The 72,089-nt window shown below is 48.5% G+C and overlaps 1 protein-coding gene across 1 annotated transcript; it reads right to left on the bottom strand.

The window, feature by feature from the left end:
- Positions 1 to 14,996: 14,996 nt before the first annotated feature.
- Positions 14,997 to 62,413, bottom strand: LOC125525815 (pathogenesis-related protein 1-like). The gene is made up of 2 exons (XM_048690817.1): positions 62,139 to 62,413; positions 14,997 to 15,325 (listed from the first exon to the last, which is right to left on the bottom strand). The coding sequence occupies exons 1-2, from the start codon at positions 62,323 to 62,325 to the stop codon at positions 15,030 to 15,032; spliced, it is 483 nt and encodes a 160-aa protein (XP_048546774.1). The 5' UTR covers positions 62,326 to 62,413; the 3' UTR covers positions 14,997 to 15,029.
- Positions 62,414 to 72,089: the final 9,676 nt, after the last annotated feature.

Genomic DNA, 72,089 nt, shown 5'->3' with positions numbered 1-72,089 from the left:
TATTGTGACAATGAGAGTGCTATCAAGATTGCTCATAGCCCAGTTCAGCACTCGAAGACAAAGCACATTCAGATTTGTCATCATTTTCTTTGTGATCATGTGTTGAAGGGCGATATCTCCATCGATCATGTGAAGACTGAAGAACAACTAGCCGATATCTTCACAAAGCCCTTGGATGAGAATAGATTTAGCAAGTTGCGGTGTGAGCCAAATATCTTAGAATCTTCGAATGTACTTTGAAAAGGACACACATCCTAACACTTGTGCTAAATTGATGACTTAGATGTGCAACACATGAAGTAACGTTTTCCTTCAATCAATGAGGACTAACCCTCTAAGTGTGAAGAAATTAACGAAGAATTTGATTCTCAGAGCCCTACGACAATTGTACGCGGTGTCTAAAATCAGCATTCTTATACAATGGGTTACGCCACCAACAAAGTTGAAAATCTTCAATTTGAGTTTTTCTTCAGTCTTGAAATTCCTCAATTGATTTTTTTCAACCTTGCAATGTCTTCACTCTCTCCGTAGTTTTTCTTCATTGAATATATATTATATATGAGTTTATGTCGTTTATAGCATTCACTTATAGCTATTTCTTCAAGTTGCATTTTCTTGCTAAGTGAATGTGATCAGACCCTCCCCCCTCTATGCTATACTCAACCTAGTCTGTTCACAAATTCTTCATGTGCGTTCTATTTGAAACCTATTCAAAATATTCACTGTGTCCTTTCAGCTGAAGAATTTGTGAACAAAACTTTAAAATATTCTAATCTAAATTTTTGGCTGTTACCGCCTAAACCGTTCCACATCCCACGATAATACTTATCTATTCACCCACGACCTCTCACGATCTTCACCTCTCTGTACGTGGGTGACACATGTCACAAGGATGATAAAGGTCAGGGGCACATTCGTCCATTTTCCTCGGGCAAGCGATTTTTCACTGTGCCTATAAATACCCCTTCCCTTCCTCAGTCTGTTTTACTCCGCTCGACCTCACTCCCTCACTCGAGCTCTCAAAACCTAGCATCGCCGCTACTTCCATCGTCGCCGATGAGGAAGAGCTTTGCTGCCTCGACCTCATCGCTGTGTACTCGCGCCGGCCGCGGATTTCTTCACTCCACCGCCGCCGTAGTCGTCTTCCTCAGCCAAGTTAGGGCATGGAAGATCTGAACCGACGAGCTTCAAATCTACTATTCTCAGTTTGTTGTGTTCTTCGTCAAGGGTAATTAAAAGCTACTTTTACTGCCATTATTGATTCTAGTGATTTCTTCAAAATCTTCAAAACGTGTTTATTCTTCAGCCTACACACTCTAAACACCTCACAGAAGCATCTGTTCTTGATCTTTTTCCCTAAGCCATCTTTTTCTTCAAGATTCCTCAATTGTGTGGATATTCAATCTATACAACTCTGGAACCTAAGACAAAGAATGCTTAGTGAAATTCCTCAAGACACATCTGGTCAAATTCCTCAAACTTGTTCTTATTTGCAAAAATATCTGAGAATGCATATGACCTCTCCAAATTCTTCTCACCTATACTCTGTTCACAGGTACTCATGTCCGCTGCTGAATCACTAGGTTCTCATCAACTTAACTCATTTGCAGCGTTTCACGAAGAAAAACTGCATACCTCTTCATAGAACTCAATAGTTCAAAATCCTCAGCTGAAGAAAATGGCAGACAGCAAGAAATCTCAGAAAGGAGGCAAAAGACTGGAAGTCAACACAGCATTTGAGATACTTGAGGACATTTATGAAGACTATTGTACTCCTGATAATGCCAAATATGGCAAGGAGAACAAAAATCAGCGCAAGGTGCGCACACAAAGGATATAGAGGAGATGGGCACGGGAATGGAGGGAGTACATGTATGTTACTCCTAAGTACATGAAGAAATTCGCTCTTCACCCTCCTTGCCCAAGACCTCCACTGGCACCTGGACAAGAAGCTTATCCCACCAGCATTAAGCATGGTGAGGACTATCCTGATGAATGGGCAAGACGGCAAGCAAAGCTAGCCAAAATGGCTAATGAAGCAGTGAGGAAATTCAATGAAGACTCTGCTGCTGGTGCTGCCACTGCTGAGGCCTTTGCTAGCAAGCCCAAGAAGGCCATGCCAAATAAGCCCGCACATAAGCCCAGTACTTCTTCTTCAATTCCCTCACAGCCAAGCTCCTCAGCAATGCCCTCACGGCCCAGTTCCTCAAAGACATCACAGAAAATTCCTCAAGCTGCCCCAGTTCCTCAAGTTCCAATGTCCTCAGCTCCTCCGGCAAAGTACTCTGCACCTGTGCATCTTTCCTCGTGTCAAGGAACCACAAGCAAATCAATTGCCTCAGGATCCTCAGGAAGTTCTTCAGCTCCTCCGCAACCCTCATCAGGCCCCACTCTGCTGAGGACTAAGGCCACTGTTGGACGAGGCACTAGACCAAGTCCTCATAAGAAGCAGGTCACCTTCCAATTACCGTCCAGTGATGACGAAGCTGATGATGAGGAACTCGCCGAAATCATCAGAGACAGACATCAAAGGGCCGCTAGAGCCAAAGGCACTAATGTGCCATTGATGCTGGATCCAAAGTTGATCCTCGATTTCATTGACCTTTGGCACAAGGATCCAAACACTCCTATGCCTGACTTCAACCTCACTCCTGGCAAAAGTCACATGCCGACCGCCTTCATTGGGGAAGAAAAGTGAAATTTGAGAAGTCCAGGAAGTTGAAGAAAGCGCAGTACAAGAAGGAGCACTATCTGAAGAAAAATGTTGTCAAGATGAGAACTGATGAACTTGTGGCTGTTCAATCTAACATCAAAGGACTCAGTGATGAATTCAACGTCTACCACACAGAATGGCTTGGAGCCAAAGTCAAATTTGTAAAGTTGGCTGAGAAATTCACTTCAAAAGCTAAATCTCCACAGGGTGAAGCATTTGCTCAGCCCACTGAAGAACATGCCAGCACCGCTGATGAAACTGCTAGTGCCATGGCTGATGACTCCATTCCAGCCGCTGAAGAAATTTCCAGGGCAACCACGAGTGTTGCGCCTGAGGAAAAAGCCAGGCCAACTGATGCATCTGTCGCTGCGCCCGAAAAAACTGAAATTGCCAGGGCAACTGCATCAGTTGCGCCTGAGGAAACTGAACCAATTTCCTCTGCTCCTCCTACACCAACACTTAGTTTAGTTCTTCCTTCTGTATCAGAAGTGAAGAAAACCAAGGCTGCGGAGCAAGCAGTAGTGAAGAAAAGGAAAACATCTGCTTCATCAGATTCTTCAGCACCGAAGAAGATGAAGAAATTGACAAGCTCTTTTGAGAATCCAATTGATGCTATTCCAGTTTCAAGCATGCCATCAAAGGAACTTGTTCACTTTGGTGAGGATTATGTGATCCCTAGTGGATCTAGTGAAGATATTCCTTCTGTTGCCTCTTCAGAGCAGTTGGACGAAGAAATTGAAGCGGGTAATATCCCTTCAACCCCAGTCATCTCATCGCCTATGCCTCAGTTCACAGCTGAAGAGGCAGGCATTGAAGAATTGAATGAAGAAGATGAAGACGTGGACATTGGGTGCTCCACTCCAGTGTTGAATGATGATTATTTGGATAGCCAGCACCCCAACTCTCCGCTTTTCACGCCACTGCAATAGATCTCTTAGTCCCCAGTGCACACTAAAGTTCAAATGGGTTTTAAAGATCATCACTCCACTCCTACCATCCATGAAGAAATTCCAGCCACTAGTGTTGATGTCAATGTTGATGAAGAATTGAAGACACGGGCTTCTACTGAAGCAGAAACTGAAATTCCTCAGCCTGTGGTTCCTGAGAATGTGATTCCTGAGGCTATGATTACTTTGACTGACACTCCTCGGCCCAAGCGAAAGAATACCTTCTCCAAGAAGCAAAAATTCATGGCTGATGACTTCTTCCATGAGCATGTATTCTTCACATATTACAATCCATATGACTCTAATCGTCTGAGAAAGAAGCATTTATGGACCGCAAGTCAAGCCAACTTCTTTTCTTCACAACTTTTCGATAAGGACAAAGTATTTGATCATGCACATATTCCTCATGTGGACATGGAATCACTGCCTTGCTTCACACCAGTCCTCAGTGTTCTTCATGAAGCTGGGCTGCTCAACTTCTACACCGACATTGTAGACTGGAATGAAGAACTAATTCTTCAGTTCTACGCAACACTGCACATCATAGGAAATGCTGAAGATGTGAATTATTGGGTGTTGGACTGGATGACCGATAACACTCACTTCAAAGCACCAGCCTCTGAATTGCTTCATGCCCTGCCTGTCAGTCCTCCCCTTGAAGGTGCAAGTTTTGAACCTGAGCTATCTGGCCATTACATGCAAGTTTTGATGAAACCTCTGAAGCCTGGTCAAGCCCCAAGGACCAAATTCCTCGTGAAGGAATTGTTGTATGTGCCACGGACTGTCTATCGCATTCTGACCAAGATGTTGAGTCCAATCAAAGGCCACGACTTGAATGAAGAAGAGGTCGTTGGCATTATGAAGAATCTGCTTTTCAATATCTTCCATGGAGTTCCAATCAACTACCATGATTTCTTCATAAGGACTCTGGAAAATGTTGCATTATCGCCTTTTGAATTGAAGCCTTACGTTCCTTGCATTATAAGATTCCTCAGATCTAGGTCTTCAATCAATTACAAGGCTGATTTGCAGAATCACCTCAGCTATTTGCCCCCAATTGAAGTCTTCAAGCGACCTATTTCCTCATCTGATGAGAAGGGCAAGGTACCTGCTGTTATTTATGAAGGCATTCGTCCATTGGATGGTCAGTTCCGGAAAGCTGCATCTTACTCCACCAATGATGACTCTGCCACTCATGACTCTACCGCCAATGCTTCAAAGCAAATTTGTCAAGCCACAGCTCCAAGGGTGTTGACTGATCATGAGCTTCTCCTCAATCTTCACTAGAAGGTCGATCGCAACCACAAATGGGTCAAGCGTCAGTTTGGTTCAATTCTTCAGAACATGACCATCACTCAGAATTCAATGAAGAAGAACCATTACTACCTCCATGAAGTATTTGATCACCCATGTGTTGTTCTATCTCATCTCTACGGTGAAGATGATCTCAACAAGATGGGCTTCAAGCAGGACTTTGACTGGTCTCAGCCACCTTCGAAGAAATTCAAGAAGGTCAAAGTTCCTCACTTGGTGGCCAGCTCCTATTCTTCATCAGCGATACGGATGAGCATGAAGATTTGGACGACATTGTGGCAGACCCTACTTCAACAACCGACCCCAACAACGATGGCGCTCCTCCATCATCTTCGTGATATTCTTCAGGGGCGTTAGTCCTCACTTTTCATCCCTTTTGGTCATTCGATGAAAAAGGGGGAGAAATTTGAGTTAGTCGTCAAGCAGGTCTATTTATATGGGCGTTTTTTTGCTAAGTTACAACTCTCGTTCTTCTGAAGATTTATTTGATCGAGTTGTAAACTTAAGTCCGATGGTGGTCTGATACTTTTGCTATGTTCTTCTGCATGTTATTTCCTCATGTATGATAATGCACGCATGCTGAATTACATCAGTCACCATATTTCATTATGCATTTCAAATTCTTCATATCATACGTTAAACGCGTGTATGAACTACAAGACATAGGGGGAGATCTCCATGATTCTACTCTTCAAATGTGCATTGCTTCAAAAGCAAATTCCTCACTATGCACATCTTCAGGGGGAGTTCTTCTATATCTTGCAATCAAATTCCTCAATATCAGTATTTACAATTCATATGTTTATCCTCGTTGAAAACTTAACCTATATTGTCATCAATTACCAAAAAGGGGGAGATTGTAAGTGCATCTAGTGCCACTTAGTGATTTTGGTGTATTGAAGACTTATAAGTTAAGAGACTGATGTGTTTGTGAGTGTACACAGGTCTATAAGTCTATGAGGAGTTTGATATTTACAGAGAAAGTCGACCCCTAAAAATGAAAGTCGACCCCTCAAGGAACAGACAGAAGCCCCAACGCTATTTATGAATAAGGGTTACCCTATGAATAATTATGAAACATTATGAATAATGTGTATTTCTGTTGGATGATGTTGGACCCATGTTAGTACTATGTTTGACATGATGTTTAAATCTGTTGGATGATGTTTCAATGAGCACATGGTTTTTCCTTTTTTAACTTTTTTGAATTTTGTTTTGCTCATTTGAATTCTAGTCAAACCTAACTTTGACCAAGATTTAAACAAGTCTAAAACATCAAAATGAGAAACTAAGCCTGGATCCTTCTTAGTCAATCCAAAATGAAGCTGTGGTGAGGTTTTTGAAATTTTCATGAAAAATGTGCTAAAAAGAGGGGTCCAAAGGTAGGGTAAACGGCCTCATTTCTAAGCAAGGTTTTTTTCGACCTTGTCTAAATCAGCCAAATAACTCTCCTACACATATATTCTATATATACAGACTATGTGCGCTGGTTTTAACATTTTTTTGATTTTTTTTAAATTTGTTTTGCTCATTTGAATTCTGGTCAAACTTAACTTTGACCAAGATTTAAACAAGTGTAAAACATCAAAATGAAAAACTAAGCTTGGATCCTTCTTAGTCACTCCAAAATGAAGTTGTGGTGAGTTTTTTGAAATTTTCATGTTCATTTCCGCAAAACACTTCTCTTCACTTCATACAAGAGAGTTTGAGATACTCGACATATCACACAATACACATGAACTTATCGTTTAAATGTATGTAAACCTTGTTTATCAACTTAAATCGTTAGTATATGACATAAGAAGACTATGTGCGGCAGGTTTTTTATTTTTCTGATTTTTATTTAATTTATTATGCTCATTTGAAATCTGGTCAAACATAGCTTTGACTGCTCCAAACCCCTCCCAAACCCCGCTAACCCTAGCGCTGAACAAGGACTATCCATCTAACCCTAGCGGCGATCAAGGGCCGTCGATCTAACCCTTCTAGAAGGAATCTGCGAGGAGGAGGGGGCGATCCGCGAGATGTAATATGATTAGCTGGGATTTTTTTTAACAAATACCGGGCGCGCTGGATGGACCGTTGGGCCGTCTCGTTGTCTGGGCCTGACACCACAGTAAATATCCTGTCTCAGCCTTTCCAGGCCTTGCATGCATGGGAGTCGGCGACGTGGGTTTGCATGCGCGGGAGGTGAACGTGCATGCATGCAAGCGAGGCGAGCAAGGCGCGCTAGGCGAGCTAGGCTAGCGAGGCGAGCTAGGTGGTTCAGGGTAGTGGTTCAGGGCAGCGAGTCAGATGCACCGCCCGGTCAAAGAGCTACTATGCAGTGATTTAGATGCACGCACGCGCCGCATGCATCGTTTTCGTGCAAAAATTAAAGAGTGCAAAACGTAACGGATACACACACGCGTCCGGATTCACACACGCACCGTTCTCATCCTTTCTCTCTTCCTGTCCCACCCACAGGCCTATAAATGGGGTGCCTCTCTTCCTCTCCCATCCACAAGCCAGATCCGATCCATTCTCTCCAACTTCAAACACCCAAGCGACCGAGCGCTCCCCAAGCGAGACCAAGTGAAGATGCAGTTCAACGGGCCGACCTTCAACCGTCCGCCTGTCATGCCAAAGCTGCGCTACCCACCGAGCATGCTCATGGAGAGGGAGCTCCGTGTGTGGGCTATTTCAAGGTGGAGGGGTTCCGCCGAACTCACATGCGCCTTCCTCAGAGCCGGCTATGCCCACCTCCCACGGGGCTCACCTAGGATGTTCACCCTCAACGAGGTTCGTGACCACGGCGGCATCCTCCTACTGCTCACGGTCACCTTCACCAACCCGTTTGACGCGCGCGAGCTCCTAGGCCAAGTCTTTTGGTGCGGCTGCGAGGCCATCTTCCTCACCGTGTACAACATCTACACCAACAACGAGAGCATCTTCCCCACTCCAGGCCAGATGCACTCCCTTCCCTACGACGAGGAGGAGGAGGTGTGAAGATGAAGATGGTGTTGAAGGGGCGCGCGGACAAGGTGGAAGGAGGTCAAGATGAAGATGTTCAAGCCCGGAGTCAAGCTCGTCATGTTTCGTTTTTATTTTGTTGCTTTTCTATGTCGTGTCATGTCATGTCATGTTTCGTCATGTGTCTGTGAACTTATTATTGTAAGGGTACGATGTGTTGCATCTTATCTAAGTTATTAGGATTTATTATGTGTGTTAAAAAACGTCCATGCCCAAACATATCATTTCTTCCCTAAACCAAGCCATGAAGTTTGAGAACTTGTGGTTTTCATTAATGAAAATCAGAGGGGGTGGGAAGCCCTCTGTTTCCGTAACCAAGTGCCACTCTAACCAAAATCATGTGGCAGTGCAAACATATGTTTTCAACCTTCCAACCCTCCAAAATTTCAGTGCAAAACAAAGGAAAACCACTCTCACGCGTGTGCAAACATTCACGGTCTCACTTTTTTTGACAAATTTCACGGTCTTACTATGTATACCTTCCTTTCCTACCCATGTCAAAGTCTTGACATCTGTCCTAGCGGTTACCAGCGCAGCCCTAAACACCACAAACCCACACGGTCGTGGGTTCGAGTCCCCAGCCGCACCAATTTTTTGTGCATTTTCCACCCTTCATTTTTTTGACAAATTATTTTTTCTCAATGTAATGCCCTTAAAAAATGTTCATTTATTTTGGCACTAGGTGTAAACCTCTACCAGAGCTGAGGCACATTTTCCATGACATTTTGGTCTTTGATTTAAATCACAGTGTATTTGAATTGGATTAATTAAATTGCTATTAAATATTTAACAGCTCCAAAAAAATTCTAATCTTAATTGTTTGGCTCTAGAATAATTCAATTAGCTTCCACAAAAAGTTTCAGCATTATGATTAACTGCCTAAATTAAATTAGAACAGAAAAAAGAAAAACATGCAAGAGAACTCCCTAATGGGCCTAATTGGATGCAGTTGGCCCATTAGTCTAGCCTGCACTTGGCTCTACGCTCTGAATTTGGCCCAAGAGCAACCTTTTTTTGACAGAAAGGCGGAGCAGAGAGCTGCATTTCATTGATCAAAAGTATCTGAATTCCTCATTTCTTCTCCTTTTTTCCAACATACTTAAATGTTGGTCACTTCTTCCCTTTTATTCAACATTTAAGCAACTTTGACCAACATTTAAACTAGGTGAATTTCTCATACAATTTCAAGATTACAAATTCCTCCATAATTCACGCCTTTCCATACATTTTCAACATTACAACCAGTGCGATTACCATACCTACAAATTCCCAAAAGTATTTGCAACTGGGTATTGGTAGTGCTTGATCTTCAAGCTTCCTAACCTTTTTGTTCAACATCCTAAGCTCAACAGCTAGCTCTCTTTCAGTGTGTGCTTCGCCTTCCATCTCTTCTTCCGGAGCTCGTGCTGCAGCCACTGCCGTTCGTGGCAGCATGCGCAACCATTCTTCATGCTCTTCTTGCAGTTCATTCATCAGAGTCTTGGCCAGAGCACCGACCCAAAGAAAGAAGCATGTCACCTGCATGAACACAAAATAGATCAACCCATTGCTCAAAGATCCCGACCACAAAAATGGTGCAATTGCCCCGATTCTTACCCCATTCTTGTTGCACACGTAGAACGGACGATTATGATTCCTTGATGTGTGAGAAACCCTCTGATCAATGCCCGCCCGGCACCGCGGACAGACGAAGACAGGCATGTCCACACGCGCCCGGCTCTGCATCCGCAAGGTGGTGCAGGAGCTTGAGGAAGACATGGAGCTCGGAGCCGAAGGGGATCTCAACACCACCGCACCCTCCACAGGTAGCTTCCCACTGCTGTGCTCTCTCTCTCTCTCTCTCTCGCCGTGGTCAACGCCGTGCTCTCTGTCGCCGTGCTCACCGCCGCTGTTGCCCGCTTATATAGCGACCGGGTTTTCCAGACATAAATTTCCAGAAAAGACCGTCGTGCTCATCAGCCCCAGGATTACTATTAGCTGATGAGGCTCCAACATAATACAGAAATTCCAAGAAGAATACAACATATGTAGTACAAGACCATTCTGGCCTGTGAGTACAACAATTGGGTTTCTAGTGGTTGATGGCGGAAGCGGTTTGTGGATCGTCAGCGTATAGGGGACTCCATTTCCCACAGGAACAGCTGACCAGGTTAACTCCTATCTTCGCGAGGCTGCTTATGCATGCAAGCAGGTTATTTATCATGCAACATGAATAAGCAGTAATAGAGTGGGAATAAAATGCCGCAGTCGGGCGTCTGAGCGACTCCACATAAAGGGCTTAAAAGAAATGCCACAGTCGGGAGTCTGAGCGACACCACATAAAGGGTTTAAAATAAATGCCACAGTCGGGCGTCTGAGGGACACCACATAAAGGGCTTAAAAAGAAATGCCACAGTCGGGCGTCTGAGCGACAACCACATAAAGGGCTTTAAAAGAAATGCCACAGTCGGGCGTCTGAGCGACACCACATAAAGGGCTTTAAAAGAAATGCCACAGTCGGGCGTCTGAGCGACACCACATAAAGGGCTTAAAAAGAAATGCCACAGTCAGGCATCTGAGCGACACCACATAAAGGGCTTTAAAAGAAATGCCACAGTCGGGCGTCTGAGGAGGTAGAACCGTCCCAGGGATACTCAATAATACAAATAATGCAACAGGTTAGTCCATCACAAAATAATAATCATGGTCCTCACAAGTAACCAGTCGATATCCAAGTTTGGTTTAACAATATCTCCTCCGAAGACCGACACTAAGACCAACACTTGACCCATCCCAGACTGTAATCCTTAACCATGGACACGGCTATTCGAACAGGTTTAATCTCTGCAGAGGGTGTACTCTTTACCCATGAGTAACGGATTCCTTTAGTCCATCGGGACTAATTCCGTCTACGGCCTTTTAGTTGAAAACACGCCTAACTTGCACACACCAGCTTAACTCATCGGTGTCTGGAATCACCCACGACACTTGTTAAGCAAAACTCTAAGTGGGGAGGCTACAACCTCGCGTAGCATGGGATCAAATTTATATCGCGCGCTCTAAGGGGTGGCCTCCCCTCTCGGTTCCAACCGGAAACACCCATGCCCCCGGACCAGGTGGCATGCCTACCGGCTACAACCGATATCTTCCACCATGGCCTCTCTGTACGGTGTGTGCTTGAAAGGGGTTGACGACTTACTGAACCATACCCTACCTGCGGCAGGGACAAGTGGTAGTACATAGCAAGTATGGGGGTTACTGGAAACAAGACTCGGTCTACGGTCGACTCAGGAGGTTTATAAGTTCCCTGTATGACATGTAAACAAATATATTTCAATCAACAAAATCACCACTCAATATACCTTACCATGCCATACCGGACATAACCGTCCCGACGGGGACCGGCGACAAGCTCACTCCTACCCAAGGCAGAGGTTTTCCCGGATTCCTTTCCGGCATGCATGCAAGGCACATGAGGGTGATTACCATCACAAGTATATTCATTTCCAACAGCAAGGAAATCACTAATATGCCTCATGCAAATGATCATATCACATGAAATAACAAGCTCTCCGATATAAGGTGGTGTTATAAACGTGTCAACTAACATACCAACAATATTATTCCGGGGTTCAGAATGCTTGCCTTTAATGGTGTGGAGAGGTGGGGGTGCTCTCCAAAATTTTTGAAAGCTTCCTTCTCTCCCAAAAATCCTATTTCCAAAAATATGCAAATAACACATATTTCAAAAACAGTACAAAAAAGTTGTTTGGAAAATTTTCAAATAAATCTTAAAATAAACTAGACAATATTTGAGATATGTAGGAAAAAGAATTAATTCATTTGGAGTTATATTTAAAAAGTTATAGGCAGTCAAAGTTGTGGTCAAAATCTGTTATTTAAAATAAAACAGAAAAGAAAACATTTCGAATAGACACGTACACGTCGAAAGCGTATTTTGGAAATGCGCTTCCACTTAATCCACGTGGACCGGCGCTGGGTCACTGACGGTGGGCCCGCCTGGCCCACTGGTCAGGTTTGACCAGCCGCCCGCGTCTTCTCCCTCCTCTGCCCGAGCGGGGCGGGGCTCCGGCGAGGCTCACCGGCGAATGACGGCACCGTTCGGGGAACGGAGGCCATCGGCGTGCTCAGGGGATCAAGACGGTCACTACGGTGGTCGATATGGTCTCGGGGATGGACGGAGCTGCCGGCGGCGAGCTTCGCGGCGGATGGAGACCGTCGGGCAAGGTGATTTTTCTCCCGCGGTGTGTCCCGATCAAAATTGAGTAGTGGGAATGGTTCACGGGAGGATGAGGAAGCTCTTGGCGGAGAGAACGGAGAGGGGGAGGCCCTGGTGGTGCCGGAATGGCCAGGGCAGTGGCGGCGGCTGCGGTTGCCGGAGATGAGGAAGGAGGCCTCCCCGGGTCGATTGGCTGCCAATGGGGGTCCTCGAGAGGTGGCTTGGGACTGCCTGCGTGCGGAGATGAGCTCGGGGCTCCTTTTATAGTGCGACGAGGTCGGTTCCGCGGCGGTGGGGATAAGATCGCCGGCGAACCGACGTTCTGTAGCTGCAGGGGACGTGGCGGCGACGAGAGCTAGGCGACACCCTTGTGGATGAGCTCGCGCTGTTCCAGGGGCCAGGTGGCGAGCGGGAGAGGCTTGGGCGGCGCTGCCCGTGGCAGAGGCGCACTGCCGACACCGGCGTGCCGCCAAAAGTGCTCTAGCGGTGGCGCTGTAGGGCGCCAGGGCGGGCTGGCGTGTTGTGGCGAGGCGGGGAGTGCGTGGCGAGGTTCTGCCGTGTGGGCCAAGACAGGGGCGCGATGCGGCGGCTCGTGTGCGGGGCTGCAATTTGCGCGCTCTGGGCGCGCCCAGCGCACGCCCACCAGATGCTCGGCGAAATGCCATGGCATGCTAGGTGGCTCGGTTGGAGCTGGGGGTTAGCAGGTCTAGGTTTGGGCTTGCAAGGAGATCAGTGGACAAGCTGGTTTGGTCAGGGGATCAGGTTCACAGTGCAAACCAAAAATTCATGCCAAAACAGATCATGCCCATAAGGTGTTTGACAAAACGTCAAGGGCACTTAGGCAAGTCTTGGAGTGGTCGAAAACTCCAGATGGTGGTCTCTTTAGATGTACAAGAGGGTGGTGAGGTTAGTTTGTGAAAAGCACAAACTTGCTAGTGCAAGTTTTGCAAAACTTCAATTCTGGACAAGAAATAAATGACATTATTTCATGAACCAAAATTAATCCAATGGGTGCATGCCCCTGGATTTAGGGGTTTGGTAGGGCTGTCTACAAGTAGGAGAAAGCACAAGATCTTTGGAGCAAAATTAAATAGGGTTGTAGTAGAAATCACAAGGCTGGACCAGAATGAAAATGAGGTTGATTCACTCAAAATTTTCAAATAACATCATTGGGTTTTTGCATAAAGCTGAATCATATGCTACTACCAGTATCCCATAATTTTGGTGGAGGCTAGAAAGAATTATTTAAATGGGTTATAGTGCAAATTGCACTATGGACCAGAGAAGAAAAATTTTGTGTAGAGCTCAAAATATTTCATGAATAAAAGATATTTTTGCATAAAAGTGATTTAAAAACATCACATGACATCTCCAAATTTTGGTGGGAATTTTAAGTGAATTTATCAAATGGTTGTAGTTCAAATATGGCCATATAACCTTGAAAAACCATTTTTCAAGAAAATAAAGATCAAGCAATTTAATTAGGTAATTAGTTATACTGATAAAAGAAAAGTTTTTCTTGAGAGGTTAAACAAGTCCAATAACATATTTGGAAGGTTTTTTTTTCACTTTGAGGAAAAACTCTATAATAACAAGGGAGAAAATGGTTCAAAAATAAAAAGGGTGTCCATAGAATAAAGGTTTTTAATTCCTGGCAAAAAAAATTTAATTTAATAAAACAAGGCCAAAAATTTTGGGTGTCACAACACTACCCCCCTTAAGAAAAATCTCGTCCTCGAGATTTGTTAAAAGCTGTTTTAAGAAGAACAATAAGCAGTAAAAATGTGGCTACAGTGAGAGGACAATAAGTGGTGAAAAAAACCACAGTGTGAAAACTGGTGCCGCGTGGAAAAGTCTACGGTTCGGGACAAAATCGTGAGATTTCTACGCTGGATATAAATTTAGAATAACTTCTAAATTTAATATACGCTGGTCGTACCCGAGAGCACAGTGCTCCCTCTGGCTGACAGGTGGACCCGGGGTCCACTGTCAGTCTCTTCTTCTCCCTCTGGTTCTCTCTTCTTCCTCTCTCCCGCGCGCTTTCTCCACCGGCGATGCCTAGCGCGTAGGGCATCTAGGCCGTACCGCGGTAGTGCGCGGCGTGCTAGCTGCCGGTGCAGCGTGCACTCACCTCGCGGGCCAGCGTGCTGTCGGCACTGCTCGCGGATTCGACTCCGAACACCGACGATCGGCGACGAGCGGCGTTGGTGGACTTCGCCCACCGTACACCGAGCTCGAGCTATAAAACGGCCGGGGTGCCTCTCTCTTCTTCCTCACACCTGGCCTCACTTCTCCTCCTCCTTCTTCCTCCATTACTGCTTACAAAAGCTCGGGTTAGGTTCTAATGGCGGAGGCGATGCCGGACTGGTTTGCGATCCTGATATGCGTAGGGCTGGTGACACTGCTGGGGCTCTCCGTGCTCCTGTGTGTGATGATCCTCGACGAGCGTCGCGACGCTGTTGCTCGGGTGTTGGCTCTCCGCGGTGGTGGTGATCACGAGGAGTAGGTGGGGTGTGCCGGGTGCTAACCATTGTTAGGGGGGTGATTAGCTGGATGTAACACTGTTGCAAAGTTTTGCAAACAGTATATGTGTCCGAATGATTATGGTTGTGAGTCTGTTGCCTGGTGCTGTGTGAAGTTAATAAATCCACACCGTGAGAAAGTGTAGATGTAGCAACTCAGGAAAAAGAAATCTCACTCCAGAATTTTGCGAGGGAAAAACAGCTAATTTAAAGGAGTATAAACCACAACAAAAACTACACACATTAGTAGAAACGAAATAAGGTAAGGACAGCATAATCATGTATGATTCCTCTCAATTGATTTAGTTGTAGGCATCCGGGTTGGCGATAAGGTAGGCCTCGGTGGCCTTGAAGATGCCCGTGACAGAATCCTTGGCCTTGGTGATCTCATCCTTCACCTCCATGCCTGGCAGTAGCTTGTATGTCGATTCCACCTTCACCACGCTCCCACCATTAGCTGTCGGCTCCACCTTGATGTGCGATGTGGCCGTCTCAATTTCCGTGCCGATGCCACCACCCTTGATGATGGTTGACTTGCACTCGCACTTGTCCGTGTCAATGAACTCGAGCCTCTCCTTCATGAGGTTGAAGGGCATGGCTGCAAGATCAACTCTGTTTTACGCTTTGACAATCTGTACCAGACTGCAGGTGATATGAGTTGTATGTGATGCATACCTGAGGTGAAGTTGAACTACCTGACACTGCCGATGCCACCTTCTCCTTCAACGGGGTGGGCACTTGCGATGATCTGTGGTGCAAGCTTGGGGGCCAGGGTGTGCCAGTCCATGACGCCGGCACAGAAGAGGCGCGATGCAGCGACCGACGACTCAATCTCATGGGTCCAGCTGTTGGTGGAGGCCATAGCTATGAGAGAAAAGTCCACATTTCAACCCTCAACTAACCACGGCATTTGATTGTCAACCCTCAACTCTAAAACCGGTCGGATTTCAACCCTAAACTTGTCACACTGTCCACTTTACCCCCCTTGACTCGGTTTGAGGCTAGTCAAGTGGTTTTGACCCGGTCAAAGCTGACTAGGCAGCCCAGTCAGCATGCCACGCACACAGGTCCAACCTTATCCCCATCTCTCTCTCGTTTGTTCAGTCTCACCCCGATCCAAATCAACCTGCCGCCGCGTCGCCGCCGCCCGCAGCCACGACCTCCTCGCCGGCGACCGGTAACCGGGCGCGCCGCCACCGCCGCCTGGGACGCCGCCGCCCGGGGCCAGCACCTCCACCGCTGCCTGGGACGCCGCCGCCCGCGGCCACCACCTCCACCGCGGCCTGGGACGCCGCCGCCCGCGGCCACCACCTCCACCGCGGCCTGGGACGCCGCCGCCCGTGGCCACCACCTCCACCGCGGCCTGGGACGCCGCTGCCCGCGGCCACCACCTCCACCGCGGCCTGGGACGCCGCCGCCCGCGGCCACCACCTCCACCGCGGCCTGGGACGCCGCCGCCCACGGCCACCACCTCCACCGCGGCCTGGGACGCCGCCGCCCGCGGCCACCACCTCCACCGCGGCCTGGGACGCCGCCGCCCGCGGCCACCACCTCCACCGCGGCCTGGAACGCCTCCGGCCGTGGCCACCACCTCCACCTCCACCACAGGTTTGCCCTCTCTTCCCTCCCTTCCTCCCTCTGTTTCCCTTAGATTTTAGTTGCTGCTGCTAACCCTAGCCGCCGGCGAGCTACTGCTGCTAGCTTGGGCGAGTTGTTGGTGCTGCCACCGCCGGCAAGCTGCTAGCTTGGGCTAGCTTCTGCTGCTGGTCCTGCCCTTGCACCCCTTGTTAATAGTAATTTTCCCCCTCTCTCTATTGCTGAAACCGTAATAATGATTTCTTATTATGTTTTCTCATCTCTTGTAGATTGAATGGATCCTCTAGATTTCTTTGTTGTGCGATTCCATTTCAATGGTGCATTTGTGCGTGAGGGTCAAAATTTGGAATATGTTGGAGGCAGCGAGGAAATTGCTCATGTTGAGCGGCGCAGTTTGTCCTTACACACTCTCATTCTAAATCTGAAAGTGCATTACAGTGTCGCTCGACAAGGAGTAATCATGATGCTGCATTGGTTATATCCTGGAAAACAATTGTCTGATGGATTGATGGCATTAGTTGATGAAAATTCCGTGAAGTACATGCTCTCATATGAAACAGATGGAGGTGTAGTGGACATATATGTTGAGGACATTAGTAGTAATGAGCCAGAACAACAAAGTTATAGGGATGATGAAGTACCCGCGAGCGGTGATGAGAATTCAAAGCAAAGTTTTGGGGATGATGAAGTACCTGCTGGTGGTAAAGAGGAATCAAATCAAAGTGATGTTGTTGATGGCAATGGTACCGATTCTTCATCCGATAGTGACTTTGTGTTATCGGATTGCTCAACATCCGATGATGAGGTGGAGGAGATTAGGCAGAAGTACAAGGATTTCAAGAGCAAGAGCAAGGGCAAGGGCAAGGACATCACTGCTATAGAGAAGGCCATTGCACCTCCGACAAAAAAAAAGATAGTAGCTGACTCAAGTTATGAAGATGATGAATCATATGATGAAGATAGTGATGGTCAGCTTGTTGTTCATGAGTCCGAGTTTCCAAAGTATTCGAGTCAGGCTGAGGTGAAGAAATTCAGTTTGGGAATGAAGTTTAGTGGAAAGAAACAGTTCAAAGAGGCAATAGTGGACTATGGTCTTAGGAAGAGGAAGGAAATAAAATTCATTAAGGATGAGGGTGACAGGGTGAGAGCAAAGTGCACTTGGCCAACTTGCAAATGGGTTTGTTTAGCGAGGAAGACTAGCAAGTTTGAAAGCTGGCAGATTACTTCTTTCATTGATGAGCACACATGCCCAAAGAGGAGAGACAACAAGTTGGTGACATGCACCAGAATAGCCAACAAGTTTGAGAATTTGATCAAGTCAAACACTGACTGGTCAGTCCAAAATTTGAAGGCCACGGTGCAGGAGGAGATGTTTGCTAATGTACACATATCGAAGATCAAGAGAGCTAAGGCAATTGTCTCAAAAAGGATTCAAGAGTCAAAATTGGGTGAATATAGCCAAGTCTTCGATTATCAGCTAGAGCTTCTTAGAAGCAATCCTGGTTCTACTTGCATAGTGAAGCTAAACCCTGACAATGAAGTTCCAACCTTTGACAAATTCTATATATGTTTTGATGCTTGTAAGAAAGGTTTTCTGGCTGGATGCAGAAAAGTCATAGGTTTGGATGGATGTTTCTTGAAGGGGAGAGGAGGAGAGGTGTTGAGTGCAATTGGAAGAGATGCAAACCATCAGATGTATCTGATAGCGTGGGCACTTGTAGACAAAGAGACCAATGAAACCTGGGATTGGTTTGTTAGCCTGTTGTGCTCAGACTTAAAACTTGGAGATGGATCGGACTATGTTATTATTTCTGATCAGCAGAAAGTAATTCTCTTTTAATCACATTTTATCATATTACATTGTGTTGTATGTTGTATGTTCTGACTCATGTTGTCGTTGCTTGTAGGGTATTCTCAAGGCTGTTGAAAATTGGCTACCAAGAGCAGAGCATAGGAATTGCGCAAGGCACTTGTATGCAAACTGGAGGAAGACCTACAGAGAGAAGGAATGGCAGAAGCTATTTTGGGCATGTGCAAAAGCTAGTTCTCCAATGCTTTTCAATCTTGCAAGAGCGAAGTTAGCACAAGAGACTGTTGAAGGGGCAAGGGATGTGATGAAAACTGACCCACACCATTGGAGCAGGGCTTGGTTCAGGTTGGGCTCTAATTGTGACTCGGTAGACAGCAACATTTGCGAGTCTTTTAATAAGTGGATCGTGGAGCCTCGCTGTTTGCCAGCAATCAGCATGTTTGAAGCCATTAGGGTGAAGATAATGGCTAGGATAGAATATCAAAGAACCGAGTCGGACAAGTGGACTGGCACCATTTGTCCCACGGTACTTAGAAAACTGAAGAAAAGCATAAATGCCTCTGCCTATTGTCATGCTGTTTGGAATGGTGAAGATTTATATGAGGTGACTCATAGAGAACATAGGTTCCAAGTGAATCTAGAAGAGTGGACATGTAGTTGTAGATATTGGCAACTATCTGGTCTTCCATGCCCTCATGCTATATCATGCATATTTTTCAAAACCAACAACATAGATGATTACATTGACAAGTGTTATAGCATAGAAGCATTCAAGAAAACTTATGCTTTTTGCCTTCAACCTGTGGAAGGCAGACCTGCATGGCCTGTGTCTGAGAGGCCAAGACCTAATCCACCAGGGGAGATTATGATGCCCGGTAGGAAGAAAAAGCAAAGGACCAGAGAGCAACAAGAGAAGCCAAGGTGTGCCACTAGGGTTTCTAAGAGAGGTACAAAGATAAGATGCAGCATGTGCAAGCTACATGGGCACAACAGGACATCATGCAAAGCAAGAAATGGCACAGGGAGTTCAAATATACCAACTCCTGAGTAAGGCCAAGGTCCTGCTAGAAGCAAAGCACCATCAGCTGCTTCCAAACAGCCTGCTGCAAGCCAAACTGCAACAAGTAGCCAAGCACCATGTGCTAGTCAAGGGCCAAATATGGTACACTATCCAGGAAATATGCATGAGCAAACCTGATTACACTATCATGTATATATAACTAACATTTGCCATGTTTCTTGTAGCCTTCACGCCAGAGCAGCACTAGGCAGAGCAAAAGGAAGGCCACTGAGGAAGTGGCTGCACCTAACCCAAAGAGAAGGGCGCCAACTGGAAGCAGCAGCAGGTCCAACAATTTCTCCGGAAATACAATTAATGTGCAAAGAAGCTCCAATGTCAATGTTAATGTATCTACCGGCAATTCTAGCGCTAGAGCTAGCAGCAGAGTTGTCAAGCACACAAAGAAGTATGCGGGGTTTCGAAGGCTGCTTGGATTTCAATCATGAATTAGCTAGCAACATCGCTGCTTGCCAGAAATGCATTATGTATTGTGTGAGACATCTATGTGTTGTGTGTGAGACCTCATCTATGTATTGTGTGTTGAGACATCTTATGTTTTCTATTTGAGACATCTATGTGTGTTTGCAATCATCTTTTCCGTATTGATGACCAAAATGCTACCAAATGGTACCAAAATGCTGCCAAATGCTGCCCCAAATTTTGAACCGAAAAAGTGGCCCAGAAAATTCTGAAATTTTTACACAACACACTCATATTATGTTCAGATAGCTGGGAAATTTTCAACTTAAATGATTTATAGATTGAGAGGAACCATCCAATTTTTCAAATTCAGCCACTATCAGTCAAAATTTTGAACTGAAAAAAAAAGTGCCCAGAAAATTCTGAAATTTTTACACAAAAACACTCATATTGATGTTTAGAATAGCTGGGAAATTTTCAACTTAAATGGATTTATAGATTGAGAGAACCATCAATTTTTCAAATTCAGCCACTATTCGGTCAAAATTTTGAACCGAAAAAAAAGTGCCCAGAAAATTCTGAAATTTTTACACAACAACACTCATATGATGTTTAGATACCTGGGAAATTTTCAACTTTAATGGATTTATAGATTGAGAGAATCATCCATTTTTTAGATTTACACGTGGCATGCTGACTGGGCTGCCCAGTCAGCTTTGACCGGGTCAAAACCACTTGACTAGCCTCAAACCGAGTCAAGGGGGGTAAAGTGGACAGTGTGACAAGTTCAGGGTTGAAATCCGACCGGTTTTAGAGTTGAGGGTTGATAATCAAACGCCGTGGTTAGTTAAGGGTTGAAATGTGGACTTTTCTCTTGCTATGATGATCAAACTAGTACCAGTGCAAGTGATGTGAGCTGTGACTGTTGTAATGGCGCAGAGCTGCTTGATTTCCTGGAGAGCAGAAGTGAGCCCTATAAATAGGGGCTTGAAAGCAGGGGTTGGTGAAGCTTAAGCAGGGGATGGGTCTGGTAACTGGAGACTGGTAAAGGCGCCAAAGAGGTTTTCCAAATTGTATGGCACCTTCGGTGGGCTAACCTTTTATCATTGCTGGGTCTGAAAGCTCGCGCTTTTGTCAATCTTTAGTGTTATTTTTAAGCGCTTGTCAATCTTTAGTTAGGAGAAGAATGTGTTCTCTATCCAATTGGCACCACGGTCCGCGTGGGGAAATTGTTGTAGTGCTAGTACGTGATTATTAGCCAGCTGTGTTACCCATTAACAAATGCATGTGGGTGTGTACATGTATCATTACACGTAAATCAACTACTAGTTGAGATGCTGGGTTGCATTCGTCTGTAATCATAGTTTGCTCGCCGCATGTGCTGGCAAAACACATGTTATTGTTTTTTCTAATGCAAAACCATTGAATATCATGCTTTATCATCTTTGACCATGTACAATGCAAGCTGATTAGAGAGATGCCTGTGAAAGTGAAATTTTAAGCATTGATGCTTTTTATTTGTATAGCACCTAGGCACGTTTACTATAAATACAAAAAATGATGCTAAACAAAACTTGGTTTATTTTTTAAGCAACTAACCAAGGACCTTGCACTCTATCTAGTCAGTTTTATTCAAGAGATGGTCAGGGCATCTCCAATGCGGTACTTCATTTCGGCCCTTGATTGTTTTGGCACTTTTAGGACGTGGACCCCTGATTTGGGCCATCATTCTCAAGACCGATAAGTTCGGGCATCCTCTGTGTCGGTCTCCGGCAGCCTGGACCAACCCAAACGCATCAGAACCACCCCGCACCCCCTCGAACGATGCTCAAGCCTTGATGTACCCCTGCCATTCCACCCAGCCGCCTCTCCATCAAGCCGTCGTCGTTGGATCCATCATTCGCCCTTGTATCGTCCATCCCAACTGTTGTCGTCCATGCAGGACACATGGCACAACAAGTGTTCGCTCAAATTCCATAATTCATTCTTTGACATCTTCGTTGTATAGTTTCAGGGAAACACGATGGATCCAGACAAGGAGTACTTTTAGAAGGAGGAGCTCATGGGTTGTTCTTCATCAGATAATGAGGAGGAAGACAATGAAACGACGGTAATGATAGCATCTTGAAGAGACGAGCATGTTCTCGGCTCCAAGGGTTCATGATATCGAGTGTTGAATAATTTGAATTTCAATTTGAACCATGTTATTTGGAAACTTTATATTTGGATTGAATATTTATATTTTAACTATTGTTGCATTGAAATATTTATTATTTTAATTATTGTTGCATTCAAATATTAATCTTAGAATTATTTCAGTGTTAGGAGAATGACTCCGAAAAAAAGAGAAGAGGGGCATACAAGTAGGGGTCTTTTGGGGGCTACCATTGGATGGCCAGCGCCTGCCCGACTGTCAATGAACACGTTTGGACGTGTCCACGGATGTCAGAGTAATGGGCCATGGGTAGGCTAACCCAGGCCCAGAACCTTTCAAGACATCGGGGCAGGCTGCACCCCTCAAGACCCGAGGACGAAGAGCCGCCTTCTGAGAGTCGGCTGCGAGGCAGCCGACTGCCCACTCGCGGCCGAGTCCCGAGGACGACTTCAGGATGAGCCGACTCCTGACTGGCGACTTCCAGAGAAGCCAGCCATGGGGAGTCGGCCCGCGACACCAACAACCCCCATGCCCTCATAAAGAGGGACGGGACGGGGAGTGGCCATAGTAAGGTCCACTCCCACCCTTTTCTAAGGGCAGGCGTGGCCATAGTACGCCGTACCCGTGGAGATCTCCGCCTGGCGCGACACTGTTGCCATGCCAGCCCTAACGTCAGCCCCAGTGGGCGGAGTCTTGTGCCCACGACGGCCTGCCGGTACGACCCAAGGGACGACAGGTCCCACCAGTCGGCGGGCGTATGGAAGACGGCGAGAGCGCCACCAGTCGGCCCACTTGGGAGTCGGCCCCCAGGAGTCGGTCGGCCCCTCCCACGGGCCCCACGCGCCATTAACCAGACGCGATAGAGAGTGGCCACAGTGATTGCCCGCCAGACGGCGGAGCTGTCGCCACGACCCCGTGACCGAGCCCGCGTCATTAGAGGCACGGCTACAGTAATCTACAGCCGGCAAGACCCGCCCGCGGCGGACGCGGCCTGTCGGCTCCGTACCGAGCCAGTCGGCGGGCCCCAAGAGTCGGCGGATAAGACGGCGGCCAGAGAGAATGATGGCTGGGCCCGCGTCCAGTCGGATGACCATTGTACCCCTGGGGGGTAGGCCTATATAAACCCCCCAGGGCACCCATGCAAAGGGTTGGAATCCATTAGCACTAGACCAAATCATAAAGGAGAGAGCTAGCCTTGCCTTCTCCTACCTCCAGGAAACAGCTCAAGGAGCAACCATGTACACACTTTGCCATAGTGATCATGCGGAGACCCCGCAGAGTAGAAGTAGGGGTATTATCTCCACGGAGAGCCCCGAAGCTGGGTAAGATTCGCTGGCGTGCACGCCTTTGCCTTATCCCGTTTCCAGGCACCGACGACGTTCTACTCGCTCCCACCATGATAAGCCATCCTTTGGCATATGTCGCACCCAACCCCCGACATTTGGCGCCCACCGTGGGACCTGGTGCACCGTCGTCCGGAGACCTGCTCTGGACGGGAACCCTTTTTCTCCCTGGCGAGCGCAGCCAGCCCGTCACGCCAGACGGAGTTTGCGCCGACACACTGCACGGCGCTGAGATCGCCTGCGCAGCCAGCTGCGTCGCTGATCTTTTAGGCGAGGTTGACCTCTCTGACGAGCCTACTGTTGGGGAACGTAGTAATTTCAAAAAAAATTCCTACGCACACGCAAGATCATGTGATGCATAGCAACGAGAGGGGAGAGTGTTGTCTACGTACCCAACGCAGACCGACTGCGGAAGCGATGACACGACGTAGAGGAAGTAGTCGTACGTCTTCACGATCCAACCGATCAAGCACCGAAACTACGGCACCTCCGAGTTCGAGCACACGTTCAGCTCGATGACGATCCCCGGACTCCGATCCAGCAAAGTGTCGGGGAAGAGTTCCGTCAGCACAACGGCGTGGTCACGATCTTGATGTACTACAGCAGCAGGGCTTCGCCTAAACTCCGCTACAGTATTATCGAGGAATATGGTGGCAGGGGGCACCACACACGGCTAAGGAATAGATCACGTGGATCAACTTGTGTGTCTAGAGGTGCCCCCTGCCTCCGTATATAAGGGAGTAGAGGGGGGAGGCTGGCCGGCCAAGGAGGAGGGCGCAGGAGAGTCCTACTCCCTCTGGGAGTAGGATTCCCCCCCCCCCCCCAATCCTAGTCAGAATAGGATTCGCGGAGGGGGAAAAGAGGAGGAGGGGGGCGGCCACCTCTCCTAGTCCTAATAGGACTAGGGGAAGGGGGAGGCGCGCAGCCCATCTAGGGCAGCCCCTTCTCTTTTCCACTAAGGCCCACTATGGCCCATATAGCTACCGGGGGGTTCCGGTAACCCTCCCGGTATTCCGGAAAAATCCCGATTTCACCCGGAACACTTCCGATATCCAAACATAGGCTTCCAATATATCAATCTTTATGTCTCGACCATTTCAAGACTCCTCGTCATGTCCGTGATCACATCCGGGACTCCGAACAACCTTCGGTACATCAAAATGCATAAACTCATAATATAACTGTCATCGTAATCTTAAGCGTGCGGACCCTACGGGTTCGAGAACAATGTAGACATGACCGAGACATGTCTCCGGTCAATAACCAATAGCGGGACCTGGATGCCCATATTGGCTCCTACATATTCTACGAAGATCTTTATCGGTCAGACCGCATAACAACATACATTGTTCCCTTTGTCATCGGTATGTTACTTGCCCGAGATTCGATCGTCGGTATCCAATACCTAGTTCAATCTCGTTACCGGCAAGTCTCTTTACTCGTTCCGTAATACATCATCTCACAACTAACATATTAGTTGTAATGCTTGCAAGGCTTATGTGATGTGTATTACCGAGAGGGCCCAGAGATACCTCTTCGACAATCGGAGTGACAAATCCTAATCTCGAAATACGCCAACCCAACATCTACCTTTGGAGACACCTGTAATGATCCTTTATAATCACCCAGTTACGTTGTGACGTTTGGTAGCACCCAAAGTGTTCCTCCGGCAAACGGGAGTTGCATAATCTCATAGTCATAGGAACATGTATAAGTCATGAAGAAAGCAATAGCAACATACTAAACGATCGGGTGCTAAGCTAATGAAATGGGTCATGTCAATCATATCATTCAACTAATGATGTGACCTCATTAATCAAATAACAACTCATTGTTCATGGTCAGGAAACATAACCATCTTTGATTAACGAGCTAGTCAAGTAGAGGCATACTAGTGACACTTTGTTTGTCTATGTATTCACACATGTATTATGTTTCCGGTTAATACAATTCTAGCATGAATAATAAACATTTATCATGATTATAAGGAAATAAATAATAACTATATTATTGCCTCTAGGGCATATTTCCTTCAGTCTCCCACTTGCACTAGAGTCAATAATCTAGATTACACTATAATGAATCTAACACCCATGGAGCCTTGGTGCTGATCATGTTTTGCTCGTGGAAGAGGCTTAGTCAACGGGTCTGCAACATTCAGATCCGTATGTATCTTGCAAATCTCTATGTCTCCCACCTGGACTAGATCCCGGATGGAGTTGAAGCGTCTCTTGATGTGTTTGGTCCTTTTGTGAAATCTGGATTCCTTTGCCAAGGAAATTGCACCAGTATTGTCACAAAAGATTTTCATTGGACCCGATGCATTAGGTATAACACCTAGATCGGATATGAACTCCTTCATCCAGACTCCTTCGTTCGCTGCTTCTGAAGCAGCTATGTACTCCGCTTCACATGTAGATCCCGCTACGACGCTTTGTTTAGAACTGCACCAACTGACAGATCCACCGTTTAATGTAAACACGTATCCGGTTTGCGATTTAGAATCGTCCGGATCAGTGTCAAAGCTTGCATCAACGTAACCTTTTACGGTGAGCTCTTTGTCACCTCCATATACGAGAAACATATCCTTAGTCCTTTTCAGGTATTTCAGGATGTTCTTGACCGCTGTCCAGTGATCCACTGCTGGATTACTTTGGTACCTCCCTGCTAAACTTATAGCAAGGCACACATCAGGTCTGGTACACAGCATTGCATACATGATAGATCCTATGGCTGATGCATAGGGAACATCTTTCATATTCTCTCTACCTTCTGCAGTGGTCGGGCATTGAGTCTTACTCAACTTCACACCTTGTAACACAGGCAAGAACCCTTTCTTTGCTTGATCCATTTTGAACTTCTTCAAATTTTTGTCAAGGTATGTGCTTTGCGAAAGTCCAATTAAGCGTCTTGATCTATCTCTATAGATCTTAATGCCTAATATGTAAGCAGCTTCACCGAGGTCTTTCATTGAAAACTTTTATTCAAGTATCCCTTTATGCTATCCAGAAATTCTATATCATTTCCAATCAGCAATATGTCATCCACATATAATATCAGAAATGCTACAGAGCTCCCACTCACTTTCTTGTAAATACAGGCTTCTCCGAAAGTCTGTACAAAACCAAATGCTTTGATCACACTATCAAAACGTTTATTCCAACTCCGAGAGGCTTGCACCAGTCCATAAATGGATCGCTGGAGCTTACACACTTTGTTAGCTCCCTTTGGATCGACAAAACCTTCCGTTGCATCATATACAACTCTTCTTCCAGAAATCCATTCAGGAACGCAGTTTTGACATCCATCTGCCAAATTTCATAATCATAAAATGCGGCAATTGCTAACATGATTCGGACGGACTTAAGCATCGCTACGGGTGAGAAGGTCTCATCGTAGTCAATCCCTTGAACTTGCCGAAAACCTTTTGCGACAAGTCGAGCTTTGTAAACAGTAACATTACCATCAGCATCAGTCTTCTTCTTAAAGATCCATTTATTTTCAATTGCTTGCCGATCATCGGGCAAGTCAACCAAAGTCCATACTTTGTTCTCATACATGGATCCCATCTCAGATTTCATGGCTTCAAGCCACTTTGCGGAATCTGGGCTTACCATCGCTTCTTCATAGTTCGTAGGTTCATCATGATCTAGTAGCATGACTTCCAGAACAGGATTACCGTACCACTCTGGTGCGGATCTTACTCTGGTTGATCTACGAGGTTCAGCAGTATCTTGATCTGAAGTTTCATGATCATTATCATGGGCTTCCTCACTAACTGGTGTAGGTGTCATTGAAACAGTTTTCTGTGATGTACTACTTTCCAGTAAGGGAGCAGGTACAGTTACCTCGTCAAGTTCTACTTTTCTCCCACTCACTTCTTTCGAGAGAAACTCCTTCTCTAGAAAGGATCCATTCTTAGCAACGAATGCCTTGCCTTCGGATCTGTGATAGAAGGTGTACCCAACAGTCTCCTTTGGGTATCCTATGAAGACACATTTCTCCGATTTGGGTTCGAGCTTATCAGGTTGAAGCTTTTTCACATAAGCATCGCAGCCCCAAACTTTAAGAAACGACAACTTTGGTTTCTTGCCAAACCACAGTTCATAAGGCGTCGTCTCAACGGATTTTGATGGTGCCCTATTTAACGTGAATGCGGCCGTCTCTAAAGCATAACCCCAAAACGATAGCGGTAAATTAGTAAGAGACATCATAGATCGCACCATGTCTAGTAAAGTACGATTACGACGTTCGGACACACCATTCCGCTGTGGTGTTCCGGGTGGCATGAGTTGCGAAACTATTCCACAGTTTTTCAAATGTACAACAAACTCGTAACTCAAATATTCTCCTCCACGATCAGATCGTAGAAACTTTATTTTCTTGTTACGATGATTTTCAACTTCACTCTGAAATTCTTTGAACTTTTCAAATGTTTCAGATTTATGTTTCATTAAGTAGATATACCCATATCTGCTTAAATCATCTGTGAAGGTGAGAAAATAACGATATCCGCCACGAGCCTCAATATTCATCGGACCACATACATCGGTATGTATGATTTCCAACAAATCTGTTGCTCTCTCCATAGTACCGGAGAACGGTGTTTTAGTCATCTTGCCCATGAGGCACGGTTCGCAAGTACCAAGTGATTCATAATCAAGTGGTTCCAAAAGTCCATCAGTATGGAGTTTCTTCATGCGCTTTATACCGATATGACCTAAACGACAGTGCCACAAATAAGTTGCACTTTCATTATCAACTCTGCATCTTTTGGCTTCAACATTATGAATATGTGTATTACTACTATCGAGATTTAATAAAAATAGACCACTCTTCAAGGGTGCATGACCATAAAATATATTACTCATATAAATAGAACAACCATTATTCTCTGATTTAAATGAATAACCGTCTCGCATTAAACAAGATCCAGATATAATGTTCATGCTCAACGCTGGCACCAAATAACAATTATTTAGGTCTAATATTAATCCCGAAGGTAGATGTAGAGGTAGCGTGCCGACCGCGATCACATCGACTTTGGAACCGTTTCCCACACGCATCGTCACCTCGTCCTTTGCCAGTGCCCGCTTATTCCGTAGTCCCTATTTCGAGTTGCAAATATTAGCAACAGAACCAGTATCAAATACCCAGGTGCTACTGCGAGCTCTAGTAAGGTACACATCAATAACATGTATATCACATATACCTTTGTTCACCTTGCCATCCTTCTTATCCGCCAAATACTTGGGGCAGTTCCGCTTCCAGTGACCAGTCTGCTTGCAGTAGAAGCACTCAGTTTCAGGCTTAGGTCCAGACTTGGGTTTCTTCTCCTGAGCAGCAACTTGCTTCTCGTTCTTCTTGAAGTTCCCCTTCTTCTTCCCTTTGCCCTTTTTCTTGAAACTAGTGGTTTTGTTAACCATCAACACTTGATGCTCCTTTTTGATTTCTACCTCCGCAGCTTTCAGCATTGCGAAGAGCTCGGGAATAGTCTTGTTCATCCCTTGCATATTATAGTTCATCACGAAGCTCTTGTAGCTTGGTGGCAGTGATTGGAGAATTCTGTCAATGACGCAATCATCCGGAAGATAAACTCCCTATTGAATCAAGTGATTATTATACCAGACATTTTGAGTATATGCTCACTAACACAACTGTTCTCCTCCATCTTGCAGCTATAGAACTTATTGGAGACTTCATATCTCTCAATCCGGGCATTTTCTTGAAATATTAACTTCAACTCCTGGAACATCTCATATGCTCCATGACGTTCAAAACGTCGTTGAAGTCCCGATTCTAAGCCGTAAAGCATGGCACACTGAACTATCGAGTAGTCATCAGCTTTGCTCTGCCAGACGTTCATAACATCTGGTGTTGCTCCAGCAGCAGGCCTGGCGCCCAGCGGTGCTTCCAGGATGTAATTCTTCTGTGCAGCAATGAGGATAATCCTCAAGTTACGGACCCAGTCCGTGTAATTGCTACCATCATCTTTCAACTTTGCTTTCTCAAGGAACACATTAAAATTCAACGGAACAACAGCACGATCCATCTATCTACAATCAACATAAACAAGCAAGATACTATCAGGTACTAAGTTCATGATAAATTTAAGTTCAATTAATCATATTACTTAAGAACTCCCACTTAGATAGACATCCCTCTAATCTTCTAAGTGATTACGTGATCCAAATCAACTAAACCATAACCGATCATCACGTGAGATGGAGTAGTTTTCAATGGTGAACATCGTTTATGTTGATCATATCTACTATATGATTCACGCTCGACCTTTCGGTCTCCGTGTTCTGAGGCCATATCTGCATATGCTAGGCTCGTCAAGTTTAACCTGAGTATTCTGCTTGTGCAAAACTGGCTTGCACCCGTTGTAGATGGACGTAGAGCTTATCACACCCGATCATCACGTGGCGTCTGGGCATGACGAACTTTGGCAACGGTGCATACTCAGGGAGAACACTTCTTGATAATTTAGTGAGAGATCATCTTATAATGCTACCGTCAATCAAAGCAAGATAAGATGCATAAAAAGATAAACATCACATGCAATCAATATAAGTGATATGATAGGGCCATCATCATCTTGTGCTTGTGATCTCCATCTCCGAAGCACCGTCATGATCACCATCGTCACCGGCGCGACACCTTGATCTCCATCGTAGCATCGTTGTCGCCTCGCCAATCTTATGCTTCCACGACTATCACTACCGTTTAGTAATAAAGTAAAGCATTACATCACGATTGCATTGCATACAATAAAGCGACAACCATATGGCTCCTGCCAGTTGCCGATAACTCGGTTACAAAACATGATCATCTCATACAATAAAATTCAGCATCATGCCTTGACCATATCACATCACAACATGCCCTGCAAAAACAAGTTAGACGTCCTCTACTTTGTTGTTGCATGTTTTACGTGGCTGCTACGGGCTTAAGTAAGAACCAATCTCACCTACGCATCAAAACCACAACGATAGTTTGTCAAATAGACTCCGTTTTAACCTTCGCAAGGACCGGGCGTAGCCATACTTGGTTCAACTAAAGTTGGAGAGACAGTCGCCCGCAAGCCATCTATGTGCAAAGCACGTCGAGGGAACCGATCTCGCGTAAGCGTACGCATAAGGTTGGTCCGGGTCGTCTCGTCCAACAATACCACCGAACCAAAGTATGACATGCTGGTAGGCAGTATGACTTGTATCGTCCACAACTCACTTGTGTTCTACTCGTGCATATAACATCAACATAAATAACCTAGGCTCGGATGCCACTGTTGGGGAACGTAGTAATTTCAAAAAAAATTCCTACGCACACGCAAGATCATGTGATGCATAGCAACGAGAGGGGAGAGTGTTGTCTATGTACCCAACGCAGACCGATTGCGGAAGCGATGACACGACGTAGAGGAAGTAGTCGTACGTCTTCACGATCCAACCGATCAAGCACCGAAACTACGGCACCTCCGAGTTCGAGCACACGTTCAGCTCGATGACGATCCCCGGACTCCGATCCAGCAAAGTGTCGAGGAAGAGTTCCGTCAGCACGACGGCGTGGTGACGATCTTGATGTACTACAGCAGCAGGGCTTCACCTAAACTCCGCTACAGTATTATCGAGGAATATGGTGGCAGGGGGCACCGCACACGGCTAAGGAATAGATCACGTGGATCAACTTGTGTGTCTAGAGGTGCCCCCTGCCTCCGTATATAAGGGAGTAGAGGGGGGGAGGCTGGCCGGCCAAGGAGGAGGGCGCAGGAGAGTCCTACTCCCTCTGGGAGTAGGATTCCCCCCCCCCCAATCCTAGTCGGAATAGGATTCGCGGAGGGGGAAAAGAGGAGGAGGGGGCCGGCCACCTCTCCTAGTCCTAATAGGACTAGGGGAAGGGGGAGGCGCACAGCCCATCTAGGGCAGCCCCTTCTCTTTTCCACTAAGGCCCACTATGGCCCATATAGCTCCCGGGGGGTTCCGGTAACCCTCCCGGTATTCCGGAAAAATCCCGATTTCACCCGGAACACATCCGATATCCAAACATAGGCTTCCAATATATCAATCTTTATGTCTCGACCATTTTGAGACTCCTCGTCATGTCCGTGATCACATCCGGGACTCCGAACAACCTTCGGTACATCAAAATGCATAAACTCATAATATAACTGTCATCGTAACCTTAAGCGTGCAGACCCTACGGGTTCGAGAACAATGTAGACATGATCGAGACATGTCTCCGGTCAATAACCAATAGCGGGACCTGGATGCCCATATTGGCTCCTACATATTCTACGAAGATCTTTATCGGTCAGACCGCATAACAACATACATTGTTCCCTTTGTCATCGGTATGTTACTTGCCCGAGATTCGATCGTCGGTATCCAATACCTAGTTCAATCTCGTTACCGGCAAGTCTCTTTACTCGTTCCGTAATACATCATCTCACAACTAACATATTAGTTGTAATGCTTGCAAGGCTTATGTGATGTGTATTACCGAGAGGGCCCAGAGATACCTCTCCGACAATCGGAGTGACAAATCCTAATCTCGAAAGACGCCAACCCAACATCTACCTTTGGAGACACCTGTAATGCTCCTTTATAATCACCCAGTTACGGTGTGACGTTTGGTAGCACCCAAAGTGTTCCTCCGGCAAACGGGAGTTGCATAATCTCATAGTCATAGGAACATGTATATGTCATGAAGAAAGCAATAGCAACATACTAAACGATCGGGTGCTAAGCTAATGAAATGGGTCATGTCAATCATATCATTCAACTAATGATGTGACCTCGTTAATCAAATAACAACTCATTGTTCATGGTCAGGAAACATAACCATCTTTGATTAACGAGCTAGTCAAGTAGAGGCATACTAGTGACACTTTGTTTGTCTATGTATTCACACATGTATTATGTTTCCGGTTAATACAATTCTAGCATGAATAATAAACATTTATCATGATTATAAGGAAATAAATAATAACTATATTATTGCCTCTAGGGCATATTTCCTTCACCTACATCCGACGCAGGCACGGGCGGCCCCGAGAGCCTCCTCGCGGGCCTCCTTGACCAACTCCACATCGCCGGCGAGCCTGCCATGGACTTGGAGTCTGTAGGCTCCACCGACGCGATGTTGGTCGACTCCGACACCGTGTCACTCGACGCGTTCCCCACCAATGTGGTGGTCTACGACGAGCCGCTCCCTCGCGCGGAGAGCGACGGAAGCACCGTCACAGAGGTGCTCGTCATCAGTCATGACGAGCATCCCGGCGCGGCACTGCAAGACCTGACCGCACCCATTCCGGAAGACGCTGACGCGGAGACGTTGGAGGCGCGCCGCCTTCAGCTCCTTGAAGGCGCAAAGAAGCTGGCTAGCATGAGACGCTTGTCAGAAGCCTACAGCGTGAGATGGATCGCGATGTAGGTGGCTCGCCAGCCCCAACTAGGCCCAGCCGCCTAGGCGCGGTCCAGCAGCGTGGCGTGGCCATCGCCAACCTATTCGGGGCAAATCGCCCTGTGTATGGCACGCCTGCGGAGAACATTCGAGCCGCCCAGGCGGCGGTGGACCAGCTGGACAACTTCGAGGGTGAAGAGCGCCGCCTGATGGCGGAGCGAGTCCAGCGACTCCTCGACGCGGCTGCCGCGCAGAACGAGGCTGGCTGCGGCACAGAGGTGCCGCCGCGACAAAACGACGACCCGCCTCCACGCCGAGACCAAGGCGCAACGTCTCGGACGCCGACTGGCAGCGCCCGCGGAAGAAAAGACAAGGATCCGGTTGTCAGCTGCAGTCGGACTCGCGTTACCATAGAGCGCGACCAAGACGGCCGCCTGAGAGCAGTGGAACGACGGGAGAACTGTCTGCCTCCTCCTCCTCGCAAGGAAAGGCGAGTCTCCCCACCACCTGTTGACCATCTGACTCTCGGCGACCGCCTTGGCTGCCGAAAGGGAGTCGGGGAAAACGACGCACGCCACCGGATCGACCGACTTCACCGATCCCTGGCGCTGGAAGAAGAAGACGAGTTGGGTCCGCCTTGTTTCCGGCCCCGCATTCGAGACGAGCCATATCCCAAAGGGTTCACGCTCCCAAGAGACACGCCCAAGTACACCGGCTCCGTGAAGCCAGAGGACTGGCTGGTTGACTACTCCACGGCCGTCAACATAGCGAACGGCAGCAAGCGTGTTGCCGTAAAATACGATCCGCTCATGCTCCAGGGCACGGCCCGGACATGGCTGAACAGCCTGAAGCCCCGCAGCATCAACAGCTTGGTCGATTTCACCGATGCATTCGTCCGCAACTTCACAAGCACGTACAAGCATCCTCCCAAGCCTCGTCAACTTTCCTTGTGCGTGCAAGGCCCCAACGAGTCGACTCGTGACTACCTCACGCGTTGGGCCGAGCTTCGGAACTCCTGTGAGGGCGTGCACGAGGTGCAGGCTATCGAGTACTTCACCGCCGGGTGCAGAGAAGGCACCCTCCTCAAGCACAAGCTCCTTTGCGACAAGCCAGAAACCCTCGACGAGCTGCTGATCATAGCAGACAAGTATGCCACGGCCGACTCCTCCATGAAGGCGGAGATTCAAGTTAGTGCGACTGGCAAAGTGGCCCCTCAGGCTCCTAGAACTCCGGCTAGAGACGCCAGTCGGCGACAACAGCAGAGCGACCACAAGCGCAAGGCCCCACAGCCGGCTTCTAGCAGCCGGCAGGTGGCGAAAGTCGAAGACCAGCAGCCGGAAGGGCAGCCTCCACCCAAGCGACAGAAAGGCGGCAAGCCCAACTGGTTGCCGGCTTTCTCATATGAGCAGACTCTGTATGGTCCTTACAAGTTCCACAGCGGCGCGAAGCCGTCGATCCACATCACCCAGAAGTGCCACTGGCTCACCAGGATCGCCAAAGGAGATGGCCTCCTGCCTCCCCCGCCTGCTGGGCAGCAGCCTCCGCCTCCGCCCCACTAGCCGGCTGTCAAGCCAGTCGGCGCAGTACAAGACGAGTACCCCGAAGAGCACGGAGCCTACGTGGTATTTACCAGCGTGGCTGATGATCGACGCAGCAGGCGGCTGCAGCAGCAAGAGGTGAATGCAGCAGCATCAGAGACACCGAAATTCATGCATTGGTCCGAGAAGCCTATCAACTGGAGCAGAGCTGATCACCCAGTTGTGATGCCGAGTCCGGGCTCCTATGCCTTGGTCTTGGATGCCACCTTTTCCATAGATAGACGAGCTGCTTGTTTCTCATGAGTTCTGATAGACGGAGGCATCAGCATCAACATCCTGTACAAAGACACCATGGAGAAGTTAGGAATCAAGCAAAGACAGCTGCAGAACAGCCGGACTGTGTTCCACGGCATTGTTCCTGGCCTTTCCTGCTCACCAATCGGCAAGATCCTGATTGACGTCCTCTTTGGAGACAAAGATAACTTCCACCGAGAGTCAGTTTGGTTTGAGGTGGTGGATCTCGAGAGTCCATACCATGCATTACTTGGCCGACCCGCCCTGGCCAAGTTCATGGCGGTCCCCCACTATGCCTACCTCAAGATGAAGATGCCTAGTTCCAAGGGGATTCTGACCGTAGCCGGCGACTACCAGAAGTCGTCTGCCTATGCGGCTGAAAGTAGTCGGTTGGCTGAGTCCTTGGTGATCACGGCCGAGAAGCGGCTCCTTGACTGGGTTGTGGCGATGGCCAGCAAGCAGCTAGAGGTGTCGCCTAACCTCAAGGAGTCGGAGGCTGAGGGTTCGTTCAAGCCGGCCAAAGAGACAAAGAAGATACCCTTGGATCCGGAGCACCCAGAGAGGTACGCTGTCGTAGGCGCAAACCTCGACAGCAAATAGGAAGGCGAGCTCGTCGATTTCCTTCGTGAGAATCGGGACATCTTCGCATGGTCCCCCAAAGACATGCCAGGTGTACCGACGGAATTCGCCGAGCACAAGTTACATGTCCGATCAAATGCGCAGCCAGTCAGGCAGCCCTTCCGCGGCCTATTAGAAGAAAAGAGAAGAGTTGTCGGAGAAGAGATAGCCCGACTCCTAGCAGCCGGCTTCATTATGGAAGTATTCTTTCCAGAGTGGATAGCCAACCCGGTCCTGGTACTGAAGAAGAACAAGCAGTGGCGAATGTGTATTGACTACACAAGCCTCAACAAGGCTTGCCCCAAGGACCCGTTTGCTTTGCCAAGAATTGATCAGGTGATAGACTCCACAGCCGGATGCGAGCTGTTGAGCTTCTTGGATGCATATTCAGGATATCACCAGATCAAGCTGAACCCGGCTGACAGACTGAAGACCGCCTTCATCACACCGTTTGGAGCCTTCTGCTACCTAACCATGACGTTCGGCTTGAGGAATGCCGGTGCCACCTTTCAGCGTTGCATGCAGAAGTGCCTCCTCAAGCAACTCGGCAGAAACGCCCATGTCTACGTGGACGATGTGGTGGTGAAGACAGAGAAGCATGGAACACTGCTGGAAGACCTCAAGGAGACCTTTGAGAACCTGCACCGATTCCAGATCAAGCTCAACCCTGAGAAGTGTGTCTTCGGAGTACCAGCCGGCCAACTCCTTGGTTTCCTGGTCTCTAAACGTGGCATAGAGTGCAACCCTGTAAAGATCAAGGCCACTGAGAGGATGGAGGTACCCAGCCGACTGCTGGACGTGCAAAAGTTCACTGGCTGTTTGGCGTCCATCAGCCGATTCATCAGTCGGTTGGGCGAGAAAGCTCTCCCCTTATACCAGCTCATGAAGAAGACCACTTTTTTCGAGTGGAACCACAAGGCGGACGAAGCCTTTCTCCAGTTGAAGAAGATATTGACTACTCCACCCGTTCTGGCGGCTCCGACTCCTAAGGAGACCATGCTCCTGTACATCGCCGCCACCATCCGGGTAGTCAGCACAGTCATTATAGTGGAACGCAAGGAGGAAGGCAAGGCACTACCTGTCCAGAGACCGGTATATTACCTGAGCGAAGTGTTGTCGACCTCCAAGCAGAACTACCCCCACTACCAGAAGATGTGCTATGGCGTGCACTTTGCCGCCAAGAAGTTGAAGCCTTACTTTCAAGAGCATCCAATCATTGTGGTCTGCACGGCCCCACTTGCTGAGATCATCGGAAGCCGAGATGCTTCTGGCCGAGTGGCCAAATGGGCCATAGAGCTGGCTCCCTACACCATCTACTACCAGCCCCGCACCGCCATCAAGTCACAAGCACTGGCCGACTTCCTCGTCGACTGGGCCGAGACCCAGTACCTACCACCAGCGCCCGACTCCACCCATTGGCGGATGCATTTCGACGGCTCCAAGATGCGCGCCGGCTTGGGAGCCGGCGTTGTCCTCACTTTTCCTAAAGGCGACAAGCTCAAATACGCACTGCAAATCCACTTTGCCGCCTCCAACAACGTCGCCGAATACGAGGTGCTCATTCACGGGCTCCGGCTTGCCAAAGAACTTGGCATTCGCCGGATCCTGTGTTATGGCGACTCGGACTTAGTTGTCCAGCAGTCGTCTGGCGACTGGGATGCCAAAGATGCAAACATGGCGAGTTACCGTTTCCTCGTGCAGCAACTCAGTGGATATTTAGAGGGGTGCGAGTTCCTCCATGTGCCAAGAAACGACAACGACCAAGCAGACGCCCTGGCACGAATCGGCTCTACCCGCCAAGCAATACCATCCGGCGTCACCCTTCAGCGCCTCCTCAAGCCGTCTGTCAAGCCTTCACTAGAATCAGACTCCATCTTTGTTCCGGCTCCCCCCGAAGAAGTCGGATCCGATTCCAGAGCCCCAGCAGACGGTACGAGGATTTTGGAAGATGGCTCCAAAGCCGCCACAGTCGAAGCCGGCCTAGGGAATGGAGAACCCGGCCCGGGGACTGCGGCGGCCAGCTCAAAGACTCCAGAACTCGGCCCGAGGGCTGCACCAGTCGGCCCGGCGACTTCATTAATCCAGCAAGCGGTTGCTGACTCCAGGCCGCCGCCTCCCAGCCCAGCCGCTCTCGTCCAGGTCACAGTTCTGGCAGTCAAAGAAATAGCAGCACCCTCATGGGCCCAGCCCATCCTCAAATACCTGGTGAGCAAAGAGCTGCCGACTGATGAGATCTTAGCTCGGCAAGTATAACGCCGAGCGGAAGCCTACACCATAGTCAACAGAGAGCTGGTCAGGTGCAGCATCACTAGTGTCTACCAGCGCTGCGTAGAGCCAGAGCAAGGCCAAGCAATTCTCAAAGACATCCATCAAGGTGAGTGCGGCCACCATGCGGCTTCAAGAGCACTCATCACCAAAGCCTTTCGACATGGTTTCTTTTGGCCAACGGCCTTAGAAGAGGCCAAGGAATTGGTCCAAAAATGCAAAGGGTGCCAGAAGTTTCACTCCAAGCCGCATCAGCCGGCTTCTGCACTCAAGACCATCCCCATTGCCTGGCCCTTCGTAGTTTGGGGCCTAGACATGGTGGGACCATTCAAGACGGCACGAGGTGGCTTAACTCACTTACTTGTCGCGGTGGACAAGTTCACCAAGTGGATAGAAGCGAAGCCAATCAAGAAACTGAATGGTCCGACTGCCATGACTTTCATCTCCGACATCACAATTCGGTACGGCGTACCACACATCAACATCACCGACAAAGGCACGAATTTTGCCAAAGGCGCCTTGGCCCGTTTCTGCGCGACATAGGGCATCCAACTGGACCTATCGTCTGTTGCCCATCCACAGTCAAACGGCCAGGTGGAGCAAGAAAACGGCCTCATCCTGTCCGGCATCAAGCCCCGGCTGGTCGAGCCTCTGGAGCGCTCGGCTGGCTGCTGGCTCGATGAGTTGCCAGCCGTCCTCTGGAGTCTGCGCACGACTCCAAACAAGTCAACTGGCTTCACGTCTTTCTTCCTCGTCTATGGTGCTGAAGCCGTTAGCCCAACGGACATAGAGTTCGATTCCCCGCAAGTCACCATGTACACCGAGGAAGAAGCAGAAGAAGCACGTCAAGACGGCGTCGATCTGTTGGAAGAGGGCCGGCTGTTGGCACTCAGCCAGTCTAGCATCTACCAGTAGAGCCTGCACAGATACTACAACAGGAAGGTCAGGCCGAGATCTTTCCAAGAGGGCGACCTTGTGATCCGACTGATCCAGCGAACAGCCGGCCAGCACAAGCTGTCGGCGCCTTGGGAAGGCCCCTTCATCATCAGCCAAGTGCTGGGCAACGACTCCTACTACCTGATCGACGCTCAGAAGCCCCGAGCACGCAAGAGGGGCGACTCCGGCAAAGAGACAGAGCGGCCATGGAATGCAAATCTCCTCCGAAAATTTTACAGTTAAACGCAGTATGTACCACGCTACCTTTTGTATTAAAAGTACCAAGACTTCCCCCCCCCCCCCGAGAAGAGCTCGGGGACTGCCCTCTTTTATCTATATGATAAGAATTATGCCTTCGAGTATATTACTCTTTGTTATGCCGCTTGGCACTGGGTTCGACTAGTCGGCCCGGGGACTTGCCGCCTTGCGCTATGAAATGCTTCCTGTAGCCGGACAAGTAGTGTGTGGCGCCTAAGCCGTCTCCTGTTAGAAGCCGCAGCTTGCAGAGCGACTGTCTGGTGGGCAGGAGTAAGGAAGAATGGGCGTCGACATGAAAAATGGCTAAGGACTCAAAGCATAAACATAGCTTAAAACCGGCTTCCAGCCTTTTTTCGCAAACCGACTCTTGAGCAGTCGGCTTGCCGCCTTCTATCCGACTTGCTAAAACAACTCTAAAAACGGCTAAGTACTTGCCTTCCCAAAGTGACCAAGAACTTGATCCAGCAGCAGTCCGCGGAGTGGCTGTCCGACTGACAAAGACGGCAACTGAGGGAAGGCGGCAAAGGAAAAAGGCAAAGAAGCAATGAGCAAGAAAAGATAGAAGTCAGATGAATATTTACATAACAAAGGCCCTTGGCCAAATCTTCGAGCAGAATTTCAAAATACACCCCGCGGGTGGAATTGTGCGAATTAACGAGTTCTTCAAAGATTATTAAAGCAGATAAAACAAAGATAAGGTGGCAGCCTAGGAGGAAGCAGACGGGTTCGGAGGATCGGAGGTGACGGCGGTGTCGGATGTTGGGGCGGCCGGCTGGGCGGTCTTGGCTTGATCACCTCCGGCGGCAGTTGGCTCGGGCGGGCATGGCTCGTTGCTGGAGGCGCGATCGAGCTGAGGCTGGCCGTCCGCTCCGTCTTCCGGTGCCTCCGTCTCGCTTCCATCCTCCGCCTCGTCTTCGTCCTCGACGCTGGAGCCGATCACCTCCGCCGAGTCCTCGCCGTAGTCTGGGTTCATCCCAAACCGCTCCGGCGGTACCTCCCCGCTGTCTTTAGCCCGCTCGGGGACAAAGATGATGGTATCGGTGTACTCGGCAATCGCTGCCGCGCGCTTGACAAGGGCGTCTTTCGTGGCTGCCAGCTCCGGCTGGGCCTCTGACCGGAGTGTGGCCAGCCGGTCTAGGTCGAGCCCCGAATACCACGCCTTGACAAATTCCAAGGCTCGGCGCGCTCCAGCCCGGGCCGAGGAACCCTTCCAGGCCTCAAGACGACCAACCGCGACCTCTAGCCAGTCGCCAGTCCGACTGGGGGTCCGGGGGGCGTCGGCGGCGATCTCTGCGCCATCTGCCCTCCACTTCTTGCGGTCAGCCTCGATAGCTTGAATGGTGGCCTGCGAGTGGCCGGGGAAGAAATCTGCCAAGACGGAAAAAATGAAGAACAAGTCAAAAAACCAGGAGTCGGCTCGACCTATAGTCGGCGGCTCGAAGAAGAAAAGCAAAGAAGCTCACCGTCGATGAGGTCCTCGATCCCGTGGAAGCCGGAGGCCAGCATTGCCTCCTTGTCAGTCCAGGAGGAGCGCTCACTCGCGAACTCGGCCAGGAGGGAGGCCTCCTCCTCTTCCGCCTCCTTCTGCGTCTTCTTAAGCAGCTCCTTCTGCTCTGCCAATTGTGCGGCCAGTAGATCGCGTTCTGTGGCGAGCTTGCTGCACTCCTCCCCCTTGGCGCGCAACGCGGTGTTGGCTTTGCTCAGCTGCTGTTGAAGAGTGGTGTTGGCCTCTGAAAAGAAAGAAGAAGGAGGGCGTTAAGTCATCAACAAAGAAGGTCGCCGGGGAGATCCGGCCGGACTGCTCAACAGTTGGCCCGAATCTCGGGGACTATAGCCCGCGGGTGCGCCAGTGCGCCCCCGCAAAGAAGAAAAAGGACTCACTCTGGCTCTCTGACAAGTCGGTGGTCCTCTTGCCCAGCTCTTCAACGTTGCGGTTAAAGGCGGTGACACGGAGGTTGTGATGGTCCTGCGACAAGTATTTCAAACAAAAGTTAGTACCCGGAACTCACCAATTGGAGTTCCGGGCCGCCTACTTAGAAGCCGGCCCGAAACTCGGGGACTACACCCAGTGGGTGCGCTGGCGCGCCCCCACAAAGAGGAACAAGAAAACAAAGACAAAGGAGAAAGCATACCCGGATGGCTGCCCGCGACGCCAGGTGTGCCTTGGTGCAGTTTTGGATAGCGTCGCTCTCAGCTCGCAGCTTTGTCTGGACATCCAGAAGCGCCTGGTTCAGCAGGCCCGTGCCGCCTCCTCGCACCCACCCAATGGGCGCGGGGCTCGTCGCTTCGGCGTCTGGGATCGTCGAGCTAGCGGTGCCAGGTCTCCAAGGGGCGTGGTGCCGAAGTCGCCTTCTCAATACGGTGGTGCGTTGGCGAGCAGACTTAAGGAGTAGCCTTGCCACGGCCTCGTCTTCAGTCGGCGGCAAGGGAGGGTCCGCCGGCTGTTTGCCTTGCGCGCTCCTAGACGGCGGCGGGGGCGGCGGTGGCGGCACGACCGCGTCCGGCATGGAGGCGTCGCCGCCGCCTCTCTCCACGATTGGGAACTCGCCAGCAGCTTCCCCTGACTGCCCCGTGAACTCCGGGGGCGGCGGCGCCGAGTTCAGAGGGGTGACGAACACCGCCGATCGCCGGTGCGCGACCTCCTTAGCCTGCCACCTTGCCGCGACGGCGGCCTTGGTGTCGTGGTTTTGTCACGGCAGATGTCCTAGAGAAAGGACTTAGTCGTGGAGCCATCGCGACTGGTTAGCTTGAAGGGGTTAAAGCGCACACAAGAACGCAAGGGAGTTTATACTAGTTCGGCCCCTTCGATGAAGGTAAAAGCCTACGTCTAGTTGTGATGGAATTGATGTGTGTTTCGATGACTAGGGAGCAAACAAGCTTCGCCTATGTCTCGAGTTGTTGTCCCTCCTTGAACCGCCGCCGGGTAGTCCCCTTATATACATGGGTGATGCCCGTCGGTTTACAGAGTCCCGATACCGGCTCATAGATGCGTCCGGTTCGGTCTCCACTATTCCTAACTTATAACACATGTTACATACCGACGCCGGTTTATAGCTATAGGCCTTAAACCGATTATGGGCCTTTAGCCCTCATCTGCCCTCATCGGCTTTTAACATACTCAACTACTGATGAAGTTAACCCAGCCTGTCCTGGCCGGTTTACGCCCAGTAGTAATATCCCAAACATTAGGCCCCAAATTGATTTGAACAGGTTCATGTCAATCCATAGCAAAAATCTTCATCTTCAACATCTTCTTGTATTTTGTTGAACCGCCGTGATGTCCTCTTCTCTGCTCGCGGTAGACCGGTGTGACATCACTAGTTATAAAGAACCTTATCCTGTTAACAAGCCTGCGACAATTAAGGCCGCAGCTTTGTTTCCAAACTCGCGGCTCCTTGATTCTCGCGCCTGACATATCCCTTTCTTTATAAATAGGACCGAAGGGTCATTTCCTTTCTCCTTCCCTCCGACCCCTTCTGCTTCCTCTTCCTCGCGTCGCCCAGCTTCGGAGCTCCGCCGCCACCGTCGACCTCTGCATCAACCTTGGCCGCTGCATCGACCTGAGCACACCAGAGCATCGCGGCGACCTTCCGCTTCTTCCTCAGCTCCGGTAAATCTTCTTTCCTTTCCCTCGTAGATCTGTTCTAGGGTTTCCTCGTTCGTCGAAGTTCATCGAGACTCTGGCACTGTTCTTCCTTTGTTTCTACTTTAGCCCATGAATAAAACTTCAAACCTGATGTATTCCCCGTAATGGCTTATCTTTTGTTACCAAAGCAAACCTTTATGCGCGTAAAACACTGATCTGGTCCCTTGTGAATTGCTTTGAGATCAACCTTTTAGGTCTAAATCCTTTTATTTTCCTGTCTTACGGTAGATCCAAAATTTCACTGCGATCTTATGAAATCTGTTTTTACCTTCCTTAGTCATTCTTGCCTTAGATCTGTATCCTCTTTACCACATAGGCGGTTCACCTTTGAAAAAGCAATCTATCATATATCATTAGTCCCCTTGTTGAACCGCCGTGATGCTGTTGCTTCATAAAACTCCGGTTTAGATAGATCTGCTTCCAGTTTAACATTGCACATATCAATGTACCTTGTAGATTTCATCATGGCCAAGCAAGTGTATGAGTGCAATTGGGTCCCTTCTCGCGTCACAGAGGATCAACTGGACGATTTAGTCCTGATTGGCGCCTTGGGCAGCAAAGACACCATCCATTGGAGGGCTCCTGGCAAAGAATGCCCCCCCCCCACACCTCGAGAAGGAGAGGTTGTTGTTTTTGTAGACCACTTAGCCCGGGGTTTTAAACCGCCCGGTTCTAAATTTTACCGGGATGTTCTAGCTGATTTCCAACTCCATCCGCAAGACACTGGCCCCAATTCTGTTACAAATATGTGCCAGTTCCAAGTGCTCTGTGAGGTGTTCTTTCAAGAGGAGCCCACAGTGGAATTATTCAGAGATCTTTTCCATCTAAACCGCCGTACTGAGTTTACTGATGGCTCTAATACGGAGTTAGGTGGCATGGCGATTCAAAAAAGGAAAGAGGTCACATACCCTCACGCCAAGCTGCACAGTCATCCCAAGGAGTGGAATCAGACAAGGTTCTACTGCAAAGACACCTCCCCTGCTGGTGAGAATCCCTTGCCTGGCTTTCGTCCGGAGCGGCTCAGCAATACCCATCCTTTTCCTCAACGATTGACTGCCCAGGAGAGAAGCAAATATGCTCCCCAGCTGTCAAAGCTCAGAGCCTTTATGGCCAACGGTTTAACAGGGGTTGACCTTGCTCGGTGTTGGATATCATGGAGCATACTGCCCCTTAGTCAGCGCTCTGGTTTGATGTGCGAATATATTGATAGTGTGGATGACCCACTACGACATTCAAGACTCCAGCTCTCCGGTGAAGAAATCACAGAGGCTGTGCGTAAGATACTGAATGAACCGGAGCACATCTGTGGTAGAACCGGCCTGCTTCCCTTCTGTGCCACCAACAAACCGCCAGCTGTAAGACTTTGATTTTTCTCTTTGCTGAATCTGTTATTGATATGTCTAGTCATTGTTTTTAATATCAGTGTCTGCATAATCAGGGCGATGATCCGTTTTGGAGCAAAAAGCTGCCGCAGGAGAAACCAGAGAAAACAGATAAACCGGAAAGAGCAATCAGGCAAAAAACTAAAGCTGCGAAGAGGACTGCCCACCGGAAAAGAACCACTGCATCTTCTAATCCGGCCCCTGATGACGAGGTGGATAATCCGGACTTTGAGGTAGAGCTTGACTCACTTGGTTTATTTTTCATGCATCTTATTGATGATGATATTTGTTAGGATGATGCCGAAGCCAGCCATGCGGATGTTGCAGAGGTAATTATTCTCTCTTCCGATTCAAAAACTTTGCCTTCACAAAAAATCCGTCAGGCAAACCGGAAAGTTAAATTTTCTCATCCTCTTGCTTATTTGGATCCTAAACTTCTTATGAAGACTCAACAACACGAAGCTCGCCGCACCACCCGGCACAGTGGCCAGGTAGTTACCTCCGCCGGTTTACCGAACAGTCTGGTTCGGAAACGTCATTCCGAGGTCTCTAATTCGCTTGTCAGTGCTTGTCCTAAAGCGGGCTGCTTTCGTCAACCTCTTAATCCGTCTGACTCCGATTATCAGGTTATTTCCCAATCATCTTCTGGCGAGTCATCGGCTACTCAGCTCCCACCGCTCAAAACGGTGCTTGGGTAAGCTATATTTATTGTGATGTTTGCAGTATATTGCCTTAGAACATATGCTGTATTTAATTTTGTTATTCTTCTCAGGGCCAAACCTAGGCCGAGCAAGAAGGCCCGCTTGGATAAAGTGGCCGAAGAAGATGTCATTCTTGAACCAGGCACAACACCCAATCTTGAAGCGGCTATTCCTGAGGATATTCCCAACGATCCACCGCAGCCGGATGATGATCTTACTGCTGAGGAAAGACCTACTCAGGTCCTATCCATCAGCCCACAGGTTCCCTCCGGGTTGAAAGCTCCACCGGTCCCGCAAAACCTACTGACAAGCCAACAGCTCCAATGCAAACCAGCGGTACCAATGATGATGAAGTTGTCATTACTGGCACTGGCCATACTGAGCCAAGCAATCCTGTTGCTTTATCCAAACATTCTGCCAAGGAAGAATTAGCTGCTTTTGGCAAAGGCAAGTGGAATGCTGATCTGACGGCTTATGCTGCTCTGAACGCCCAAGATATCCATTCCGGCTATCTGAACCGGCTGTATACCAGCCGTGACTATGAAGCCGGTCTGGTTAACATGATGAAGGATAAATATGAGGTAACTTCCATATGCTCCTTCCTGCTTGTATGCTTTCATTCTTGCTGACTCTCCTAGCCCCTAAGGGCCGATTTGAAATATTCTTTCAAACCGGGACTTAATAATATGAATCTTGATGCTTTGAAATTTGCTGATGTAGTCCCCAAGGGCCGGTTCAACTTAGCGTAGTTAAACCGGTACTTTAAGTAATTGAAACTACCGCATCAGAATACATATGATCAAATAGCCATTAGCCCCCAAGTGCCAAGTTGAATACTTGTATTGAGCTTGGGACTTTGAAAACAATTGAAAGATGAAGATCGAATATGCATTAGCCCCCAAGTGCTAAGCACATAACTTGTTATGTGGTTGGCACTTGAATCCTTCTACCGATTTGTTGAAACATATATCTGTATGCCTGCAGGCGGAGCTGAAGGCGAAAGAAAACCAAGTCATCGATCTGCAAGAAAACCTGAAAACCCAACAGGCTGAAACCTCCAAGGCAAAAGAGGAATTGGCCAGTGCCTTAAGCGCCATGGAACAACTTAAGGAGAACTTCAAGAAGAAACGGGCGGATTGGGCCACTGAAAAGTCCGCTTTGATCAAACGAGCAGAGGATGCCGAGGCTGCACTGAAACTAGTGACGGATGAACTGACCAGCATAAAGCGGCACGTTCATGCCATGACCACTACTATCTTTGGTAAGCCAGCTTGTCTTCTGAATTGGTTTTGCCTTCTTACAGAGTCGCCGGTTTATTAACCCTTTATGGTATTTCAGGGACACGCATTGGTCACTTGGGGTCAGATGTGCGGAAGAAATTGAAGGCCGCCTATACCTTGGTTGAACAGATGTATACTGGTGCCCAGCGGATCATCTGTACCGCGTCTCATAACAAACCGGCGCCCAGTTTGATTCAAGATACTCTGATGAAACTGTCAGTGCTTCCTGCCCGGGTTGAAGAGCTGAAGAAATTTGCTGCTCGAACTGGTGCAATCAATGCTTTAATCCGGGCAAAAGCCTGGGTGCTGGATTTTGATCCTATTGAAACGGCTCAGGGTTATCCCAGCTTGAAGGAAGACGGGTCAGAATTTGGTGAAGCGGATTTGCGAGCCATAAACCGGGAGGTACGTCCGCTAGCTTGTCAACTGGCTGAGGAAGCAAATTTGTCTCATTATCAAGCCCAATATGACAGCCAGAACAAGCGAATAGCTGCACCAATCCATGAATCAGAAAACCTGATCCCTCCAATCCGTAAGCATACTTACGCTCCCGATATTGACCCATCTTCGCTAATCCATGACGAGGCTGTTTTTCAAGCATTAATGGGAATCGACTGGACAACTGTGGATTTCCAGCCACTGGGTAGAGAAACGGAAGCTGAAGCGGCGTAGGATGATCCACAACCATCAGGCCAGGCTGGTGGCCAAGCTTAAACTGGAAGCCGGTTTTAAAACTGTCTCTCCTTTGTGAAAAACAATTATGTTATTATGGGCACCATGTTGCCTTGTAATAGGCTAGCTGATATTTTTGATGTTGATATGCCTTCGCGCATAACTTGTTCTTCCTGTGGTAATGAACTTTTCCAAAATACTTTCTGAAATAAGAAATTCGTTAAGTGCCACCACGGTTGTACCGTTAGGCGGAATATGATGTCTGTATATATAAAGTCAAAACATCCAAAACAAAATTTTAAGTATATGATCAAAAAAATTTGAGATACATAATACCTGCCACCGTTGAGTGTGAAGTTGGCTTGGCCAACCTTGAAGCGGAGTTTTGCAAACCCACATCATTGGAGGAAATAACAACTCCTGTATATGTATATGACACCGGTTACCATGTAAACCGTGCCGGGTTATAATAAACACCGTGTTACTCCATAAGAGGATGTTATCAACAAGGATCAAACCGGACAAATAGTCTCTGGATTGACGTGAACTGTGTTCCATCAATTGATTGGTTAAAAAACTTTGTCGGTTTAAAGAACACAATAAAAAGCAAAAAAAAACCTTCAAAGAAAAGTATGAAGCAAAAGCAACGACAAAAAGGTTTGCCAAAAACGATTTATTTAAACTGATCAAATGGTGTTACCATGGCCCAACACAACCAAGCTCCCGTTAGGTGTAACTATGGTTCTAGTTAGCCAGGTCCCCAAGTGATTCTTGTGGCATTTATGCCGACCAAATGGCGTGGTCATGGTTCGGGTTCGACCAAGCCCCCAAGTGATTCTGTGGCGTTAGGCCAACCAAGAGGCATGACTGGTTCAGACATGACCAAGTCCCCAAGTGATCTGGTGGCTTTCGCCTATCAAGAGGCATGGTATTGGTTCGGACACGACCAATCCTCCAAGTGATATAACATGATACTTTTAGCAAAGCGAACTCAAGGGGTAAACCGGAGGCCGCTTTAGAGCAACTCCGTGTAACCTCACATGATGTAAAAGAACAGATACCCCGCTTTAGCTGAGGTTCCGGTTTATTATATTTACTCAGAATATATACATTGTCGTAATATGTACATAAGTATAGCCAATGGCTCAGGTATAGTAAGGCCGAAGATGAGCTATATTCCACGGCCTGTTAGTCTCCTCCTCTGATGTACGTGAGTCCTTATGCTCTCGGATATCGATCAGATAGTACGACCCATTGTGCAGATTCTTGCTGACCACGAAAGGCCCCTCCCAAGGTGGGGATAGCTTATGCATATCAGTCTGATCTTGGATGAGCCGAAGCACCAAATCTCCTTCCTGAAAGGCTCTGGTTCTGACCCGGTGACTGTGATAACGACGAAGATCCTGCTGGTAAATCGCCGATCGGGCGGCTGCGATGTCACGCTCTTCATCCAACCAGTCCAAAGCATCTTGTCGTGCTGTCTCGTTGTCCGCTTCAACATAAGCCGTGACACGAGGTGAATAATGACGGATGTCACTGGGGAGAACCGCCTCCGCTCCATAAACCATGAAGAACGGTGTGTATCCTGTTGATCTGTTGGGTGTTGTATTGATGCTCCATAGCACAGATGGTAATTCTTCTACCCAACAACCCAGCATTCTCTGCAAAGGAACCATGAGCCGGGGCTTGATGCCTCTCAAGATCTCTTGATTAGCTCTTTCTTCTTGACCATTGGACTGTGGATGTGCCACTGATCAAACGTCGAGCCGGATGTGCTCCCGTTCGTAGAACTCCTTCATAGCACCTTTGGACAAATTGGTACCATTATCTGTGATAATACTGTGCGGAAAGCCAAACGGAAAATCACCTTTTTGATGAACTGAACCGTCGTGGCCGCATCACACTTGCTAACAGGTTCTGCCTCCACCCACTTTGTAAACTTGTCCACCGCCACCAGGAGGTGGGTCTTCTTATCTTTGGACCTTTTGAAAGTCCCAACCATATCCAGCCTCCAAGTTGCAAACGGCCAAGTAATTGGAATCATCTTCAATTCTTGAGCCGGTACATGAGCACGTCTTGAAAACCTTTGGCAACCATCACATCGTCTGACCAGATCCTTCGCATCAGCATGAGGAGTTAACCAATAGAAACCATGGCGAAACGCTTTAGCCACCAGAGACTTTGAACTAGCATGGTGACCACAATCTCCTTCGTGGATCTCACGCAAAATTTCACGGCCTTCTTCAGGAGACACGCAACGTTGAAAAGCTCCTGATATGCTGCAATGATGCAACTCACCGTTGATGACAGCCATGGATATGGATCGCCGGATTATCTGCCGGGCCAGAATCTCATCTTCTGGCAACTCACCCCGGTTCTTGTACGCCAGGTAAGGAAGTGTCCAATCCGGAATAACATGAAGAACTGCCACCAATTGAGCCTCCGGATCAGGAATAGCCAAATCCTCTTCACCAGGGATCTTCACCGACGGGTTGTGCAGCACATCCAGGAAAACATTGGGCGGGACCGGTTTGCGCTGAGAGCCCAGCCGGCTTAAAGCATCCGCTGCTTCATTTTTCTGCCGGTCCACATGGTCCACCTGATAGCCTTTGAAATAACCTACAACAATATCCACCTCATGACGATATGCTGCCATTAGTGGGTCCTTGGAGTCCCAAGTGCCAGACACTTGCTGAGCCACAAGGTCCGAGTCACCGAAGCACTTAACTCGACTTAGATTCATCTCCTTAGCCATCCGGAGACCATGGAGTAAGGCCTCATACTCAGCTGCATTGTTAGTACAAGGGAACATTAAACGGAGAACATAACAAAACTTATCACCTCGTGGGGAAGTTAGTACGACTCCAGCCCCCGAGCCTTCCAACTGCCTGGATCCATCAAAATGGATGGTCCAATACGTATGATCCGGCTTTTCTTCAGGTGCTTGCATTTCCATCCAATCATTGATGAAATCAACAAGTGCTTGAGACTTAACCACTGTCCGAGGCACATACTTCAAACCGTACGGCCCCAGGTCTATAGCCCACTTTGCAATCCGGCCAGTTGCTTCCCGGTTCTGGATGATATCTCCCAAAGGAGCAGAACTGACCACCATAATCGGGTGCCCTAGGAAATATTGCTTAAGCTTCCGGCTTGCCACAAAAACTCCGTACACCAGCTTCTGCCAATGCGGATACCTTTTCTTGGACTCAATGAGTACCTCGCTGATATAATAGACCGGACGTTGAGCCGGATGCTCCTTACCTGCCTCCTTTCGCTCCACCACAATAGCCACGCTGACCGCACGAGCATTAGCAGCAACATATAGCAGTAACGGCTCCTTGTCAATGGGAGCGGCGAGCACAGGCAGATTGGCCAATTGCCGCTTTAAGTCCTCAAATGCTTCATCAGCAGCAGAACTCCAGACGAACTGATCCGTCTTCTTCAACATCTGATACAAAGGGATCGCCTTCTCACCAAGGCGGCTGATAAACCGGCTTAACGCGGCAATCCGACCTGCCAGGCGTTGAACATCATTGATACACTTCGGTTTAGCCAGGGAGGTGATGGCTGTGATCTTCTCCGGATTAGCCTCAATTCCCCTATTGGACACCAGAAAACCCAATAACTTGCCCGCCGGTACACCAAAGACACACTTGTGCGGATTAAGCATCATCTTGTACGTCCTTAGGTTATCAAAGGTTTCCTTCAAATCGTCAACCAGAGTCTCCTTCTCCCTGGATTTAACCACGATATCATCCACATAAGCATGTACATTACGGCCAATCTGCTTGTGAAGACAATTCTGTACACACCGTTGATAAGTTGCCTGGGCACTTTTGAGCCCAAAGGGCATAGACACATAGCAGAAGGCTCCAAAGGGAGTTATGAATGCTGTCTTCTCCTGGTCCTTAACTGACATTTTGATCTGATGATAGCCAGAATATGCATCCAAAAAACTTAAACGCTCACAGCCCGCCGTAGCATCAATGATTTGATCAATACGGGGGAGGGCAAAAGGATCTGCTGGACAAGCCTTATTAAGATTTGTGTAATCCACACACATGCGCCAGGTGCCGTTTTTCTTAAGGACTAGCACCGGATTGGCAAGCCACTCAGGGTGAAATACTTCAACAATAAAACCAGCTGCTAAGAGCCTGGCTACCTCTTCTCCAATCGCCTTGTGTCTTTCTTCGTTAAACCGGTGGAGGAACTGTTTCACCGGTTTATATTTAGGATCCACGTTAAGGGTGTGCTCAGCGAGTTTCCTCGGTACACCTGGCATGTCAGAGGGCTTCCATGCAAAAATGTCCCGATTCTCACGGATGAACTCGATGAGCGCACTTTCCTATTTTGGATCCAAGTTGGCACTGATGCTGAACTGCTTGGACGAATCGCCAGGTACGAAGTCAACAAGCTTAGTTTCTGCTGCCGATTTGAACTTCAGGGCCGGATCATGCTCCATAGTTGGCTTCTTCAACGGAGTCATGTCCGCCGGATCAACATTGTCTTTATAGTACTTCAACTCCTCGGTGGCACAAACCGACTCTGCATAAGCCGCATCTCCTTCCTCGCATTCCAAAGCGATTTTGCGGCTTCCGTGAACCGTTATTGTCCCCTTGTGACCCGGCATCTTGAGCTGCAAATACACATAACAGGGCCGAGCCATAAACTTGGCATATGCCGGTCGCCCAAACAGGGCATGATATGGACTTTGGATTTTCACCACTTCAAACGTCAATGTCTCCGACCTGGAATCATGATCATCCCCAAAGGCCACTTCAAGAGCTATCTTACCAACGGGATATGCTGATCTTCCAGGCATTACACCGTGGAATACTGTATTGGATGGTTTGAGATTCTTATCTGTTAGTCCCATACGACGGAAGGTTTCATAGTACAGGATGTTAATGCTGCTCCCTCCATCCATGAGCACCTTGGTGAACTTATAACCTCCCACCTGAGGCGCCACCACCAGAGCCAACTGACCTGGATTATCGACCTGGGGTGGGTGATCCTCTCTGCTCCATATGATTGGTTGTTCAGACCAACGTAGATAATGGGGTGTGGCCGGTTCAACAGAGTTGACTGCATGTCTCTGAACCTTCCGGTCTCGCTTGTCCAAGCTGGTTGTAAAGACATGGTACTGCCCACTACTCAACTGTTTTGGGTTGCTCTGGTAACCTGACTGTTGCTGCTGTTGGTTGTAACCACCCTGGTTGTTCTGACCATTTTGACCATTATGTCCGCCCGGATTACCATTAAATCCTGAACCAGAACTTCCTCCACCGTAACCCGGCCCGGACCCTGAGCCACCGCCAGATCCGTGATCATACCGGAAATTATTAGAATTCTTGAACTCCTGCATAATAAAGCAATCCTTCCAAAGGTGGTTTTCTGGCTCCTCCTTCGTCCCATGTCTTGGACAGGGCTGACTTAGCAGATAGTTCAGGCAGTTTGGGTTAGGGTTGGGTGCTCCACTATGATTTTTCGGCCTACCCTTGCGCCGCTGACCATTGTCCTGTGCGTTGGTATTAGCCACAAAATCCATGTTACCATCCGCTTTACGCTTGCCTCCTCCGCCATTGCCTACCCAGTGATGCTGCTGACCCTTGGCGTTGTTGTTCTTCTTCCCCTTCCCTGTCTTGTCATCATCAGATTCAGGATCCTTGGTACTATCAGAATCGGCATATTTTACCAAAGCAGCCATGAGGGTCCCCATGTCGGTGCAATGACGCTTCATCCGTCCCAATTTCAACTTCAGGGGCCCAAACCGGCAGTTGCCTTCTAGGGTTAATACTGCGGTGTCAGCGTTGATGCGGTCTGAGGAGTGCAACACTTGTGAAACCCAGCGCACCCAATGAGTCATTGATTCTCCTTCCTCCTGGACGCATGCAGCTAAGTCCACTATCGACATAGGCTGTTTACAGGTATCCTTGAAATTGTTGATAAACCGGGCTCGTAATTGGGCCCATGAACTGATAGAATTAGCTGGCAAGCTTTTTAACCAAGTACGGGCCATTCCTTCAAGCATCATGGTGAAGTATTTCGCACACGCCGTGTCATCCACATCAAGCATCTCCATGGCCATCACATAGCTCTCTACCCATGTCTCTGGAGGTCGATCCGCCGTGTAATTTGGTACCTTGCGTGGGCCTTTGAAATCCTTGGGCAGGCACACGTTGCGTAAAGCGGGGACGAGGCAAGGCACCCCCAAAGAACTAGAAGTAACACCAGGTTCGATCGAAATGGTTGGACGAGCCGGCGTGAGCTGCCGAGCCTGATGCTGTGTGGCTAACTCGACCTCCTTGCACGCTCGGGCCCGGTTCACCACTTCCTGAGCGTCATCAGCACCACCCGTCGGGTTGTTGCCACGGGGTGCCCCACGTCGTTCATTACTTGACAATACCGGTTCATCCATATGTCTGCTATAACTCCGGCTTGGACGGGGGGTCGAGTGGATCCGGTCGCGGCTGTACGAGTACGCCTCCTGTTGGGCCAAAGCTGTCCTCAGAAGTTCCTTGACCCATCGCGTCTCTACTGCCTGCGGCGAGTCACCTTCAACTGGAATGGCCTCCAGCCGTGCAGTAGCGGCAACAAGATTGTCCATTGGATTGGAGTAGTGACCCGGAGGTGTTAAAGCATCCTGAGGTATAACGGCGTTTTGACGAGGTGGGTCCATCTGACGGGGCTGAACCGGTGCACCGGTCCCAGGGGCTTCTGCCCGGTTCCCCTCCAGCAGATTGCTGGCTCTTGGTCCTGGAGTGTTAAAAAGGTCTCTGGCCTCGAAAACCAGAGGTAAGCGGGACCGGTGCTTCCTCCTCATGACTTCATGCGACGCGCTCTGGTACAACATAAGCCTGTAGGTCTGTGCGTCTAAAGCGGCCCGCTCTGCGACCATCCTGGTGTCCTCAGCCGCCAGATCCGTCTTGGCCTGGGTGATTTGTTCCTTTACCTTTGCAATCTCCGTGTTGTGAGCGTCCTGATCTGGCGGATTAACTTTTGCCATAAGCACAGCCAACGCATCAAATAGTTCTGATAGAACCTGAGCCGGCGGGCGCACAGGGCCTCCTGCCCCGGCAGCCATTGCCGCTGCTGAACCGGAGATCGCTGCCGCGGCTGTCAAAGAGTGAAGCGCTGCTTGTGTTCCAGTCATGAATATTCCAACCCGGTTAGGCAGATCAGAGGGGTCCGGAATACTGTCGCCATCGGAACAGCTCTCAATCTGGCCATCTTGTAGCTGATAAAGAGATTCGGTTTCTCCGGTCGAAGATTCGTCACCTGAACGAACGGCAGTCGCCCCGCGAAGCTCTGATCCGTCCTCATAACTCCCTCCATGGATCATTCCCATGAAGGCACGCTTCATGGCCTGTTTAACCCGGGCGGATCGCGCACGCTGAGCCGTCTCGACGAGGTCGGTGCAGATGTCCGGCTCAGGGCCCGATTCACCGATCTTGCCAATGAAAACGTGAATGCTACCAAAGGGGACCCGGTACCCGTACTCAATTGAACCGGCCTCGGGGCCCCAGCCTGCGTCGTCGATGTAGAGTTTGCCGCGACGACCCTTAGTCATCCGGCCTACAGCGTAGCCCTCGAGTCCTTCAAAGCGGCCCTCCAAGAACCGGAAACCATCGTGCGATAGCCCCACGGTGGGCGCCAACTGTCGTGGTTTTGTCACGGCAGATGTCCTAGAGAAAGGACTTAGTCGTGGAGCCATCGCGACTGGTTAGCTTGAAGGGGTTAAAGCGGACACAAGGACGCAAGGGAGTTTATACTAGTTCGGCCCCTTCGATGAAGGTAACAGCCTACGTCTAGTTGTGATGGAATTGATGTGTGTTTCGATGACTAGGGAGCAAACAAGCTTCGCCTATGTCTCGAGTTACCGTCCTCCGCTTTCTTCAGGCGGGCGGCCTCTTCCTCCTCGCGCTTCTCCTGCGCGTTCCGCTCCGTCGCCGACCTCCCGGGGGTCGGCGGCGGGGTCAATCCGTCGAGTGGAGGCAGAAGTCCCTGCCGACCCCATAACAGAGGCGGCGGCAACCCTCTCAAGAGTGAGGGGAGCCCTGAAGGGAGGGAAGCATATGAAAGACTCAGACAATATCAACAAAGAGAAAATAAAGATGATGGACGGAGGCGCTTACGCAGAGAACAGCGGCGGCTTCTTCACTTCCTTGCGGAAGCGGTTGGCCTTCGCGGCCGCCTCTTCCCGCTTGGTCGCGGAGGCCACTCCCTTAAATCTCTTCGACCGGCCACCAAGTGTACTCGGCCCAGCCCGGCGCTTCTTCGCGCCGCCTTGAGCGTCCAAGGCGGCAGAGGAACTCGCGCTTGGCTGGCCAACCTTTGGTTGATGACGCAGGGCGACTTCTCCCTCGGCATCGTCGTCAGGCCAGTCGGCGAAAGTGGTCATAGGCCTGGAGCCGCCTGCTTCTCCTCCTCCTCCCTCGGCGTTGGCCTCCATGGCCACTGCCCCCAAGTCAGGATTGTCGATGTCGCTCTCCGCCCGATCGGGGACAAACTGACGAGCCGGCCCCATGGTGCCGGCCGAAGGAGGGATGAGAGGGTTCTGATTCAAAACAAAAACGGTCAGACTGGACAAGTCGGACTCGGCAACAAAAGAAACAGAAGAAGAAGGAAGACGACTTACAATAGGCGGGGGGTTGGCGCGTGAGTACGGCTCCTTGCCGAACCGCCAATCCACCGAGAGACCGCAGTTAGCGATGTAGTTCACCATGTCCGCCACCTCCGCGTGAGGCATGTCCTTGGAGCACATCCGACTCGGGTCCTGATGACCGCTCATCTGGCAGATCAGGTGAGGTCGGCCTTGGAGTGGGAGGACTCGGCGCGCCACGAAGGCGGCCAGCAAGTCGGCCCCGGTCAAGCCCTCCGACTGCGTCAGCACTCGGAGTCGCGCGACGGCGGCGGCACCAGCAGGAGACAACGTCCTGGCTCGGTGTGACCAGCTGGGGAGCCTTCCAGCCGGCGCGCCGGCTTCGTAAGCCGGCAGGTTGACCCAGTCGCCTTCTGGGGTGACGTTCTTCACATAAAAGTAGGACCGCTGCCACATCTTCACCGACTTAGTCAGCGCGATTGTGGGAAACGGATTGTCAGTCACTGATCTGCACATCGCGATAAACGCACCGCACTGAGCCGGCACGCCGGCGACGTGTGTGCCAAGCTTGGACTGGAAGAACTCACCCCAGAGCTCAATGGTGGGGAGAACGGCGAGGAAGCCTTCGCACAGGGTGGCGAAGGCAGCCAGCAGCACCACCGTGTTCGGAGTAAGGTGGTGCGGCTGGAGCCCGTGGAACTACAAGAAGGAGCGGAAGAAGCCGCTCGCCGGCAGCCCCAGGCCGCGCATAAGGTGCGAGCGGAATATGACCCGCTCGCCCTCCTCCGGCGCCGGTGATATTTCCCCCTCCGGCGCGAGGCGGACCCGCACTAAGCCCCTGCCGGGCAGCCGTCGTGTCTTGCGAAGGATCTCAACGTCGTCGTCGTCGACCTCGGAGCCGTCCCACACTCCGGAGTGCACAGCAGGAGGCGTGGCGGCGGAGGAAGAGCTCATCGCTGCGGGCGCGGCGTGGTTCGGAGAAGCAGTGGCGAGAGGAAGAAGAACCAAGAAGGAGCGAAAGGGAGTAGGGAAGATGGGCGCGCGTGCTTCGCTGCCCCCCTCCCCCCGCCTACTTGTAGGCTCGTGGGCTGAGAAGCCGAGGGGGCAGTCGTGGGATTAACTGCGCCCAGGACCCCACGACCCCCACGATTTACCACACGAAGTTACTGCGTGCAATAACCGCGCGGGAACCCCAACCGTCCGCACGGCCACAACGGATCCGTTCACATGCCGAGGCGCGGTAGTGGCGGGCCCCGCCTGTAGGCCTATCCCGTCACGCGTGTGGGTGGGCAGACTAGCTCAGCCACGTGGCGCCTCGCGACGGGTCCACAACGGGCGGCAACCCGGAGGCTTATCAGGCACGCCGCCTGGACTCCGCCGCAACGTTCAAACTTTTTTAGGGGCAAGTCGGCCTTAAGCAAGTCCGGCTCCAACTAGTCGGCTTGACAGAAGACGGCTAGCGAGGCCCAGATCCAACCGCCGGAAAGAAGAAACTATTGAGGCTCCTCGACATATCGCCCTCGGTGCCTCACCAGCTTCGGGGACTACTGTCGGAGTAATGGGCCACGGGTAGGCTAACCCAGGCCCAGAACCTTTCAAGACATTGGGGCAGGCTGCACCCCTCAAGACCCCAGGACGAAGAGCCGCCTTCTGAGAGTCGGCTGCGAGGCAGCCTACTGCCCACTCGCGGCCGAGTCCCGAGGACGACTTCAGGATGAGCCGACTCCTGACTGGCGACTTCCAGAGAAGCCGGCCATGGGGAGTCGGCCCGCGACGCCAACAACCCCATGCCCTCATGAAGAGGGACGGGACGGGGAGTGGCCACAGTAAGGTCCACTCCCACCCTTTTCCAAGGGCAGGCGTGGCCACAGTACGCCGTACCCGTGGAGATCTCCGCCCGGCGCGACACTGTTGCCATGCCGGCCCCGACGTCAGCCCCAGTGGGCGGAGTCCTGTGCCCACGACGGCCTACCGGTACGACCCAAGGGAAGACGGGTCCCACCAGTCGGCGGGCGTACGGAAGACGGCGAGAGCGCCACCAATCGGCCCAGTTGGAAGTCGGCCCCAGGAGTTGGCCGACCCTTCCCACGGGCCCCACACGCCATTAACCAGACGCGACAGAGAGTGGACACAGTGATCGCCCGCCAGACGTCGGAGTTGTCGCCACGACCCCATGACCGAGCCCGCGTCATTAGAGGCACGGCTACAGTAATCTACAGCCGGCAAGACCAGTCCGCAGCGGACGCGGCCTGTCGGCTTCGTACCGAGCCAGTCCGCGGGGCCCAACAGTCGACGGGCCCCAGGAGTCGGCGGATAAGACGGCGGCCAGAGAGAATGACGGCTGGGCCCACGTCCAGCCGGATTACCATTGTACCCCTGGGGGGTAAGCCTATATAAACCCCCCGGGGCACCCATGCAAAGGGTTGGAATCCATTAGCACTAGACCAGATCATATAGGAAGGAGAGAGCTAGCCTTGCCTTCTCCTACCTCCAGGAAACAGCTCAAGGAGCAACCGTGTACACACTTTGCCATAGTGATCATGCGGAGACCCCGCGGAGCAGCAGTAGGGGTATTATCTTCACGGAGAGCCCCGAAGCTGGGTAAGATTCGCCGGCGTGCATGCCTTCGCCTTATCCCGTTTCCAGAACCGGCGACGTTCTACTTGCTCCCACCATGATAAGCCATCTTTTGGCATATGTCGCACCCAACCCCCGACAACGGACAAATGGAGGAGTTTGTTTGATGTTTGCTGCTGGAGATGCCCTTAGATGGGTTGCATTTGAGATGTCGGCACACTGTTTGGTGCTTGTCTTTATGTCCATTAACTTTGAAGACGGATAAGAGTTTGTCGTTCGCAACCAAAGATCTAATTGAGCGTCAATAAAAAGGTGACTAATCCCTAAATTCATTTAAAAACTAGTAAATAAAAGGCTCACTGAGTAGGCCTAAGAATCTACCGCTTCATCTCATGACTCGGGCGCACATGTGATTAGCTTTTCCTACCTCCTGTTGGCGCCACCGTCGGTTTCCTCGTCCCATGTGGCCTTTAGGGCCATGGAGGCACGGTCGACCCCGGCCTTGCCGGCGGGAGGGATATTGCTTCGTTCTTAGGTGTGGATCGCTTAGGGTTTTTGTCCTGCTCGGGAAAGCTAAATGCTTCAGGCTTAATTTGCGAGCGACGAGGACCGAATTACTTTTTGGCTCATGGCAAAAAGCTTTGATATGTCCTTAACAGAAGGGTGGATTTACTTTGGCTTCACCAACAATGACGGCCATGGCCGTTATGCCCACGACGTGCTACACCCACCTCCAATACATTTATTCTATGAGATGAGGACGGCCATGGCCGTTATGCCCACGACATGCTACACCCACCTCCAGTACATTTATTCTATGAGATGAGTTTTGAAGGCCATAAGTATAGGGCCAGTTGCATTGAGTGTCCTGCTATCCAATATTTTTATTATGTTACCACTATCAGATTTAATCCTTACAATTGGCGAGAACAAGAGGATTGACAATCCTCTTACCTTCGTTGGGTGCAAGCATTTTGCTTTGTGTGTGTGCAGGTGCCGTCTATCTTGTTTGTGTGGTGCTCCTATTGGTTCGATAAACCTTGGTTCTTAACTGAGAAAATAAATATTTGCTACTATACTACTTCATCCCTTTATGTTCGCGGAAAACCCAACACTACACTAAGTTGCACGTCCCAATTTGAAAAAATGGGATATGAGAACATTAAATCTCTAGGCCCCAATTTCTGAAGAGAAACTTGAGGCTTGGCCGAGCGCTAACAGCTTGACACTTTTTTTTTCTGAAAAGACTAAAGTCATATATTAACTATCACAAGTCCTTACAAACACACCTTTATAAAAAAATCACATCCAAATCCTTAGGGGTGCTGAAATCTTCTTTCTCCTACATCCACCGGCGGCGACCATGAGCAAAGCTCAATGCCGCCTTTGCGTCTCCAACTCGGTGGAGCAAACTTTTTAAAACCAAGGAGCTCTTAGAAGTAGTGGTCGAGAAGTCATCGATGCAGATCAAAAAACACTGCCGACCATGATCCGCATGACAAATAGCCGTGTCGGGGATGAAAACGCTGAAAAGAGCCTATAGAAACTCCAAAGACCAATAACACCGACCGAATATATATATAGATGAAACCCACTGGAGACCAAAGCCGCTCAGTTCCACAAAGATTTATCGAAGGCTCACCTCCACATGCCCTCCACCGACACTAAGTGCAGGGATATGACAGGGAGACATTATTCTTGAATTGTAGCAACGTCGCCGTGTCTCCTCGCTGCCCCGACCAACACACAAAGACTCCATAAACCCAGTCTAAACCAAGAGTCCAATGTTGTTTCACGCCGATGTCGAGCCAAAAGTCAGTCCGCCGCCATCTAGGACCCTGTCTTGGGGGACCTCCGGACGTCGTTGGCACATGCAACATTGTTGTTCAGCACCATAGGTCAAGAACCACCGTCGCCTGACCGCACATCTCCAGTTGCCACCTGCTCTGATCCGCTACAACTATCAATCCACATCGCCTGAAACTCCCAGGTGAACAGACCCTCTGTTGGAATAAGCCACGGCGTGTGTGGTCGGACTCGTCGGGCGCGACGGATGCGCGCAGGACGGGTGGGACACACTGGTGCCATCGGACTCGTCAGGCGTGTCGGGCGCGTCGGTGACGCGCGGGATGGGCGGGACGTGCGGGACGCAGTAGCATGGCGTGTGTGTATGTGCAGTGTATGGCCCGTGTGCGTGCGTGGGTGCGCATGTGTGCAGTAGCGTGACAGTAGCTAGCTAGTGGCTCGGGTCGAGGGCTGTTGGCGATGGGTGTGGGAGTGTTAGTTAAGATCTGGTTTATCCCGGCCGCGTTGGGCGCGTCAGAGCGCGTGGTGTGAGCGGGCCGGGGCAAGCGGATCACACCGCGTCGTGGGCGTGAGCGAGCCTGGGTTATATACTCCCTGTACTGCTGCTGGTTTGGTGTGGCGTGCCGGTGTTGAGAAATACAAAGAAAAGGCTGCGGCTGTTCGTGCGGCCAGGCCACCAAAATACCTGTGTCTTTGTGTCCTTCTTCTTCCTCCTATCCTTCCTCTTCTTCCTGAGCACGAGAGAGAGAGGCAGAGCTGCAGGGAGGGAGGGAGAAGGCCGCGGCAACAACAATTGGTATACAGAGCTTCGGTTCGGGTGATCACCGGCGACCATGGTGCTCGTCCCACACGGCGGCGGCACGGGCGGATCGGCGACGATGGCGATGCTGATGCTGACCGCGGACAACTATACGGTCTGGGCCATCAAGGCGCAGGCGATCCTCGACGTCCACACCGTATGGGAGGCGGTGGCGCCGGGCGACGTGGCGGTGAACGCGCGGAAGGACAAGATGGCGCGCGCGTTGCTTCTCGGGGCGTTGCCGGAGGATGTGCTGCTGCAGGTGTTGACGGAGCTCACTGCCAGGGAGGTATGGGACTCCCTGATGGTGAGGTTCGTCGGCGCCGATCGGGTCCGCGCGGCGAGGCTGGGGACGCGGCGCGGCGAATTCGACCGGATGAAGATGGCGGACGGCGAGGAGCTCGACGTGTACGGCGGGAGGCTCGCGGCGATGGCGGCGAGGTATGCCAACCTCGGGGAGACGCTGGGCGACGCATCACTTGTCAAGAAGTTGCTGGATACGGTGCCGGATCGCCTCTTCCCCGTCGTCGCCGGCATCGAGCAGTTCCACGACGTGGCGACGATGGCGTTCGACGAAGCGCTCAGGCGGCTGCGTGCGTTTGATGAGCGGGTTCGGCGTCGTGGACAAGATGGCGGCGAGCGCAGGGGTGAGCAGCTGCTCATGACGGCGGCGCAGTGGACAGCACGGGAGCGTCGACACGGCGGTGCTCGGGACGACAACGACGGGTGCAGCGTGGCGTCGGGGAGCGGCGGCAACAGGCGCAGGCGCTGCTACAAGTGCGGGGAGCACGGGCACTTCCGGCGTGAGTGCCCACAGCTGCGGAAAGAACCGGCGACTGAGCAGACTCTCTTGGCCGGCGCCAACGTCGATGACGACGGACTCCTCTAGGCCGTGGCTTAGGAGGTGTGTGTTGAAATAAGCCACGGCGTGTGTGGTCGGACTCGTCGGGCGCGATGGATGCGCGCGGGACGGGTGGGACACACTGGTGCCATCGGACTCATCGTGCTCGTCGGGCGCGTCGGTGACGCGCGGAATGGGCGGGACGTGCGGGACGCAGTAGCGTGGCGTGTGTGTATGTGCAGTGTATGGCCCGTGTGCGTGCGTGGGTGCGCATGTGTGCAGTAGCGTGACAGTAGCTAGCTAGTGGCTAGGGTCGAGGGCTGTTGGCGATGGGTGTGGGAGTGTTAGTTAAGGTCTGGTTTATCCCGGCCGCGTTGGGCGCGTCAGAGCGCGTGGTGTGAGCGGGCCGGGGCAAGCGGATCACACCGCGTCGTGGGCGTGAGCGAGCCTGGGTTATATACTCCCTGTACTGCTGCTGGTTTGGTGTGGCGTGCCGGTGTTGAGAAATACAAAGAAAAGGCTGCGGCTGTTCGTGTGGCCAGGCCACCAAAATACCTGTGTCTTTGTGTCCTTCTTCTTCCTCCTATCCTTCCTCTTCTTCCTGAGCACGAGAGAGAGAGAGGGGTAGAGCTGCAGGCAGGGAGGGAGGAGGCCGCGGCAACAACACATTGGTATACAGAGCTTCGGTTCGGGTGATCACCGGCGACCATGGTGCTCGTCCCACACGGCGGCGGCACGGGCGGATCGGCGACGATGGCGATGCTGATGCTGACCGCGGACAACTATACGGTCTGGGCCATCAAGGCGCAGGCGATCCTCGACGTCCACACCGTATGGGAGGCGGTGGCGCCGGGCGACGTGGCGGTGAACGCGCGGAAGGACAAGATGGCGCGCGCGTTGCTTCTCGGGGCGTTGCCGGAGGATGTGCTGCTGCAGGTGTTGACGGAGCTCACTGCCAGGGAGGTATGGGACTCCCTGATGGTGAGGTTCGTCGGCGCCGATCGGGTCCGCGCGGCGAGGCTGGGGACGCTGCGCGGCGAATTCGACCGGATGAAGATGGCGGACGGCGAGGAGCTCGACGTGTACGGCGGGAGGCTCGCGGCGATGGCGGCGAGGTATGCCAACCTCGGGGAGACGCTGGGCGACGCAACACTTGTCAAGAAGTTGCTGGATACGGTGCCGGATTGCCTTTTCCCCGTCGTCGCCGGCATCGAGCAGTTCCACGACGTGACGACGATGGCGTTCGACGAAGTGCTCGGGCGGCTGCGTGCGTTCGATCAGCGGGTTCGGCGCCGGGGCAAACGAGCCTCTCCTTCATGAGGTTGAAGGGCATGGCTGCAAGATCAACTCTGTGTTATGCTTTTACCATGTGTATACCAGACTGCAGTTGTCTGTGATGCATACCTGAGGTGAAGTTGAACTGCCTGACGCTGCCGATACCGCCTTCTCCCTCAACGGGGTGGGCACTGGCAACAATTTGCGGCGCGAGCTTGGGAGCCAGGGTGTGCCAGTCCATGACGCCAGCGCGGAAGAGGCGCGGTGCGGTGACCGCCGACTCGATCTCGTGGGTCCAGCTGTTGGTGGAGGACATATTGTGATGATCAAGCTAGTACAGCCGGTGCAAATGATGTAATCTGTGAGTCTTGTAATGGCGCAGGGTTGCTTGGTTTCATGGAGAGCAGAAGTGAGGGCTATAAATAGGGCTCGGAGCCGGGGTTTGGTGAAGCTTGGCCGGATGGGTCTGGTGAGTGGGGACTGGTGAAAAGGCGTCAAAGTCAGGCGTTGAGTTTTTCCAAAATGGATGGCACCGTCGGTCGGCTGTGCCTTTATCATCACTGGGCCTGAAAGCTGGGGCTTTTATCAATCTTTGTTAGGTAAAGAGGAAGAATGTGTTCTCTATCCAATTGGCACCACGGTCCGCGTGGGGAAATTGTTCTAGTGCTAATCTGCGAGTTGGTGATTAGCCAGCTGCATTACTAATTAGTGAATGCATTTGAGCGTGTACGTGCATGTATCATGTACTAATATGTTGCACGTAAATCAGCTATATGAGATGTTGGATTGCATGCAGTTTGTAACCATATGTTGCTCGCCACATGTACTAGCAAAACACACGTTAATATTTTGCTGGCCGCATGTAGGAGTACTAGCAAAACACACGTTATGTTGGAAAGTTATAGGCAATTTTGTGATTAATTCTAGTAAACGAGTCATCACATAAACAGTTATGAGCCATGTACACACACCCCTACTACTAAACGTATAATTGACAATATGGACATTTGCTTAATCGTACTTACTTTCATACTAGTTTCATTGTGCAAAAAGAAACATTCTGGACTAAGTATGAAATATGGAGGCCATTCTAGATCTTGTCAAAGACCCTTTCTACCGTGGATAGCATGAAAAACAATAGTACTGTGCTTCCGAATTACGAAATAGTACTGTGCTTTCTACAAGGGAGGGAGTATGAAACAAGGGTGTGTAGTACATATGTCATGTGCTTTCTAATTGTATTTTGAGTAGATACAAAATGCATTTTCAAAAGCAAGGGATACCTTTTCATGTGGGATACCTTTGTTGTAATACATATATCTCTCCGGCACACGATTGATTATAAAGAACCAGAAAGTGGACATATTGTCGGTTGGCGGTTGTGCTTGACAGGGAAAACGGAAGGACGGCCAATGCTTCGACCCGAAGTAAGAATTGTTCCGGTGCACGCAAACAACCCTTGAGAAGTTGAGATGTTTCACTGTGGAAATGGGCGTAAAGCCCTAAACGATGTTTCACTGTGGAAAAGCACGGAGTGAAAAATCGTCACTCGTCTCTTTGGGTCCAGACTGCAATGTGAGGTGTGGAAGCGCGCAGGCCGCGTAGACTCATTGGTAGCCACGAGCACCACCACCCCCACTATTAAAGTTTCCGTTGGGAGGAAGGATCTTGAGAGCAGCAGCACATATTTTTCCTTGATTGGTTTGAATTGCTTACCACATAGCAGCACATATTTTTCTTTGATTAGTTTGAATTGCTTACCTAACATAGGCTTCACACCGACCCCTCCTCTGCACTGACCCCGAACCGAAACGTGAGCTGATGGCTGTGGCTTTTTTCATTGTGGATTCGAAGCAGTACAATCATCTTATTCTTTCTTCCTTTTTGCGGGGAATCAATCATCCTATTCTTAACCTACTAAAATTATAAAACATGACTAATACTTAAATAAACTGAGTTACTAAAACATATATTCACATTCTCGTCAATGCATAATTTTTACACGGACAACGGTACAATTTGCTTGTTGTCGAAGACTACCTGTGCATGAAAATATAATTTAGCACTCACAAGTATTGCGAAAATAAAATCAAGTTCTTCAAACTACTAATATTCAAGGAGCTCTCGGAGGGTATAGAAAGTCAGGGTTGGCAACAATGTTTTTCGCGCGCAAGGGCTTGGTCGGTAATGATGTTTTCCGTCCAGGCCTACCTAAATAACCTAGGTTCGTAAAACTGTTCTCCAGTTACAGGAATAAGTTTGAGCTTTTTGGCGCAGGATCCGTAACACCCTAGTGGAAACATTGTTAATGTAGGCTGTGGTAAAACTCAGTCGATTGAGTTTTAGTGAAGTGTCAGTCGACCGGCCTAGCCATTAGATTTTGTTTTGGTACTTAAGACTACTAGTAGACTGCCCGTGCATTGCCACGGGGCATTTGAAAATTTGTATTGGTTGCATGTAAAATTTTACATACATAGAAAGATAGGCAATAACAAATAAAAAAGTAATTGGAATCTAATTCGCTTGCAATGTACTTCGATAAAAAAATTGTAATTCGACCCTATACACCTGATGCACAAAATAAAGAAGGTGGTACACAAACATTGAACTCTTTATTCTGCAATGCATTACAAATGATAATAACACTTGAATGCCTTTTTTAGTTCTTAAAATCGATTGCATCATGAAAGCATGTGCATTGTTATTATCCATTAATTAAAATCAACACATGAAGGATTTTTTCGTTTAAACAAATGTTTCAACCAAAAACTTCATTGCAATATGCAATTGGCTGGCAAACTATTACATAATATGGATTTAGGCGCTTGAAACCATAGAATTTACCATTTAGAAAGTACTACAGAAAAAACACATCTTCTAGAACATGCTACTCCTACCTCTCTTGTGACAGGTAGACATATCAATCTTTCATAACATTTATTGTTTAAAAATTCATTGGCATTTATTTCTATTTTTGAAAAAAAAAATTATTGGAGTTATGTAACTTCATATTTGGTGTATCGGCTCAAAAGGATTTTCACATAAAACTCAAAAGGAAATGGGTGTGTTGTAATAGGAGATATGCCTAAAAGGGAAGCGAGCAACTCATATTCAAACACCAACCTACTGAAGAGAAACCCTAATTAGACATACACTCAGACATTAACATCAAATATAAGGGTGAAAGGGTGAATGACATGCAACATCAATTGCAAATAAAAAGGCTAAAACTTGCCCAGAAAATATACTCCCTCTATTCCTAAATTTAAGTATTTTTAGAGATTTCAATACGAACTACATATGGATGTATATAGTTATATATATACATACACACACACACACACACATATATATATATATATAGTGTTACTATTCATCATCCAGGGTGCAGAATAAGTTATTCTTCACTCGAGGTAATCTTAGGGTCGCTTCCGAAATAAATTACATTTAGAATATAAATAGTTACATGCATTTTGATTTAATATGTAAAATTTGGTATAAAAAACAAAAATATAGGTTATAAGACCAGAAAAATCACATTTTATGTATGTTTTATACTATGTTTTTAAATTCGTAATTTTACGTAACATAAAATATTTTTTACGGTGAGTACATGTTTTCTTACGTTCTCTTTTTATGTATGAAATAAAACAAAATTTATAAAACGTAAAAATACGGTGCATTGATGTCAAAATAGGGAGGGGGTGAAGAATAACTATTCCTCACCCAGGATGACGAATAGCACGACCCTACATATATATATATATATATATATATACATATTTAAGAATATAGATTCACTCATTTTGCTTCGTACGTAGTCCACATTGGAATCTCCAAAAAAGACTTATATTTAGGAACGGATGGAGTAGGTCACAACTCACAAGTTCACAACATATTTTTCCTTGTATTAGCACAAAAGTCAAATAATGCACGGTAGGACTGAGCAGGTTGAAGGTGTGTGCGCGCATATTCTAGGCGTTGGACCAAAAAAACTGGACAACCAAAAAGAACGATGGAGATGGAACGTGCGGGAGAGAAAGGCTGAGGAAGGTTTGACCTACCGCCGCCGGAGCCGACAGGCAGCATGTAGTTCGCCGCCATAAGGCCTTGATCTGCAGCCCCAAGGCTTCAAATCGCTGCCTCACTGAAGCCCGAAGATCGGCGACATGGAGCGCGCCATGGCGGATGCCTTGAGAGAAGATAGGATGAAGCGAGGGGCGAGGATATTGATGCTACCGTGGTAGGGGATAAGGTGAGTGGCGAGTGGCGGTGGGTTGAGGAGTAGATTTGGTTAGTGCGATTGATTGTTTTGGTAAGTGTGGGAAGGCCACAACGTACCATTATGGAGGAGTTGAATGATGAATCATCATTCACCAATTTCATTTTAATAATAGAAGATTTGGTTGTTAGGAAAGGTAAGGATCGATGCATTAGGAAAGTTAAGATTTTAGCATTGATTGTCATGAACTGGATTTCAGTGTTTGGTAAGTGCTATCGGTCCCTACCCGTTTAAAAAGTTGCTAGTTAGGAAATTTTTTATTAGACGATGAAAAAACCAATGTGAAGGGGTGGCGGTGGGAGGTGAGACGGAAAAAAACGGACGAAAATAAACCAGCGTAAATAAACTGTGGAGACTATTCACCAACTGCTCCATTAAAAGTAGAGACTAGTAGAAGGTACGTGCTATGCACGTGTTCTCCACTAATTCTTTTTGGTATGAACACATTGCGAGTTTATTTGAAATACAAAAACATCTTATATTTTGGTACAAAGGGAGTAGTATGCATGCCTTTAAGTGTTAAATTCCGTCGAAGTGTCAAGTTTCTGCGTTTGAATATTTGGTGGATACAAACATTTCAGTGCTTTGATTTGTATAAAAGCTATAGCTTTTTACTTTTTTTAAACGAAAGCTATAGTCTATCATTGTTGTTTGCCGGATCTTCTTAAGCCTCCAGCCATTGAGCATTGAAGTTCTAAACAGCAAGAAAAGATCTTACGTACTTCTTGATGACCCACAAGTATAGGGGGTCAATTGTAGCTCTTTTCGATAAGTAAGAGTGTCGAACCCAACAAGAAGCGGAAGAAAATGACAAGTAGTTTTCAGTAAGGTAGTATCTGCAAGTGCTGAAATTGTAATTAACTGAGTAGTTTGATAGCAAGATAATTCGTAACGGGCAAGTAACGATAGTAGTAACAAAAGTGCAGAAAGGTAGCCCAATCCTTTTGAGGCAAAGGACAGGCCAAAACGGTCTCTTATGATAAGCAAAACGTTCTTGAGGATAGACGGAAATTTCATCTAGTCACTTTCATCATGTTGGTTTAATTCATGTTCGGTACTTTGATAATTTGATATGTGGGTGGACCGGTGCTTAGGTGTTGTGCTTACTTGAACAAACCTTCTAATTATGATTAACCCTCCCACAAGAATCCGCAACTACGAGAAAAGTATTAACAATAAATTCTAACCATAGCATTAAAATTTTGGATCCAATCGGTCCCTTACGGAATAGCGCATAAACTGGCGTTTAAGCTTCTGTCACTCTCGCAACCCATCATCTAATTGTTACTCCACAATGCATTCCCTTAGACCCAAATAAGGTGAATTTTCATATAGTCGACGTTCACATGACACCACTAAGAGAATCACAACATACATACTATCAAAATATCAAACACATATCAAGTTCACATGATTACTTGCAACATGATTTCTCCCGTGCCTGCTACCTCTTGAGCATGCGTTGGTTTTCCCTTGAAGAGGAAAGGGTGATGCAACAAAGTAGCATAAGTATTTCCCTCAGTTTTTGAGAACCAAGGTATCAATCCAGTAGGAGGTAGCACGCAAGTCGCCTAGTACCTGCACAAACAAACAAGAACCTCGCAACCAACGCGATAAAGGGGTTGTCAAGCCCTTCACGGTCACTTGCGAAAGTGAGATCTAATAGAGATAATAAGATAAATATTTTTGGTATTTTTGTGGTATAGATTGGAAAATAAAGATTGCAAAATAAACTACGATGGAAATAGCAAGTAGATATGAAAATAATATGATGGAAGATATACCCGGGGGCTATAGGTTTCACTAGTGACTTCTCTCAACATAGCAAATTCTACGATGGGTGAATAAATTATTGTCGAGCAATTGATAGAAAAGCGCATAGTTATGAGAATATCTAGGCATGATCATGTATATAGGCATCACGTCTATGACAAGTAGACCGAAACGATTCTGCATCTACTACTATTACTCCACACATCGACCGCTATCCAGCATGTATCTAGAGTATTAAGTTCATAAGAACAGAGTAACGCATTAGGCAAGATGACATGATGTAGAGGGATAAAATCAAGCAATATGATATAAACCCCATCTTTTTATCCTCGATGGCAACAATACAATACGTGCCTTGCTGCCCCTGCTGTCACTGGGAAAGGACACCGCAAGATTGAACCCAAAGCTAAGCACTTCTCCCATTGCAAGAAAGATCAATCTAGTAGGCCAAACCAAACTGATAATTCGAAGAGACTTGCAAATATATTAAATCATGCATAAAAGAATTCAGAGAAGAATCAAATATTGTTCATAGATAATCTTGATCATAAACCCACAATTCATCGAATTTCGAAAAACACACCGCAAAAAGAATTACATCGAATAGATCTCCAAGAGAATCGAGGAGAACTTTGTATTGAGATCCAAAGAGAGAGAATAAGCCATCTAGCTAATAACTATGGACCCGAAGGTCTGTGGTAAACTACTCACACATCATCGGAGAAGCTATGGTGTTGATGTAGAAGCCCTCCGTGATCAATTCCCTCTTCGGAGGAGCGCCGGAAAAGGCCCCAAGATGGGATCTCATGGGTACAGAAGGTTGTGGCGGTGGAAATAGGGTTTCGTGGTGCTCCTGGATGTTTTCGGGGTATATGGATATATATATAGGAGGAAGAAGTGGGTTGGTGGAGCTGCGAGGGGTCCACGAGGGTGGGGGGGCGCGCCCTCCTGCCTCATGGCCTCCTCGCTTATTTCTTGACGTCCACTCCAAGTCTTCTGGATCATGTTTGTTCCAAAAATAACTCTCGAAGATTTCATTCCGTTTGATATTCCTTTTCTCCGAAACACTGAAATAGGCAAAAAAAATCAGCAATTTGCACTGGGCCTTTGGTTAGTAGGTTAGTCTCAAAAATAATATAAAAAGGTATATTAAAGCCCATTAAACATCCAAAACAGATAATATAATAGCATGGAACAATCAAAAATTATAGATACGTTGGAGACGTATCAAGCATCCCCAAGCTTAATTCCCGCTCGTCCTCAAGTAGGTAAATGATAAAAACAGAATTTTTGATGTGGAATGCTACCTAGCATAATTCTCAATGTAATTTTCTTTATTGTGGCATGAATGTTCAGATCCGAAAGATTCAAGACAAAAGTTTAATATTAACATAAAAATAATAATACTTCAAGCATACTAACAAAGCAATCATGTCTTCTCAAAATAACATGGCCAAAGAAAGTTATCCCTACAAAATCATATAGTTTGGCTATGCTCTATCTTCATCACACAAAGTATTTAATCATGCACAACCCTGATGAGAAGCCAAGCAATTGTTTCATACTTTTGATGTTCTCAAACTTTTTCAATCTTCACGAAATATATGAGCGTGAGCCATGGACATAGTACTATATGTGGAATAGAATGGTGGTTGTGGAGAAGACAAAAAGGAGAAGGTAGTCTCACATCAACTAGGCGTATCAACGGGCTATGGGGATGCCCATCAATAGATATCAATGTGAGTGAGTAGGGATTGCCATGCAATGGATGCACTAGAGCTATAAGTGTATGAAAGCTCAACAAAAGAAACTAAGTGGGGGTGCATCCAACTTGCTTGCTCACGAAGACCTAGGGCATTTGGAGGAAGCCCATCATTGGAATATACAAGCCAAGTTCTATAATGTAAGATTACCACTAGTATATGAAAGTGACAACATAAGAGACTCTCTATCATGAAGATCATGGTGCTACTTTGAAGCACAAGTGTGGTAAAAAGATAGTAACATTGTCCCTTCTCTATTTTTCTCTCATTTTTTTTCTTTTTTTCTCTTTTTTTATTTGGGCCTTTTCTTTTTTTATGGCCTCTTTTTTCTCTTTATTTATTCTTCGCCCGGACTCTCATCCCGACTTGTGGGGGAATCATAGTCTCCATCATCCTTTCCTCACTTGGGACAATGCTCTAATAATGATGAGCATTACACTTTTATTTACTTAGAACTCAAAAATTACAACTCGATACTAGAACAAAATATGACTCTATGTGAATGCCTCCGGCGGTGTACCGGGATATGCAATGAATCAAGAGTGACATGTATGAAAGAATTATAAAGGTGGCTTTGCCACAAATATGATGTCAACTACATGATCATGCAAAGCAATATGACAATGATGAAGCGTTTCATAACAAACGGAACGGTGGTAAGTTGCATGGCAATATATCTCGGAATGGCTATGGAAATTCCATAATAGGTAGGTATGGTGGCTGTTTTAAGGAAGGTATATGGTGGGTGTATGATACCGGTGAAAGGTGTGCGGTATTAGAGAGGCTAGCAATGGTGGAAGGGTGGGAGTGCGTATAATCCATGGACTCAACACTAGTCATAAAGAACTCGCATACTTATTGCAAAAATTTATTAGTTATCAAAACAAAGTACTACGCGCATGCTCCTAGGGGTATAGATTGATAGGAAAAGACCGTCGCTCGTTCCCGACCGCCACTCATAAGGAAGACAATCAATAAATAAATCATGCTCCGACTTCATCACATAACGGTTCACCATACGTGCATGCTGCGGGAATCACAAACTTTAGAACAAGTATTTCTCAAATTCACAACTACTCAACTAGCATGACTCTAATATCACCATCTTCATATCTCAAAACAATCATCAAGTACCAAACTTCTCATAGTATTAAATGCATTTTTTATGAAAGTTTTTATTATACCCATCTTGGATGCCTATCATATTAGGACTCATTTTATAACCAAAGAAAATTACCATGTTGTTCTAAAAGACTCTCAAAATAATATAAGTGAAGCATGAGATATCAATAATTTCTATAAAATAAAACCACCACCATGCTCTTAAGATATAAGTGAAGCACTGGAGCAAAATTATCTAGCTCAAAAGATATAAGTGAAGCACATAGAGTATTCTAATAAATTCTAATTCATGTGTTTCTCTCCCAAAAGGTGTGTACAGCAAGGATGATTGTGGTAAACTAGAAACCAAAGACTCAAATCTTACAAGATGCTCCAAGCAAAACACACATCATGTGGTGAATAAAAATATAGCCTCAAGTAAAGTTACCGATGGACGAAGACGAAATAGGGGATGCCTTCCGGGGCATCCCCAAGCTTAGGATTTTGGTTGTCCTTGAATTTTACCTTGGGGTGCCTTGGGCATTCCCAAGCTTAGGCTCTTGCCACTCCTTATTCCAAAATCCATCAAATCTTTACCCAAAACTTGAAAACTTCACAACACAAAACTCAACAGAAAATCTCATGAGCTCCGTTAATATAAGAAAACAAACCATAACTTCAAGGTACTGTAATGAACTCATTATTTATTTATATTGGTGTTAAATCTACTGTATTCCAACTTCTCTATGGTTCATACCCCCCGATACTAGCCATAGATTCATCAAAATAAGCAAACAACACACGAAAAGCAGAATCTGTCAAAAACAGAACAGTCTGTAGCAATCTGTAGGTTTTGAATACTTCTATAGCCCCAAAAATTCTGAAATAAATGGGTGGACGTGAGGAATTTTTCTATTAATCATCTGCAAAAATAATCAACCTAATCGCATTCTCCAATAAAAAAATGGCAGCAAATCTCGTGAGCGCTAAAGTTTCTGTTTTTACAGCAAGATCGCAAACACTTCCCCCAAGTCTTCCCAAAGGTTCTACTTGACACAAACACTAATTAAAAACATAAAACCACATCTAAACAGAGTCTAGATTAATTATTTATTACTAAACAGGACCAAAAAAAGGAAAAAAATAAAATTGGGTTGCTTC

The sequence above is a fragment of the Triticum urartu genome, chromosome 7 (genome assembly GCF_003073215.2).
Source record: "Triticum urartu cultivar G1812 chromosome 7, Tu2.1, whole genome shotgun sequence".
NCBI lineage: Eukaryota > Viridiplantae > Streptophyta > Magnoliopsida > Poales > Poaceae > Triticum > Triticum urartu.
This window is presented reverse-complemented; position numbering and strand designations above follow the sequence as displayed.

Bases quoted from the DNA above. Each gene is read 5' to 3' on its own strand.
- LOC125525815 (XM_048690817.1), bottom strand. From the start codon at position 62,325: ATGTCCTCCACCAACAGCTGGACCCACGAGATCGAGTCGGCGGTCACC. The intron at 15,326-62,138 runs GTATGCATCACA...TTGATCTTGCAG, and splicing joins GCAGTTCAACTTCACCTCAG to CCATGCCCTTCAACCTCATG.